The 54,289-nt window shown below is 37.1% G+C and overlaps 2 protein-coding genes across 4 annotated transcripts; both read right to left on the bottom strand.

Moving 5' to 3' along the window:
* Nucleotides 1–3,958: 3,958 nt before the first annotated feature.
* Nucleotides 3,959–23,338, bottom strand: stm (starmaker). Of its 3 annotated transcripts, none has more exons than XM_088929034.1 (13): nt 23,262–23,338; nt 21,385–21,446; nt 20,232–20,264; nt 17,947–18,000; nt 17,500–17,544; nt 15,377–15,424; nt 12,645–12,689; nt 10,585–12,297; nt 8,704–8,745; nt 8,457–8,495; nt 7,138–7,197; nt 5,037–5,126; nt 3,959–4,617 (listed from the first exon to the last, which is right to left on the bottom strand). In XM_088929034.1, the coding sequence occupies exons 1-12, from the start codon at nt 23,270–23,272 to the stop codon at nt 5,086–5,088; spliced, it is 2,193 nt and encodes a 730-aa protein (XP_088785160.1). In that variant the 5' UTR covers nt 23,273–23,338; the 3' UTR covers nt 3,959–4,617; nt 5,037–5,085. The 3 variants fall into 3 exon arrangements, with proteins under 3 accessions (XP_088785160.1, XP_088785159.1, XP_088785161.1); XM_088929033.1 differs by having other exon boundaries at nt 3,959–4,613; nt 10,537–12,297; XM_088929035.1 differs by having other exon boundaries at nt 10,537–12,297; nt 23,262–23,287.
* An 18,890-nt stretch (nt 23,339–42,228) lies between these two features.
* LOC148822654 (uncharacterized) lies at nt 42,229–53,961 on the bottom strand. The gene is made up of 10 exons (XM_088929466.1): nt 53,568–53,961; nt 52,559–52,617; nt 49,048–49,083; nt 48,240–48,272; nt 48,071–48,106; nt 46,111–46,146; nt 45,863–45,892; nt 45,118–45,150; nt 43,732–43,764; nt 42,229–42,501 (listed from the first exon to the last, which is right to left on the bottom strand). The coding sequence occupies exons 1-10, from the start codon at nt 53,576–53,578 to the stop codon at nt 42,491–42,493; spliced, it is 318 nt and encodes a 105-aa protein (XP_088785592.1). The 5' UTR covers nt 53,579–53,961; the 3' UTR covers nt 42,229–42,490.
* Nucleotides 53,962–54,289: the final 328 nt, after the last annotated feature.

Genomic DNA, 54,289 nt, shown 5'->3' on the forward strand with positions numbered 1-54,289 from the left:
TCATCTGTTCAGAGGCATCAAACTACGATTTTATTGGACTCTGCACTACTAACTAAAAACAATTAACCATCTCTTACCATGTCTGCATTAGCAGATGCAACAGCCGAAACGTTGTGTTTCTTTTCTTCTCTTTTCAGTGTGGATTAAACCTTTACTTGTTCCTTTGCAGACTATGCAGGCTGATGCAGCTACCTACTGAAACTTCTTCGGTTATTTTATTGCTGGATTTTTTCAAAATATGAACAAACATGTTATAGTACACTAATTGAATAATTTTCCTAAACCTCTTATTCATTGTTTTCCAACTTAATAAATTCAATTTCATGCCAGTTTTTTTCAGTCCCGTGTCTGCTTCTGCACATGTGAGACCATTCTTATTAAGCATTCAAAGGAGATCCAGTTATTGCCACTTGAACTTATGTTTTTCATATTTAGTTTTGCACTTCCCAATTTGGAGAGCTTTCAGAAGGAGATAGGAGAGAGATAGAGCCACAGGTAGAGAGAAAAGGAGATGAAGAGAATATCAGAATGCAGTTGGAATTAATATACTACATCCTGTACGCTATTTAGGATATGAAGTGAATCTTCTTCAGGATTTATGACATGATACTGCATATGACAACATAGACACCTACTGTAGTCTTCAGTACTCCAGTCCAAGATCAGGGGTTACTAAATAATTCCAAGAATCTCCAAAATATAAATTAGCACTGTATGGACTTTACCTACAGGGCTCCTAAATGGAAGAATGATCTCCTAAACATGTAAGAGTTACCCCAATGGTCTTAGCTTTGAAATCAAGGAAAACATCAAGACCTATATCTTTGCTCCCTGCTTTCTGAGGCTGTAGTCTATTAGGGCTGTTCTGTGTTACATAATTTTGGTACTGTACCTCAATCCGCGGTCTTCTGCCAAAAAAACCTTACCACCTTTACCATCTTTTTGTGTTCTTATTGTCCGGATCATGGTACTGGGTTCTGTTGCTAAACAGGCATCTTCTGATGATCTGTGACATCATGGCCTGGTGTGTCAAACCCAAGATGGCAGACCCAGGAAACCTCAGTTATTTTATTCAGATACCCAGGACAGCAGGATCTCAACCCCTTGATGTTGCAGTAACTGTAATCATTTTACCACAAACACATTTGTCACGATCATAAGCCCCTCCTCTTAAGGACACTCCAGCCCTTTCTTGGTTATTTTTGATTTTCTGCACCGGCGTCCGGTTCCAGCCCCCTCCTTCCTACAAAAGCCAGACGCTCCTACCAATCTGGGCTCAGCGTTGGAAGATGGACGCCTGGAAGCCCGCCTACCAGCGAGTCCAGTAGAGGTTCGATGGCATCGGCTTCACAACGGCGTCCTGACCATCTGGGTCCGGGACTGGGAGCGCCTGGCCTCGTTACCCCTTATAATTCCCCCGACCCTTCGCCGGATCCCGCTCCGGCTTTTAACTTCTGTCGTGTTTGTCAAGGATGGATTACCCGGCTTTGGACTTTTGATCAACCATGGATTTTCTTACGGACTCCCTTCGGACTTGTTTGCCTTGGCCACGCCCCCCCCCCGAGCACCAGCGCACCGTCGACACGCCCCCCATGTTCTTCTTCCAGCCCCGCTCCTAGTCTTCTGTCCCCGTGTTTGTCTCACTCCCCTCCGGATTCTGCCGTCTGCATAGGGTCCTGAAAAACGCTTCGTGACACATTGTGTGGAGTGGGTGGCAGCCATTGTAACTGGATCCCCAGAGGTATATTTTCTCCCACTAGGGGGGTTTATTTGACTCTTTTCAGTGCCCACATGGTCAGCTGTTGCTGTACAATATGCAACTGTTAAACAATTCCGGAAAGGGCTCTGTGGCAAACTGTTTTGAAGGGCACTTGTTTGATACGGATGGGAATTGTTTTGAATAAAGCTTCAAAACAAAAACTGTCATAACTCCAAAGTGCTAGACAGTGTAAGGAAACAACATACAAAAACATGTTAGCAAAATAAAAGTTATCATAAATGCAGTAGCAACACTGTTACAGAGTTGCTTCTGTTGAAAGTGCTTGTCATCTCTCAAGTCCTTAATGTTTCATACCAAAATTATCATCTGACTTCTCTCTACTTACTGTAGCTCTTAGCTTTTGGTTGAAATCACGTTGCGTTATAAATCATGTCAAATAATTGCATGTAATGTCATTTGCCTAGATTATTGTAGAGGATTATGCAAGTTATAATATAATGTTCTGTAATGTTAATGAAGGATATATGATGCTGATTGTTAGCTTCATTCAAGTAAAGCATTACCAAAATACCGCCTAGCTCTCTGTGCCTGGCTTTAAATCAGAATTTTACCTTGAGATCTTTATGGATGACCTCAACAGAAGACATTGTTTGCCAGCTCCTGCTTATTCCATCTTGACTTTTGGCCTTTGCTCTGTGTCCTCACTAAACGGTAGTGACCCCCAATATTAGGTCCTTTCTGTAGATAGCTGACATACAACTGAGTCACCCATCTCACATGCTGAATTTCAAACAGAGCACCCTGAACAGTTTATTGTACTCTTACAGTCTCAGCAGCAGCTAGGGAATTTCTGATGGATTACACGATGTGCACTAGATGTCTATTACATTATATAGTTTAGTAAATAAGACATTATCTAATACCCCATACTGTACCCAATATGTTTATATATCTCTATCATAGACAGGTATGTAAAGTTGAAGTGAGTTCATTCTCAGTGTGATCCTATCACAGCAGACCACCTCCTGGCTGGGACCTGTAGGATGTCACCATGGCGAGGAAGCTTAAGGACTTGTGACATGACGCTGTCAAAAAGTCGCCCAGAGGGTTCATGGGAGTTGTAGTTCCTATAAGTAATGCAGCAGGCTGGTGCTCTCTTACTCAATCATGGTTGCAGCCAGTTTCTGAAACCACGATTGATGTTAAGCCATACTCCCAGTACTAGTACTGTAGATACTGCCTATTATGGGGAAGCATTAAGACAGGGTTACACGCTCATACATTTGAAAACCAATTTCAATAGTATTTCATGGTAAGATGTCTGGATGTTTATACAAACCACCTAATTTTAAATTTAATTTTGATGGTGACTTATTTAAATATGCTGATGCCGTGGCCTTGCTTGACCTTCTGCAGGAAACAGAAAGGCTAGACCAAACACTTTACTTTGACAAAGAATTAGCTCTTATTAATTGGTACCACTTGGAAATAAATGCACTTTGGAAACAGATGTCAAGAAAATGGTATATTGCAAGTAGTGCTACATTCAGGCAGATCTGAGCCAGTCAAACTCCAATTTATAAATATAAAAGGTTTTGTGGAGCTTGTGGAGACTGTCCCCTGAGTTAAGTATTAGGGTACTGTATATACTTTGATAGCATTTCTTAGACAACACAGAGTATGTCTTAAAAAAGCCATGCAGAGATTAATTCTCTTGAAGGGTGAGGAGCTTTGATGGAAGCAAACACATCCTAGAGCTGGCCTACACAAGTCTGGTAGACAGTGGGCTTTATTTTAACACTTCCACTTGGTATGGGAGTCTTGGTGTCAGAGGTAGAGCTAAGCTTTCAAGGATTATAAACATTGGGAGCAAAACACACCCACTACACTTTCTGTTTGGAAAATTTCCATTAAATTGTTATGTTTACTGTACTGTATGTGTTGCATTGATTATATACATATTAGAAAGCCCATTGGATTCCAGTGGATTTTTTATGTAGTCTTCGTTTTGTTGTCTCAGAGAGGCCAAAGTAAAATTACCACTGTAAGCGGACAATAAAGTCGACTCTGAAAGTACAATTCTTTAGAAGAAATTAACACATCCATTTAACAAGTAAAATCGATATATTCTGTATAAGTATATACTGTACATACATTTATAATCAATTACAGTATAAACCCAAAGCTAAAATGTGGCCCCAAACCAGCATAAGACTGATGTAAGAAACCATTTGGCTATGTCTTTGAATGTTTTCTTTTATTTAGACTTACAAACGCAGATGTAATCTGTATTCATAAAACAAATTGCAAGTTCTTGGCCAGTTTAAAACTGAGTTTGCATATTTTATTCCATAAACAAAGTAAATTCGTTTGAAACACTCAAATACATTTTAGGAAGGTATGTACAGTACCTTGTCAGTAGGATTGTACAAATTAAAAGACACTATTCTCAATAGACACACTAGAAACCCTAGACCAAAGAGAAACCCTACAAATGTCAATCTAGTTTCAGTTTCATTCTGAAAGTCAGCATCTTATCAGTTGATTCTCTTAATAAGAAAGAATACGTCAAAATATTTCACCATCAAAAAGTAAAGGCAATCAAAATATATGGACGGGTTGACACAGGTTTGAGGAGGGAGCATAAAGGTTCTCAATATTGCTTACAGAAAATAAAATAAAGTGAGCTCAAAGCAATGTACAGTATACCAGTAGTATAATAATGCATTTTTTTCCATAGCCCTATGAAAATCCATCAGCCATTTCTCAATAGGAAAATTGAGTATTGAAAATAATGGAGGCATTGAACAATTTTTCGGCTTTGGTGCAGAATCTTATGGGTTTAGATTGTACCAGGATCTCTTTACTCTTTTAGGTGAGTCTCGGCGTCTTTCTGTCTGGGAAAAAAAGCAAAATTGTCAACGTTGTACAACACCAGGGCTAGACTGGAATAGTTTTATTTACCACAGCGCATGCGTATAGATACATTAATGTAAAACAGCACACTCAGTGGTGTTACGAACAGTGGTGTTAGGTGAGGTTGTTTTCTTCTTTCCACTGCATATTCATAACGCAATTCTCCTTTTTTTCTTTAAGTGAATGACAAGGAATCTCATGTGGATCCCATTGGAGAAACCCTCAAAAAATGAATGAGATCTCTACAGGCCAGGAATAGTGTGAAAACCCTACATGCTGGGAAGCAGAAGGGTAGAAACAAAAACAGTTTCAAATGTCATTGTTTCAAATGACAGGCCAGATACTGTAAATCCTTTGTCTGCAAGTGTATATGTAATTAAAGAGGATTAGCAGCAGGTACCTCTGGTTCAGTAGGAAAGCACAGAATCTAGCAGCATAACACTAGAATACTAGGACTTTCTCGGTGGGACGCTGCCCTCATCATCGGGACCTTAAAAAAGAAAAAAATATATAGTATATTTCTAAAATTCAATGTAAGGTCATAAATGCTACATACATTATCAGACAATACTGTGTTTTGCAATAATACATAACAATTGTAGCTTTCCATTTAACTTTATAATGATACTGTTTATCTAGCTGCCATTTGATATTTTGCTTAAAATTAAAAGGAAGTTCTTTGGTGAAGTGTGGGAGGGATAGCGACATTCTTGACGTTCACTATCTCGCACAAATCTCTCTTTTTCTGCATCTTTATTTCATGCATCCATCTCCACCTTGCAGCTCCCCTTTGCTTAACTCTCTGAATGAGGGTGGAGCCTCCTCTTTCTCCTCCTTAACCAAGCAGGTTTGGCCAAAACCATTTATAAATTCAGTCATTTTCTAACTGCTTACTCCTGGTGAGGGTCATGGTGGTAATGGGCTGAGCTGGGCAGAACAGACTTTCCTTTTCCCAGTAACAGTCTCCAGCTCCAACTGGGGGATTCCCATCCAGTTGGGATGGAATGGAATCCAATGGAATGGGAATGGAATCGTCCCATTTTCTAACTGCTTACTCCTGGTGAGGGTCATAGTAGTAATGGGTGAGCTGGGCAGAAGAGTCCCAGTAACAGTCTCCAGCTCCAACTGGGGGATTCCCAGGCGCTTCCAGGCCAACCGAGAGATATAATCCCTCCAGCGTGTCCTGGGTCAGCCCCAGGGTCTCTTCCCAGTGGGCCTCACCAGATGCCCGAACATCCTCGGCTGGCTCCTCTCGAACCAGAGGGGCAGCGACTCTACTCCAAGGTCCTCCCGGATTGCCGAGCTCCTCATCCTGTCATGTAGAGTAAGCCGAGCAGCCCAATGGAGAAACCTAATTTCCTCCGCTTGTAACCTGCAATCTCGTTCTTTCGGTCACTACCCGAAGCTCGTGACCATAGGCGAGGACGGGGACATAGATGGACCACAAAGCTAAGAGTTTCATCCAGAAACTCAACTCCTGCTTCTTCACCACCAGTACCAGAACGGTCCAGAGTCACATTACTGCAGGCATTGTACCAACCCACTGGTCAATCTCAGGATCCCCTCTACCCTCACTAGAGACCTCGAGGTATTTAAACTCCTCCACTTGGGGCAGCTGTTCCCCCTCACCTGGAGAGAGCCAGACAGTCTTTCCCAGGAGAGAACCATGACCTCAGATTTAGAGGTGTTGAATCTCATCCCGACCTCATCACACTCAGTTGCAAACCTTTCCAGTGGGCACTTATTATGCACAAATACGCAACACAAATTCTTAAAGTATTTGATTTTTGGATGTCGTGATTCCTTGTAACATATTGTTGGTATATGCTGCAACTGGTGTGCACATCACTGGACTATGCCATTCTATTCGATTGACTCCCTTCATAATTTGCAGGTGTTTTTCTTCATTTGCTCTGTAGTTAAGATGCCGTCTTCAATACTCCACAACAAATCAAGAGATGTAAAAGATCCCAACCATCCAACTTCTACCCCCTGCGCTGTGGCAAATGGTACCACGCCATTAAAGCACAGACCACCAGGCCTAAGAACAGCTTCTACCCTACTGCAGCGTGCATTCTTAACAACTAACTGCAATGCCTCAGACTCAATGCACCTTTGCACTATGCACATTTTGCATGGTCTGCCATGTTTTTTTCACTACAACATATTGATTGTTCTCCAATGGTTGTATTATTTATTATGTTTTTAATGTACTGTCTACTGTGTATGTCCTGAGAGATCAGTGCGAATAAGAATTCCAATGTACATGTGCATATGGCAATAAACTCCTCTACTATTCCATGTAAAGTAATACAGTTTGAAGCGCCTCTATAAAGCACTGAATCAGACTGCTTTGTATAAAGGGAAGAGATAAGCTCCCAACAAACAGCATCAAGTTAAAGTATTCAGTTCAGAATTCAGTATTCAGTAAACTTCTTTAAAAGCTTGTCTTTGCAGAATGAGGGCTACTGTACTGGAAAGTATTTTTTAGTTTAACTTACCGTGAGTACTTTCTGTACTGTGGACTGGTCTGTCTAGTGGATCTACTTGATCACTTGAATCTAATAAAGGAGAAACGACTCGGTAATCCCTCAGCTTTTAAAACATTTTAAAGTAAAACTGTTTGCTTGGTGGGATCTGTCAACACATTTTTTAAAAAATCCCAGTTACCAAGACTAATGAAAGCAAAATTTGAGTTACTGTTCATAGTCTTTCTTAATTTGTTTTTCAGTATCTGGATTCAGGTACAATATCTTTCCCATGTACAGTAAGGAGCAGATTGAAGTGAGAGAGAAATATTCATGTAGTACATAACCCATTTATCTTTTGTCTCTTGGAAGTGCCCTGTTTTTATCTGAGAATAATTTGACTTCATCCTCTCCTGTTGTTTTTCAATGGTAAGACTGAAAACTCTTCCCATCTCTCTCTTGACCTTTTTAATCTTTTGTTTTCTTTGCCTTGGCTTGCATGTTGATTTCTTTCTTTTCTCTCCTAGATCCGGTTTTTAAATTCATTTTAGTAGCTTTACAATGATGCTACAGACCCCCCCCGACCAGTTGTGAAGAATCAAAAGGTCTGTGAATGAGCTAGGCAGGTTTCATCTTACCTTGGGAATTTATGTCACTGGTTTATTTCACACTCTCTTAAAAATTAATGACGTACTTCTGACGTACAAATCTGTTACACACGGTGTACATGTCGCATATACAGTGGAAAAACACTAGTATCCATAACATTTCTCAATGTTGACCTATTATAATGCTATAATTAACAACAACTTCTCAGTTAACCATTTTTGTGTGACCTTCTAATCTGATAGTATTAGATACAGTGTGTACTTAGTATGATTCTCTTTAGTCTTGCCCAAGTATTTATTATACATTTTTAGACAACTTTTCTGGCTTGGAAATCAACTTACCAGTTTGTCAGTATTCATATAACTAAATAATCATATAGATTATGTAGATAATTAGTTTGTTATACAGTATCTACAGTATAATTACCACCCTGTATATACCCAGTCTTTGGAGAGGTAAGGCATTTGGTTGGCTTTGTAATGGTTTTTATTGCTTTGTCATTTTGCTACGTTCTATAATGTTATACTTAAGAAATAAATTACATATATGTCATATATTTGTTGCAGTCTGAGGAAGGGCCTTCCAAAAGAGCATTTCAAAACTTCACTGAGTTGCACTGTGATTTCTCGTGTCCCCACACAAATTTGAACAACTGTTCTTTTTATTTTAACCTAAAAACATCGTATCCTAACATGCCACTTGAAATACTGTATCTGTAAAAAATAGGAATCAATTCAACTAACCAGTAGAGTCTGTCTCCTTGCTGGCAGATTCTGTGTCATCTGAAACAAAAGATGCATGACCTGAAATGACCTGAAAAGACCTCATAACATTTCATTCTTTCACAAAAACGTGTTTTTTTATATATTTCATGTCACTTGGCCACTTTAAATACCTCATGATTTAGGGATAAGCTTAACAGAATGTTTTTTGGCATGATTGTTTAATGTTAATTTTTTTGTCATACAAATTTGTTTGTTGATCAAGTACCTTTTGATTCAGTCTCGGAGGTGTCTTCATCCTTGTCATCATCTAAAGACAGCACAGAGAAAAATGCAATACGAACCGTTAATCAATCGCCTTTACACACAAACCAAAAACATTTCCCACATCCCACCTAAAATACCACCCACCTAAAATAAAGTATTTTCTGTGTAGAAATTAATTTCTTAACAATGGGCGCACATGACATATTTATGAAATAGAAAATAAACTTTCATTTCTATAACATTGTATTTTTAGCAGTGAGTTTATTTTGTGATGAGTGGTCTGACCAGTTTGCACTCATTGCTGTTCCTGGCTGGCCTATGGAGTAGCTGGAAATGAGAAATTTTAGAAACTCAGGGACCTGGATGGAAAAAGGGATATACACTGCAAATAATATACTGTAAATTCAAAGGACTGTGAGGTATTTTTGGATTTCTGTGGGTATTCATGTGGGATGTGTACAGCAATTGATATTAATTCAAAGGACTATGGGAGATTTGGGGATTTTTGTAAGTATTCGTGTCTTTGTAATAGCAGTTACATTTTAATAACTTCCCAGATAATTGCATCGGTTTGGGAAATGGCAATATCATAATGCTAAGGTTAAACTGTAATGCAACAGGGTAACATCTGTGTTTCTTTTCTAAAGCTTCAGAATGTTTTATCTTGTGAGCAACCCTGCCTGTATATTCCACTCTACAATGGATCATATAAATAATTTGCAGTTCATTGTAATCTTGACTTTCTTAAACAGAGGATTACCAGTGTTTTTTGGAACTGAATAATTTCCTCATCACTCTCAGACAGGCAAGGTTGATACGTTATAGAAAATAAAGAAGAATTTTGGATTTCTACTCTTCAAACCTTAGGGTTTATATGAGGAATTTGAGTAACAGGTTATGTAACAACAGATATTTGCAATAGCTAATATGTATGTTTGTATGAAGTTTGTTATAATTGTCTCGCATAAGTTCCCTCCTGGTGCTCCAGTTTCCTCCCACAATTCAAAGACATACTGGTAGGCTCATTGGCCTCTGGGAAAATTAGCCCTGGTGTGAGTATTTGTGTCTGTATGTGTGTTTCTGAGTGTGTGTGTTTCACCCCTTCCAGCGTGTATTCTGTTTTATGCTCCTTGCATGCTGGAATAGGCTGACACCCCCCTGACCTTAAACTGGATGAAGTGGTTAGAAAATGGATGGAGTAATTAAAAGTGATTTTGCTCATTTACATACTCTATGAGTTCATTGTTCTGATAAAAAGCAACTATTCAACTATCACCTTTTTGTCTTTCACCAACATACTGTACAAGGGTTTTATACTGTATACGACAGTGTGTAGGAGTTTCTCATCCCTTTATGATTTTTCCATGAAGTTTATAGGATTAAATTTATCAATGTATTTTGAGGATGAAGAATACTTGAATTGGGTCCCCTGTGGTTTTGACTAAGACTAAAACGATTCAATTCCTTTAGCCTGTCAGAGTAGGGCATTCCTTTAATCCCAGCCTTGTACTTTCTAATCTCCATTTTACTTGTGTTTAAAGGTCTTCAAATATTTACAATATTCTAAATAAGACCTTACTAGTGTATTGAACTATTTCATTTAATCACACTTTTTACCTTTGATTTAAATTATGCTTTCACTGTTTCAGGTATCCTAGCATTCAGGTTGCCTTTTTGTTGTTTTCTTACATTGTTTAGACTAGATTGATCTGCATGCTGCTTTGAGCATTTCTTTGTGCTCTCAATTCTGGGTTTCTAAAATACCCTAAAAAATAAGGTAACTATTCCAGAATCTAGATAATCTGAGGACTGTCCTTGTCCTCAGTGAACTCACTGTCTTTATCATGGCTGTTGGAACTGTCCTTCTTCTGACTGGACTCACTGTCTTTATCGTGGCTGTGGTGACTGTCCTTGTCCTCACTGGACTCACTGTCTTTATCATGGCTGCTGGAACTGTTCTTCTCCTGAGTTGACTCGCTGTCTTTATCATGGCTGCTGGAACTGTCCTTGTCCTCACTGGACATGGTGTCTTTATCATGGCTGCTGGAACTGTCCTTGTCCTCACTCGACTCGCTGTCTTTATCGTGGCTGTGGGAACTGTCCTTCTCCTCACTGGACTCACTGTCTTTATCGTGGCTGCTGGAACTGTCCTTGTCCTCACTGGACTTGCTGTCTTTATCATGGCTGCTGGAACTGTCCTTGTCCTCACTTGATTTGCTGTCTTTATCATGGCTGCTAGAACTGTCCTTCTCCTGAGTCAACTCGCTGTCTTTATCATGGCTGCTGGAACTGTCCTTCTCCTCGCTGGACTCACTGTCTTTATCGTGGCTGCTGGAACTGCTCTTCTTCTGAGTCGACTCGCTGTCTTTATCATGGCTGCTGGAACTGTCCTTCTCCTGCTTCAACTCGCTGTCTTTATCGTGGCTGTGGTGACTGTCCTTCTCCTCACTGGACTCGCTGTCTTTATCATGACTGCTAGAACTGTCCTTCTCTTGCTTCAACTCACTGTCTTTATCGTGGCTGCTGGAACTGTCCTTCTCCTCACTAGACTCACTGTCTTTATCATGGCTGCTGGAACTGTCCTTCTCCTCACTGGACTCGCTGTCTTTATCATGGCTGCTGGAACTGTCCTTCTCCTGACTGGACTCGCTGTCTTTATCGTGGCTGCTGGAACTGTCCTTCTCCTGACTGGACTCGCTGTCTTTATCGTGGCTGCTGGAACTGTCCTTCTCCTGACTGGACTCGCTGTCTTTATCGTGGCTGCTGGAACTGTCCTTCTCCTGACTGGACTCGCTGTCTTTATCATGGCTGCTGGAACTGTCCTTCTCCTCACTGGACTCGCTGTCTTTATCATGGCTGCTGGAATTGTCCTTCTTCTCACTGGACTTGCTGTCTTTATCATGGCTGCTGGAACTGTCCTTCTCCTCACTGGACTCACTGTCTTTATCGTGGCTGCTGGAACTGTCCTTGTCCTCACTGGACTTGCTGTCTTTATCATGGCTGCTGGAACTGTCCTTCTCCTCACTGGACTCGCTGTCTTTATCATGGCTGCTGGAACTGTCCTTGTCCTCACTGGACTTGCTGTCTTTATCATGGCTGCTGGAACTGTCCTTCTCCTGACTGGACTCGCTGTCTTTATCATGGCTGCTGGAACTGTCCTTCTCCTCACTGGACTCGCTGTCTTTATCGTGGCTGCTGGAACTGTTCTTCTCCTGAGTCAACTCGCTGTCTTTATCATGGCTGCTGGAACTGTCCTTGTCCTCACTGGACTTGCTGTCTTTATCATGGCTGTGGTGACTGTCCTTGTCCTCACTCGACTCGCTGTCTTTATCATGGCTGTGGGAACTGTCCTTCTCCTCACTGGACTCACTGTCTTTATCATGGCTGCTGGAACTGTCCTTGTCCTCACTCGACTCGCTGTCTTTATCATGGCTGTGGTGACTGTCCTTGTCCTCACTCGACTCGCTGTCTTTATTGTGGCTGCGGTGACTGTCCTCGTCCTCACTGGACTCGCTGTCTTTATCGTGGCTGCGGTGATTGTCTTTGTCCTCACTGGACTCACTGTCCTTATCTTGGCTGCTTGTACTGTCACTGTCTGCATTTACAGAAAATAAAAGGTCATGCTAAAAGAGACATTTTCTGATTTTGATCTGATCTGATTTTGGAACCTACAATAAATACTATTATACTGTACATTACAATAAAACATAGCAATAGCTAAAATCATTTGTATACATCACACATTCAGGTTAAGTAGGCTGTTATATGTACTTTAGTACTCTGTATAGTATCTTACCTTCAGAATTTTTAGAGATGTACTTATTTTTTTACTCCTTATTACCACCATCATTACCATTACCATTTCCAAGCATTAAGTGTTCGTATATCTGTGTGTGCTTTTAATCTGTATATACAATATAGTATAAAGCCTTAAGATCTTACCTTTCTTGTCTTCATCTGATTTCTCTTTATCTTCCTTTGTTTCATCTGCAGAATATATTATTTAATGTTATGAACATCTCAATAAAATGTTAAATAATATGGGAGGTACTTTTCAACTAAAGAAAAGGGAAGCAGATAACTGAGTATTCGGATAGCCAGAAGAAATCAAATAAGAGAGATGAGAATTTCTCGTCTCAAGTGAAACATTATTACACAAGTTAAAGGAACCAAAGCTCTCAAGCCTGGAGCAAGGAAGATTCAAAGGCAAAAAGCCCAGAGATACTAAACATTTAACCCAAGGAGCTACTTCAGTTTAAGAAAATAGAGAATTGAGCACACCTATGAGGTAAAAAGTCAAAATTAAGCATAGATTAATTTGAACAGTATGCAATTCATTACTCGGAGAGGTATAGTCAAAGCAAAGTTTTTGAAGTTGATGTTTTTGAGCCTTAATATACCATATGTCATTTTGCCTTGATTTTAAATTAACATCTCTTATTTAGAACTTCATGTTGTAAAATTCATTTTTCCCATTTGGTGTTATGGTGCTTTATACCTTTCAACAGTAGTTACGTTTTTTCTTATTCACACACTTAGAAAACCAAAGTCTAAAGTCATCATAAACTATGGGTTTATGAAATATTACGGACAACAGCTACTTACAAACTGTGTTGTAGGACAATGTAGCTGCTACAAAAAAATGGCTAAGCACTGAGCAACCTCGAAGTCATTCTTTTAGAAATGTCACAGGCTTAAAATGTTTTTGGAAAACACTGACAGATTGTTATTGGTATTGCCTGTACACGTCGTTGATCAACAGAAAAACACCAGCAAAGTTTAGTATCATGAAAGAACTAATTGTGAATACTAAGTAACCAGTTTTTGCAAATACCCGATGTTCAATGCCGTACACCTAAGTGTAATTTTTTTTACAATTTACAAAGATTACTTTACAAGGTTTTAGAAAGCGACAAAATAGTTTTTCATGTCTTAGATTGTCTACTTTTATTTTTATCTCTTTTATGTTCAAGGCCCTGAATCCTCCCGTTTCTCTTCTGACCTGATGTTTCAGCAGACTCTTTGCTCTCAGCGGACACATTAAGTGCTCTGGTGGTTTCTGTCAGAAAAAACGATCGTTTGGCGTGAACCAAGTTAACATCCATTGACATCCATTGACTTGTATGTCTTACCAGTTGAATCCCTTTCATCGGTGTCTAGATCAAAAATGAGTGTTACTTTTGTCCCATTTTGTAATTGGTCTGTGAGTGCTATTTCTGTATAATGCTATGATTGGAAAATAAAATTTAATTTTTGTTATACAAAACGTTTTTTTCCCAAGCAATGCATAAACATGAGTGGCATGGTGACACAGTGGCTGGCATTGCTGCCTTGAAGCTCTGGCCCCCTCAGTTCAGTTCCGGACTTGGGGTGCCAGCTGTGTGGAATTCGTATGATTTCCCTGTGTTTGCCTGGGTTTACATCAGGTGCTCCAGTTTCCCCCACAGTCCAACAACGTACTGGCAGATTAATTGGCTTCTGGGAAAATTGTCCCTGGTGTGAGTGCGCCTGTTGCTTGCTGGGATAGGCTCTGGCTCCCCAGTGACCTTGAATTGGATGAAGAGGTGAGAAACTGGATGGAAAGACGCATAAACTTGGCAGCAACTAAATATCTTAAAAACTCCACCTCTAAGACATTAAACGTGTAACACGGAACTTCGGAGACGAAATAAAAGGGTGATTTCTGTTATTCCAAGTTATTATAAATTAAATGATAGGACTAAATACTTCTCTCTTGGGCCAATCTTACCAAGCATGCCACAGGGCTTGGGGAATTAGCCAATCAAATCCATCCAAATCGTTTGGGAATTCAAATCCAATGAAGTTATGGGTGAGCTTTAAAACATGCTAGTAAGAGCTCATGTAGGATACAGTGTTCAGTTTTAGTTACTATGCCACATAAAAAATAATATTGCCATAGAAAAAGCTAAAAGAACCGCAACGTTTCCTGGTCATGTATGGACATGTTGTGGGAGCTAAATCTTTTCAGTCGAACAGAACAGATTAAGAGGATATTTGATCCAGGTATACAAGGTGTAAAGATACAGTAGGTTCAACACAGGGAATGTTTCACACTCAGTAGTGAAAACAGGATGCAGAGTCATAATTGGAAACCGAAGGAGGAAGACAGGGAATAGGAAACAGTTCTTTACTCAAAGAGTATCTAGTACCAGTTCGCAAGCCAAGTGACTGAAGCCCGAACTCTGGGACCTTTAAGAAACATCTGAACAAATGTTTAAATTCATTTTGCTACTAATCTTCTGAATGAGGATGTTGGTCTGAATTCCTGCTCTCATTTTGCATCTTCTATGTTCTTAAATATTGAATAGTAATGTAATGGCATAAGACCTTAGTAAAGTAAAAGCTTAGGGTTTAATGCTACATAATGATTTTCTAAAAAGGTTAGCTAAATTGCAAAATACATACTGTATCAGTTACTGTTTTCCAGTTTTTCAGGGTGTATCTGTGTCTGCAGATGTTCAATATATCATATATAGTTTATATATATAGTATATACAGTATAAGCTATATATTGAACACTTCAGGTGTTCAATATACTGTATGTTTTACTTGTAACTTGAATTGAACTACATCTTACATGCAACCTCTCACTTTCCAGCATACAGTAAATTGAACATGTAGGCAATATTTTACCAATAAAAGAATTAATCTACCTTTAGAGCTGTCATCACTGGATGTTGAAGAGACATTTGAGTCATCCTCTGAAAGAAAAATAATCTGGAATGAGTTCCCTGCACTAATATCATCAAGATCACTTACAGACAGGGACAAAAATGAGCAATCACATCCAATTAATAAGTACTGGAGAACATAAACTCTTCATTTAGAGTAGGGATGCTAAAAATATTTTCTATATTATATTAACCATTTTAGAAATGCAAAATAAAAATAAAATGGTGAATTGATTGATATTATCAGATCGTTCAAAAGTGAAACAAAGTTTCTTGCTTTAGTAGATCTCAGATGAAAAACCGAGCAAAAACTGTTTGCATCCATTCAAAATTCCAATTAGTTCAAACTGTACACAAACATGGAAGAAGGCTGAATGGCATTTTATTTACAACTTTTTTTCCCTTCTTCTCGTCATTTTTTAATAATTTTTCTAATGGAATTCATGGTTGTAGAGCTTGAGGAGTCTATACATTCTGAAGATCTGAAATTCTGAAAGTCTGAAAATTCCAAATGAAATGCTTAGAATCCAACAGAAACCAATTTCTTATTATTAATTAAATTAATTCAATGCTTAGAGAATCTTCAACAAATAATCATTATCAGCATCTTTAAAAATTAAATATTTAAAAAACAACCTAAAATAAAAATAGATTTGTGGCAAAATGTATCCATTCAGTTTTAATCGATAGCTTGCTAGTATGCTTAATTAATTAGTACACATGCTTAATATTGCTATTTTGGTGGGAATGTAATTTCTTGTGAAGCTGTATTTTGGTACATTGTTTTCAATGTTGTGTCAGTATGGTTATTTTCATTTGGTTTAATTTCCAAGCAACTTTTCCTATAACTAGACTACACTGCATACTGTAAGCATTAGTTAGAAAAAAATAACCAAAATTTGCATCTACAATTAACAGAGTGTTTATAACCTCTAACAGCTTTTTATTAAAGCATGAGACATCTAAAATACTGCCACCCTTCCAAAATATCACGTGCAAGTTTATGTAAATTGAAGGTAAAGGAGAAATGAAAACCACTTTTTGGCATGGAAATATTTGAAGCTGTGAAATTATTGAGCCCAGTTTCCATCACACTCTAACTTGGTGAATTTGTGGTGTTACTGGAGGTATCCAAGTTACCTGAAAAACAAAAAACAAATGACTGTTGGTTAAAGGCAAAGTTTAACAATAGCTTCATGTGTTTAATCCTTTGTGTCATTAAAAGAAAACCTTCATACAATGGTTACTATATGGCTCCAGGAGCTACCCCCTTCATACTGAAAGAAAATCTTCTCTTATACTGTACATTCCCAAGCTTAAAGGAATGTCATATTGTGACAGGCGAAAAGAACTGAACCTTTTTAGTCTTGAGCAGAAAGACTACAAGGGGATGCAATTTCAAAATGCAAGTTATTTCTTCAGAATCAACAGTGAAATGCAAACCAGAGGATACCAGTGGGAACTATATGGAAGTGTAGATGAAAAACCAAATACAGGAGGCACTTATGCTAAGAGTTTGTGTGGAATATGAAACAAACTACACAGCCTTGCTGATGGAGCTGATACTCTGATTTCATAGAAGGAAAGGGTTGGGTCAATCAGCTAATTATTAGCAAACAGGTTAAGTTGGCTGAATGTCCTCTAGTTAATGATGTATGAATGTAACCTTCTTATGTTCTTAAAAGACAACCATTTAACACAATTTGCCAAACTGGAACTGACTCAAAGTTTCATCCATACAGTATATCAAATACCTTGGCTTGTCAGGCCTGGCCTTGAAGAGTCAATGTCTGGTAAGCATAATACTGTCGGTCACCTTTAAATCATATTCTCTATTTGTTAGTCTTAAAATTGGTAAAATGTTTAAGTATATGAACAATTAAGCGAGCTTTTTTTTCAATTAAGAGAGAATACTGGTCTTTGAGGTCCGAACAACATAAAGAGGTTTGTGGCCTCAAATTACTTAATAGAATATTGACTAATGAATGACTTTTCAGCTTGCAACACCACTGGCAGAATGTTTGATGCATCTCAGATTTAAAAAGAAAGATCCTAAGGATCTTGATCTAATACATATGATTAAAGTAATCTGTTGTCATACTCACCTTTTGTTGTTTGTTCACTGGAGGAATCAAATGTTTCTGTGATACCTAATGAAGAAAAGGTGCTTTACAAATTGTGGGATTTTTTGCCTTTCTCATTTTGATTACTGAGGACTCAAAGTCCGCTGCTGTATTATATCATATTTAAACATAATAATCATTGAATTGGACATAAATTCCATGCTGATCAATTTAACTGTCTGAATGTCTTTATTTTACAGTCTATAAAATTACAAGTGATTTTTTTGCAATTAACTGATTTAATTAAATCAGAATATTTAAGTAATAATTGTCAATTTAGAAAAGCAGTTTGAAGTGACTGAAGCAGCAGTATTCACCACTATTTCTTATATATTACTGACAACCAAATATTCTTTTCGGCATGAAGTGGGTGCTTTGTGCCACAGTATTGTTTTACAATATGTTGCCCATAAGAAGACTGATACAGACCTACTGAGACTGAAAAGTCAGTTCTGTCTGTTGAGGTATCAGCATCATGGTCACCTGGAATGACACAGCATCAAACATTTTTTAGTATTTCCCACGGCATCTTATACAGTATCTGTCGTTGTACAGTACTTGGATGATAAAAATACAAACTATGAAACCCCTAGACAAACACAGAAGCCCATAAGCAACTGAAAAAAATAGGCTCAGTCTATGCTATACAGTACATAAAGTTTGGGGGTTGCATGTCAGTAGTATGTATAACAATAACTTCATACATTTCATACACATAGAGTTCCTAAAATTAAACAATTCACAATAATTAGAATCTAGATTTAATCCTGAGCCCTTAAAGTACAGTACTCAGACCTCAGAATTCCACTGAGCACTGTGAACTTTTATTGCAGTGAACATGGGCTGTTAATTTTGATCATGAAAAAACAAAAAATAAACTGTTCTGCTGAACACCAGTTCCAAATATGGTCTTTATTGGATTTTGTTTCTTTCACTTTTGTGTATTTCCAGCTAAAATGAACTGTTAATTCAGTTCTCCTTTTGTAATAATGATTAATAGCAGTGAATGTTGATTTCAATATATTTCAATATAGGGTAGCTGCTTTATTTTGTGTGACGGTGTAGTATAAATTGTATGCTGTCGATTTCGTTACTCCAAATAAAACTGTACAATTTTGTTTTAATAAAGAATCACGTAAATGTTCAAAGTAAAGTAAATAAAGTAAACATAGTGCTTATTGTTTTGTTTTCAGCAAATCATGTTTAAAGAAGTCGTTTGATGGATCTTTTAATCTTTTCAAATAGAGAAGCATCTTAAATTAATTTTTAAATTAAATTTGTGAGGCGATGGTGAAAAGAATACTCAGCCTGCTCAAGTATTTATCAGGCATAACAGTTTTTTAGTTGCAGGCAAGACACAATGTGGCATAGTCATAAATCAGCAATTTATTCATTTGAAGCCCCAAAGGTCTAATTTGTGGGTATTTTACAATTGCAAAGGTGCGTTAAGTGTATTCCTATACAGGCTCGGCCAATAATTAAAATGTAAGGGCATTAGAATAGAATTCTGTGTGACCTTTGATGGTGTAGAGTACTGAAATCCTAGACATGCTGAACCCGGAGAAAAGGCACCCACTGCTACTGTATGTGCACCTCAGCCAGCCTCTACAGCTGTTATTTCTTTGTATGGGGAAGGTGCAAACAAGTTATTAGAATCCGTGAATGCTTATTAATACTGAAATGCTTTTATGAACATTTTGTGTATACCTCAACAGGTCAATTATGAATTACTTCACAAAAGTTTGCTTTTATTCTACTATTGTGAATTGCTTCAGGGCAAACATTAGGACACTAGATATCAAGGATAAAAATAGAAATACTACCCAAAAATAGGGTTACAGATAGGGTTATTCAAAAGTCCACATAATGTCTCTTGAGCTACAGAAACAGACTTCAATGTACTGTACATCATACCATCTTAAATAATTGTATAACTAGGGTATTTAATTATTTTCCTAATCAAGGGCTCATATTAGATGTTGATTTTGTTTAATGTCTAATTTAATGCAGCTTCAGCTTTGTACAGGCCATCCAGATCTTGTGGTGTTTAGAATTCTAGTTTCCAAAGTTAAATTAACTTTTATTTAAAACTTATAAACTTATTAAAAAAAATCTTGGACATTGACAATTTTTTCACTTCGGTTCTTTTGTAAATATCTAGGGAATCAATATAAACTAGATGATTATCAAAACCAGCCAAACCAACCAAATAATAAATATACAGTAGATATTAATGTCTCTTTAATGCTAAAACTATGGGACTATAATACCAATACCTGTTGTTAATTATCCTGTTAGAATATCCAAACAGAAGAATCAAGGTAAAAGTTTTTATTTTTCCACCACTGAGGGCGTGGGTCAGCACTTTTGAAATACACTGTACGCCAAATAGCAGTACTGACTAAATCCAGTTCTTAGTCTGCTGGTTTTTATCTGTAAATCAGTGGAGATCTAAGGAAGAAAATGCTAAATATGACCACCTAAGCAAATTATTTCTTTGGTTATATCACTGACAACTGGAAACCCATATAATTAATCAAGGCTGGTTCTAGTATCATACTGTCACAGATCATACCATATCTTACACAACAGGCTATGGAGAACTTGCAACATTTATTGTGTAACCAACAAGCTGAAATGTCTTAAAATATAACATGGTTTCAGATAGTGGTATTTAGAAGATGTACAAATCTGACAGACACATGCATACCCACCATTTAGATATTTCAGCAACACCATGGACCTATCTGAAACAAAATAACAGGATCTTTACCACAGAAACCACAATTACCCTGCTTTTTAATTGTGAAGACAAGATACTTTTCCAGGAAATATTTACAAAAATCATATTGTTAAAATGCATTCAAAGGGGCTACAGGAATGAATAGTGGTTATTTTATTTAATAGTTCAGGTGGCCCAGGGAATTTATTTAATATGTCATTAACTAAAGGCTCATCTTAATGTTACAGTTTATTATACCTAATGTATTGTCGAAACAATATTAGCATATCAGTCTTTACACATGGATTAAATCTTGCCATAATGATCCTTTCCATTTGTGAAAAAACAATAAGATAAGTTTAGAATTATTTAATTTTTTATGCCAAAAATAATAAAAGAAAAGAGTGGTGGAGAAGATGGAATCACACTGTAACTGTGTCACTCTCAGGGGTGATACCACAGGGAATGTCTAAACGCTGCCAGTTTGGAAATGAAACTGCCCTGAAGGCCCATTTGCCATGGAAACCATCACAAAAAGACACTCAAGCAAGGCTTGAGTTCATTCACAAAAAAAAGAGAGTGCACCTGAGAGGCACAATTTAGATTTTAACATCAAGAGGGAAGTGGTATAGAAGTTAATTCACATACAAGGTGCACATTAACTAAGCACATAGAAAGAGCAAACTTTTTTTGGGGGTAATGGTAAAATAAATTATTTGAAAAGCGATAATTTATGAAAACAATATGCTAAGCATGATATTAAGAAGCTGAAAGGGTAAATTTTTCATCCTGTTACAGAAATTGGTCTGCCACAATAAGCAGATTGAAGATAATCCTCCAACACCGGAATCTGAGGGATATTTGAAAATTAAAAAAAAAAATACAAAGAAAAACTTAAAAAACTTAAAATTTCCATTTCAAATGAGGGTAAAGTCTGAGAATCTGACATTGGTCATCCATTGCTAAATATTTAAACCAGAAATTAAAAATACAGCATAGGATTTCTAAATTATTGTAACACGTATTTGAAAAATAGTCAAAGCTGAGGACATCAGTGGTGTTCCCATGCAAACACAGAAAGAGAGGAATTTAAAACTGATAATACTTGAGCAAGGGAGTGCTCAGGTGAATAAAGGATATCTTACCATCCGTAGGTGCAGAAAAAACAACAGCCACAAGTGCCAGAGCCAAAACGACAAGCAGAGTGCTAAAAAATATTAAAGAGGTGGGTGAGACTTAAATGACTTTGAGGAGAAAAACCCTGAGAAACGAAATTAGCTCCATAACATGTCAAGGCCGACTTCATTGTCACTTTTCGCTCAAACTGTAAACTGCTCTTTCAGCTGCAATGATCTGATTTCCATCAACAAATAATTCTCAAAATATAAGTGTCGCTTGGGGAAACCTTGTCAAAACAACCTTAACTACCACCAGTGGTAATTATTTAAATTTTGCTTTGTTATATGAATGGACAGAAGGCTACTGGAGAGGGTAAATTATAGGTAAGGTGAGTTACAGTAAGCATTGTCTAGAAGCATCTCCAAATTCATTATGTCACTCTGGGCCATTTAGATATTATGATTTGTATTTCATGTACAATAGGAAGCTTTTACAATAAGGGAGATTCATAATACAAACACAACCTCTCTAACAAAACATCTCTAACCTCTTATAAATTTGGAATAATGCACAACATAAAAAAACATAAATGAATTTACATTCATGCACATTGGAAGTTAAAATGCAATCTTGAGCTAGATGGACTGATGTGAAATAGCATCTATTTCATTTTTAAATCAAAGAGCTATCATTTCCTAACATATTGCATCTCTGTGTTCATCTGGTTTTCATGGTTCTGAAGAGCATCTTAAAAGTATCATTGTGTTGCAATAAAATGTACATTCCAGAGAGGAGCTGGGAATTTAGTGAAACAAGTGCTTTGGAGCTCATGAACAGAGAAATAAAACCTGGAAAAAGATTTTTCTTGTCCTGCTCTAATTTTATAAGATGTTAAAGTTAGTCCTGTCTTCCTTTTCAAAATCAGTATATTGTTTCATGTTATAATTCTGGCTAACATGACCTATTGGCCAAAATAATATAATTACAATATTTTCTTTGCAACATGAGTTATAATATTACTAGAATTCAATGTAATACTAGGAAATAAGCTATTGTATTTATCAAGAGTAAATTAATCTACTGTACAATTCCCCATAATAATGTTTTATGGAAGCCTGCTTTCAGATTTAAATTACATACAACAACGCTAATTGCAGAAGAATCAGCATCCAGCAAAAATCCCAAAGAAGCCAATGATCCAAGAAAGTAAAAAAAAATTATAAAAAAACATTCCAGAAAATGCATGTGCAAATCAGGTAACTGACAACTCAGCCACTATCTTTCCCTCCATAAAGAGACACAATTTTAAAACCACATATTAGACCTTAAAGATTTTTCATCAGAATGAACATTTTCACAGCCTGTCTTTGCTTTGAAACTCACCTTTGGTCTAACTTTTTATTTTGTACTCTAAACTTAACATCATATGTCAGAACATCAAACACATTCTGAATAACTAGAATAATATTCTTTCTTGTTAAGATGCAAGAATTATTTCTCATTCAGTACACTCTTCTCTCTTCTATAATTCCTGATGGTGTGATATTAATATATACATATAATTAATGTTTTTGTGAAACCTATTGATACATTTTGCTCTTCTGTATATTGGGGTAAGAAGGAAAATGTAACTAAAATGAAATTCAAAACAAGTTTATGTCAAATCACGGATGTTTATCTTATGATACAGCAAGTCTTTTGACACTTAATCCGATAAAGCAAGGTATTTCAATCCCAATATTATGTTCAAATTTTTCACATATTCTCCTACAGTTAGAACAGGCTATTAGCATCGATTTTAAGTCAGCACTTTGTATCAGGTGACTGATTGACAGAGACTGTCTCAACTAGTACTCTTCAAAAGTTACAAAAACCAATCTAGAATGAACCTCTTTTCACTTACCGGGATTGCATTGTGTCAGGAATATTAGTAACCAAGCCTGGGCAGTACACAGGAGCTTTTTTGTCTTCTTTGACTCTTAATCTTTTCTGGATAGCAACCAATGGGTTTTATAGCTTTTCTGCTTCCTCAGCGGAAAAGGGGCTGAGCATATATGACGACATCCAAGCGTAACAAAAACCTTCTAAGGTTACATTAATTAAAACAGGGTTAAGGCTGTGATCTTTTACCTTTCAAGTTGTGTGAGAAGTGTTTTTAGTGCTTGAAATGGCACTTGTAAGTTAAGACCTAGTTGACCCAATACAATATACTGCATCAGAAAACGTATGTAATCCATGATGTCACTTTTCAGTATTCTTTACAAGTGTATTGTCTTCCTCTTGCACGGTTAACACACCGAAAAATACAACCTGCCTGGAATTTTACTAATATTCCACAGGTGATGGTCGTGGTTTAAATATTACGTTGTCAGGGCACGGTGCTTGAGAAAATTCAGTTAAACAAGTGAATAAATATTGCGAGTCTGTGTTTAGGTCAGGTCCCACCTAGTTTTATTTATTACTGTTATTGTATTTACAGAGCTGTGTTTTGTATCACAATAGTCATTGATTTGAAAACTATGCTGACTCACTGGCAAACCAGAAAAACTGGCAGCTGGTTTTACCCACAATGCATTGTTTACTATCCTTTTGAATAATAGAAATAATTTAGTTTTCCACTTCTTCTGTGTGAGCAAAAGCAAAGGCAGCATTTTTTTCCTTTTGCAGTACAGAAGGTGATTTGTTCATTGGTTTACTGCAACTGCAGTAAATGTTCCTGGAAACAGTTCAATGTGGAACATATTTACTCAAGTTAAAGATGTGTCACTGAAGTTCAGATCTGAAATATCGGTAAAATCGCTTGGGTGACTGAAGAGTGACACAATGTATTCAAATTTCTCACTGCTTCTGGGGCCATTTTTTTACCTCGTGACTTTAATAACTGTGAAAATGATCAACTTTCAGAAAAGTGATATCAGGCAGAAAGTAAAGCAGAAATCAAGCTGTATCAGCAACTGCAGCTGGTACATAATATGAAATGGACAGAAATAGAAGGCCAACAAAAACTGTGATATGGGCATAGAGATTTGCAACTGAGATAAAGTGTTTTGTTTTTTTACCACAGGAAGGTGAAGGTGTGTGTTTGTGAAGGTGTTATGTTTCCTCCTTTGTGACCTTGCTTGTATCAGTTCACGTCTGTCCCAATTTGAGGCAAGACTCAAATACATGCGTTTCTCTCTTCCCATCTTGATTAATGTACTGCAGTGCTTACTGATGTATCCAAATGTGTCCTTAATGTCCCGTGCCTTTGGCACTCACCCTGTGTGAAGTTTAATCCAAATTGCAAGAATTCAGGAAAATCACTCTCTGAATTCCTCTGGAATAAATTTCCAAATTCTGTAACTGGCGTCCCATCCATGGTGTACCCTCTCCTGCACCCGTTGCTTGCTGGGATACATTGGTTTCTCCCTTGCTAACCTGAACAAGCACAGACATGAAGACGCATACACTCACACCAGGGACAATTTTACAGAAGGGGCCTCATTAGAGAAATGTGATAATTAGATGAATGAGGTGCAAGAGATGACCAGTCCTCTACCTCCACACACTTACTGTATATGTGAAATGATAACCAGTAAGTTCAAAATCTATAACAATAAATAAAAATATAACAATAACAATAAATACAAATATTGATAAGCAGGCATAGGTCTTAACTGGGATAAGTCTGAGGGAAAAGTGGAAAGCCTAAGATGTCTCCCTTTGAATCTGTTACTTTCTTACAGCTCCGAAAATGAGGTTTGAATACTGGTCAATGAACTCTTTGCAAGTCAGTCAGCACTTTCAAATCCTGTCTTAAAACCTGGATTCCAGCTTTTAATCGTCTGTAATTTATTGTATTTGGTTATATCTGTTTTGTTGATTGTTTTATTTGTAAAATAAATCTCTATATAAAGAAAGGATATTATTATTATTATTATTATTATTATTATTATTATTATTGCGATCGTCATCATCCCTGCCTTTCTAAAAGTGTAGACAAACTGACTTATGTTGCTTTTTTTTAATCAGTACATTTTATTTTTAGCACCAGCTTCAGCTTTTTGTCCATGTACTGTAGTGTGACATTACCATAGCTGACATATGCACCCTAAAATAAATTTGATCTGCTTCTGCTCCATGTAAATAAGAGAAAACTCCTGAGGTCTGTTGTCTCATTACTGAAGGATGAAGCAGAGTTTCCCAAACAAAGACTGTTCTCATTGGTAACCCTTCACCTAAGAGAGCAGTGACATCTTAATTAGCAGCTATTTGTTACAATCTGTTCATGTGATCTGTGAAGCACGGGCAGACTTATCTAGGTCTATCTAACACTTACCTGATTAGTAGAGGTTGTATTCTTATACCAAACTCCACTTGGAAGTCACTGAGTGCAACATCCCTTAGGATGACAAACCCTTTTGATGAGCCGGGATTATCCTCTCAGTTTACTTTGTAATTAATTTTGTAAGATAGAGAGACTGATTATTGGTAACCTATCCTTTGTAATAGCATCCCATTTCTTGTTTGTCAAATAAAATTCAGTAGTTCTTTATATCGTGATATTCTAAATAAACCAATTCATTAGGAGTTGCAAGGCAGACCGATACATGCACATTCAATAAATAACTGAATTCTTTACAATAATCTCCTTAATGTTTCCTTGCCTCACAATGCTCTCTTTCTGTTTTAACTTGAAGTAAATGAACAACATGAATGGACCTATATGTTAGTGGAAAAGGTTTTCATCAAAGGAAGCTCCACAATATCAGATATCCAATTACAGGATTCTATGCTGAGGCAAAAATCCTCTGAACACGTAGGTAATTATAGCTGTTTTTTATGAGTTAAATGTTGATAGTATGATCTGTTATTTTGTTTTTCTTACACATTAAGTCTCATTGACAGGAATTAGGGAAAAGACCTGATTGCACTATTCATGACAGGAGAAAAAACTATTTGAAAGGTCAGACTGGTGTACTTGTGAAACAAACATAAAGGTTACTACCTGGACAGATTAAGGCTTTACTGGTGGGGAAAAACGCACATTTCTCAAGCACAATAGGTCATTTTCTGCTATAGCTTCAATCCTAGCTCCTTTATCTTCAGATTTCTATCAACATTGTAAGTCATAGCATATACAGTAAGTCACAGTTAAAAATGAAGCGATGGTAATGAGTGATTATTACACATTAATCCAGACCTAGTAGTTGCCTGAAAGATATCATGTAACTATTATGTAACGTTTGAAGACGTATTTTCTTTTTTTTGGTTTCTTAAGTTTGCCAACACACATAAATGCAAAGAAAATTAAACCTAATGAAGATGCAGTAGAGAAATACATACTGTAGCTTATCGATTTCTCAAAGTCATTTCAAGAAATAAAATGAAAAAAATACATTTAACATGCAATTTCTAGTCCTACCCTGTTTTTAATGTACCAGCTGACAAGTGAACTGAAGAGATAAAAAATTGTTAGATACAGGCCTGATGGCTGAAAACTAAAACATGTATATAAAATACAACCCTTAACATACAGTAAATAACTTTTTTTGGGGGGGGTCTCTCCATAAAGTTACACTTTATAATTGTGTAAGCGCAATTGTTTAGTTGAACTGAGCATGTTAGTCCATGAACAAGTACAAACATGCAATTTCATCCACTCCTCCAATTGTTTTCACTTCTTCCAAATCGAGTCACAGGGGAGCTGGAGCCTATCCTGGCAAGCAAGGCAGGATACACTCTGGATGGGACGCCAGTCCACCACAGGGCAAACAGACGTGAATATGCACTCACTCCAGGGCCAATTCTCCCAGAAGCCAATTAACCTTCCAGTTTGTCTTTGGACTGTGGGAGATAACCAGATGTCCCAGAGGAAATCCACACGCATATTGGGAGAACATACATACTCCAAGCAGACAGCACCCCAGGGCCACAATGTTGTGAGGTGGCACTGCTGCCCATTGCACCACCCTACAATAGAATTTCAAAATTTAAATTTTAGCTACATTCCAAAGTGTGAAACTTAATTTTGAACATCCTTTGTAGCTTGTTCTTACCACCTCAGTTTTCTGTGTAAAAAAGTAAATGACAAATGTGTACCATACAGAGCTGTGCATCTTTTTTCTTGTGCTCAACTTTATTTTTAAATTACATTTATTTAAGATAGGAGCATTTCTCTTAACTGTAGGTTGTATGTCCCACAACTGTGTGCATTCTCCAAGAAACATGAGCTAATTACAAAAGCTGTGAAGAGTTTCTAATCCATATGAAGTGGATTTTAGTACTGCTATTCGGTATGTCAGTTACATTTTCATGGCTTACATTGACTGAAATGTACTGTACTGAAATTCAATACAATTCATTTGGAAGGTAATGCTCATATATGAATCAATTTTGTTCTCATACAGCACCTTTCAATACAGAGCATTCTCAAAGCACTTTTTTGTACATCTATTAGTCCGTATTCCCTGATGGCAAGTCAGTTTTAATAAGAAAACTGTCTTGGTTGGTACGGTCAGTAATTAAGAAATAACTTACTATATGTGAAATATACATATAATTTATAGGAAGTGTTTTTTTATCATATGTTTTTCTATAAGTATCATTATATGCAAAAAAATCCTGGTGATGATTGGCAAATACATTTTGTTTTGGTAAACAGAATACAACAGAAAAATGTAACCCAGATTTTATGGTTTACTTACATTGTGTCAGACGTGCTCTCTTATGGTTAAAGAACCACTAGGGAAGAATTAATTCTCCTGTTACAGAAATAAAATAGAGTGAAATAATAATTAATCATTCCTTTCACTTATATAGCACTTATCTGAACACTCCATTCAAAGTGCTTTACAGGTAATGGGGACTCCCCTCCACCACCACCAATCTGCAGCTCCACCTGGATGATTTGACAGCAGCCATTGTGCGTCAGAACACTCACCATACATCAGCAATCAGTGGGGAGGAGAACAGAATGATGAAGTCAGTTCATAGATGGGGATTATTAGGAGGCCATGATTGGTAAAGGCCAATGGGAAATTTGGCCAGGCAGCTGGGATAACACCACTAGTCTTTTCGAGAAACGCCCTGGATTTTTAATGATGACAGAGAGTCAGGACCTCGGTTTTACTTCTAATCTGAAGGACGGCACCTTTTTACAGTTTAAGTGTCTCCGTCACTATACTGGGGCAAGAGGTCCCACACAGACCACAGGGTGAGCACCCCCTACTGCCCCCCCTAACACCACTTCCAGCAGCATCCTTAGTTTTTCCCAGGAGTTCCTCTCCTAAACAGTACCAAACCTTGTCAGGAAGCACCATGTTAAACATTAAACAGCAACGTGGAACTGAAGCAGACAAGTTAGAATACACTGCATAAAACTAAAATACACTTCCAAACATCCCTTATGAGATCCCTTATAACTCAGTCCAGCAGCCCAGCTTTGCTCCTGTGCTCCAGATGTTGTATTTTCACTGGACTGTCAGCGCCCTCTAGCAAACTGATGAGTCACGTTAACTGGACAGAACAAGGCTTGATGAAACCTGACCAGCAAGGTGGTGACTCCTATAAATATTTGCGCTGAACAATCTCAAGCACAACCAGCGGGAGTATACATTTTCACAAAAAGGATGTGGCAATATAAGAGTATCTGACGTAGTCTTTTATTTTATCAGTTTTTGTGACCAAAAAGAAGTACCAGACATGTCACTCAGATGTCTGAAAATTGTACAGCAGTTATGCATGTATCACAGCTTAGTGTAACATAATGAGAAATTATTAGCTCCAAGCCTGCAAGCCTTCATCTACGGCCCCACCACAAGGGCCTGTATTTGTGGTGTGATGGCTGGGAATATGTGCCAAGTACCTGGGTCCCCTCCACGGCGGTCTATTTTTATCATTATTATTCTTGTACTAGATTCCCAGGCATTTCTAGACAAATGCAACATCTACTTTTCGGGGAGATAGCTGAACTGTGCATTGTCTCAATTGTTCTGCCCTGTAACTTAGCATAGCAAGCTCAGTGAGGCTCATACAAAGTTTCATTTTTTAACAATGCTGCATTTTCCTCTACAGCCAGAGCTATGTAGGTACGAAAAGGACACAGTACTCTTAAGGGAAGAAATAATTTCTCAAAGTCCGTGCCAGCCGGTTGGCAGACAGTTGCCCCCTTTGTAGGAAGTCAATAGCTCACTGTCTAAGGTAGAAAGAATGTTTCCTGTGCTGGTGAAAGAGGTTATTACTAGGGTGTTCCCTGACAAACTCCCATTCTCAAAAGAACTAATTGTCTAAGCAGTCACATTCAGTGATTTCAAAAGTGCATATGCTGTAGAAGACAATCAGTTTTCCGCGTCACGTTCAGTTTCAATATCCTTGAAATAAGGTGGAGACCTGTATGTTTCCCACGTGTCCCACAGAGAAGCTTTAAAGATTTGAAAAAAAATCCAGTTAGAATTATTTGCCTTTTAGTTCTTCAGTGTTACTTGTAACATATTCTAACTTAAAATCCACTCCAATTAAAAAATGCTGCAACCATATAGTATATGTCCTAAATGGTCTTTTCATACTCAATATAATACATGGTTATTGGATTTAAGTTTTAAGAATAATGTATGTGAAAAAGACCTAAAAGCTTATGTGACCAGTGAAAAGACTGATTGGCGCAGACCTCTCCAAACACCCCTCTGCAGACATCTCATGTCAAGGCGCTAAAACATTGCAAAACAACTTGGCAATGTTTTTTTACAACACGTTTAGGTCCCGTGAAATCCTATTTTCAACAAAAAATGTGTTCTTGGAGAAAAGGAGCCTGCAAAAGGTGGAAGCAGTGCAGGGCTTGAGGACAAAGGTTTTATTCGGTGTGATTTTTTAAATGTAAAGGAACAAGTAATAGGTTTATTCTAGGCTGAAAAAAGAAGAAAGAAAACACAATGTTTCGGCCGTGGAGCCTTCTTCAGGTGTGAGATGGGATTTTATGAGATTGAGGTGTGAGATGAGGTTTTATATGGGGCTACATTTTTTAAATGTAGCCCCATATAAAAGCAAAACAAGAATTCACTTTGCTAACAGGAGATATTAAAAATTTGCAATATGCCACATGCAGCAATGGTTCATTCAAGGCAGTCAAAGATCTATTTTTGTGCTTTTTGAGTGCATTGAGTACTTGTCTAGAGCTTTGTGAGTAGCTACCAAATATTCTTACTATGCATACGTACGCACTATTAATTCAGCACCAATACATTGGTTTTGGTAATCAGGTTTCTACGGATTTTCCCTCGTAATAATTAATTATCCACAGAGTTATGGTCTTAGTAAGTAGGAGATGGCAGAGTGATAAATCCAAAGTCCTGCTCTGAAAAATGATTAATTGCTTGCATGCATTAAATGATTCATCAAAATGTTGAAGCACGCAATAAAGATGCATTTTATTTATATGCTCTTTAATTTAAAAAAAACTCAAAGCACTGTGCAACATGTACAGAATACACATACATATTAGAAGTAAAAGCAAAGGGAGAAAAATAAAGTTATAATAAATTTACCAATTAATTACTGGATACTTCAGTAATTAAGGGATTATAGTACCCTTGTCTTTATGAAATATAGCATTAAAGCAAAAAAAGCAAGAACAAAATATTTAGTATTGGACAGAAAATGTAAATTAGAATTTTTCCTAACGGTTTTCCTCTCCAGGGAATTATTTTGAATAATATGATTTTTAAATTAAAAACATCTTGATTTTTATTAAATATTGTGTCAGTCTTTATCAAGAACCATATACAATAGCATTTGAGATGGTGACATACTGTGAAGTTGTGTACTGTATTTCTCATATTCTCTAGCAGCATAAACAAGTTTTCTGTTTGCAATTTAGAAACCCATGCGTGTGCAGGTTGAAGAAGAACACTTAAAAACACATGAGGCTGCAGAAACATCTGGAATGTATGGTGTATGGCCTATTTCCTAAAATGATGTGCCAGTTTACAAAACTGTATTTCTTCAACAAAAAACGCACGTAAGTTCTGTTAGTGACAGCAATGACATGAAACTATGAAGTTCTGAAGTGATTGCATTAAAACATACAAGATCCAGATCAGATCCTTCTCAAATCTCTACCTTAAAGCAAAATATTGCAAATCCAACAGGCTGATTTGTAAATCCTTCCTAACAAGCCAGACATCCATTACATTTTATTAGCTGCTAATGGTCCTGCGTAAGATTGCTACCAAAATTATCTCTCCATCCTTCACCTGAAAAACACAAATCCATTTGCTGTCCCAGTGCTTCTGTTACAGTTTATATGGAACACGTATCCAGAGAGGAAGGGTACTGTAAGTGTTGTTTGATTAGGAGGAAGAACAGAGGGACATTGTTCACAGGTTTTACCTTGAGAGATTTAGTGCATCACCTCAGGGATAACAGCTTCTTAACTCACTTCCAAATGGTTTGTATTCAGTGTCCGATTGGTTTAGTAATGCTCTTGTAACTGCAGATAAAAACCTTCTTCTGAAAGCAACCCCAACAACAGAAAACTGTCCAAGTCTCTAAGAATTAAATTTGGGTCTCGAATGAGACCATTCTTTTTGGAGCACTAAAAGATTTCCTAATGTATTCTTTTGGCTTCAGATAGATTTTCCTCATTAGCAATTCTGATTTGTATTTATCCTAAGTTGTTGTATCTTAGAGCAGTGTCCATCTTATCGGCTGCCCAAATAGCACCAGGTTTGTGACGTATGAAGGTTTGGCCAGATAAGAGGAGGGGACAGAAATATTCCCCAGGGAATTTATTCTGCTCACGCATAGGATTTGGAAAATCTTAGTTGTCTTTACATTTGACTGTAATCCCACAGAGAAAGGGAGTCCATGTTCACAATTATGCAGTCCTAAAACATAGAGAAGAGGATCTGGATTTCTGTGATCTACTATTCAAAGGCCATTAAAACATGGAAGAGTTTGGTACACTCAGTAAAATGGTTAAATATACTGAAGAAGAAGCTAAGAAATTCATGACTATCCTTGGGAAGTCATTATTCTTTCTTAAAAGTTTGTGATTTGCTCGGGTACCTGTTTCTTTTAATGTAACTATTATATAGGAGTTTGTGTTTCCTACTCCTCTTAGATCTTTTGTTTGAACTGGTACTACAGTTGTCCTTGAACCTACAGATATGGAGAGACTTATTCACAACAAACATCTAGAAACATTAGGCCACAATGAATACAGATACATGTCTAGGAGAGTCTTAAACAGATTTTTTGTTTGACAAATAAGCAAAGGGTTTCTTATAATGCCCAAGAAGAAGAAATACCCCCTTCAACGATTTGAATGAATTGTTGCTGAAAGATATAATTAGAGTGGAACCTAAGAAAAGCGAGCAAAGCGTCCAATGAACTGTAAAGAGCAGGATAAAATCTCAGGATTGGGAAAGAAGCAGACAATATATGTTTTACTGGAGGTTCTGAAGCATGTGAAGCCAGTCTTGTAGAAAGTATAGATTTACAAGAAGGTGATAATAAAAAAAATGTGGACGGGAGTATCAAACTTGTGTCTTAAACTTCTAAAAATGTGGGATTAAAGTAAAAGCAGTGTGTGTATGTGTGGGCGGGGGTCTCCTTTCTTGCAGAGTCAGATCTCGAAGCATAAACATCTGATTAGAGCTGAACACAAGAAGTCCAATGTAGCTGCTGATGTCACAACGAAATGAGAGAAGTGTCTACCTGCAGGCAGGGTATCAGCATTCCCACAAAAGAATGGAGTGACCTTTTAGAGCCCCTGTCTAATAGCATTGTGATGATAGGCCATAATACTTATGGTGCAGTAAATGGCGATATAAGGTACTTGGATTTATTTGTGTGAAAGAGAAGACATGGAATGGGGAATCATTTGCTGGGTTTGTGAATGAAATGAAAGCTCTTGAGTAAAAGACTTTATTTAAGAAAAAAGATGCTGGCTTGAGATAATAGTAATAATAGTATTTATTTTTCTTATTGTTGTTATTATTATTATTATAGATATTATAGTTTTAAACTTGTGGTGTTTGTAAACCGTGGTGCTACTGGAACTGTCCTGCCTTTTGATTTATGAAATCATATAAACAATTCTCATAAGACTCCTGTCCTTTTAGGTTTCCTCTGTATGTAGCAATGGGTTATGTTCTTTGGAAGACTTTGGACTGAATCTGAAGACACCTGAAGAAGGCTCCACGGCCGAAACGTTGTGTTCTCTTTCTTCTTTTTTTCAGCATGGAATAAACCTATTACTTGTTCCTTTGCAGCCTACGCATGCTGACGCAGCTCCCCACCTGAACTATCATTACAATTAGTGACCTTGCCTGCAATCAAATGGAGCATGGTACTCCACAAATGTTGAAAATAGTCATGTCATTTGCCAAACCTCTTTATACCATATGGTGTTGTGGGAAGCCGGAGCCTACCTGGCAAGCAACGAGCACAAGGCAGGGTACAGGGCAAGTGCAAGTCAATCATACATGGGGACAATCTGGAGGCCACAGTAAAGGGGGAATGTGGCCCAGACACCGGGACAACTCCCTACTCTTATCAAGAAATGCCCGGGGATCTTTAATGACCACTGAGAGTCAGGACCTCAGTTTAACATCTCAACTAAAAGACAGCACCCACTACAGTACAGTGTCCCTGCCAATATACCAGAGCATTAGGACCCACACAGACCACAGGGTGGGCACCCCCCACTAGTCCACTAACACCACTTCCAGCAGCAACCATAGCTTCCCAGGAGGTCTCCCATAGTGACCAGGCTTAACCCTGCTTAGCTTCAGTGGGCAGCCAGTTGAGAGCTGGAGGGTGATATGGCTGCTGGATGTTGAAAATAGTGTGTGACTAAAAATAAGGTATAATTGCTCAGGTGGTCTACTATGCATCTAAAATTCTGAGTGGTGTTTTTTCCTGTATAATTTTCTGGGCTCCCAGGCCTGCTTGAGCTGCAATTTGTTTTTTCTTCAGTTTCGAAACTGGTGATTGAAGTTAATTGAAATGGTCCCCATGGGGCTAATTGAACACAGGTAAGTCTTGTTGGGCACAGGTGCTACCAGTTAAGCCTCTATTGAGAGCGTATAAGAGTGTGGCGTGGACAATTGTGCTGCTGCAGGTTTAACCATGCTTTTTTTTTTGTTTTCTTGATTTAGTTGTACAGGTACAGTACTAACCAACAGCTAAATGCAGATTAGCCAGCCAGCACTTTATTATAAAGCCAAAGGGAGAACCAGGCATTTTCTTTCTGGTTTAAGAGATGTGATTTTATGTGATAGTGACAGCAACTCTGGAAGTTTCCCTGGAACTTTCACAGCACCCAAACATTTTCAGAGCTAGAAGACGAGCTACAAGAGCCCAGCTGTAACTAGCCCTCAATGTTTAACAAGTGTTATGGAGATGATACACACTTTTATGACTTCTGACCAGACTGCACAGGTGTCTGTAGCAGACCATTGCTGCATACATATAGTATCTTGATGAAACAGATAAAATCTGCTGACAGCTTTTAGAGGACATCTGTATTTCATTCCAACATTCATGGACTGTCTTGTCTCTGTCTTTCTATTGAAACAGGTTGATGGTAAAATTAAGATCAGACTCTGTGAATTCGGTAAGGCGAAGAATTTGATATTTCCAGCTTCTTCCTGTCTAATAATTTCCAGACACTAGAATTCTTCTGACTCTGTTTTTTGTAGTCTCCAAGTAGAATATGTCTCTTCTCTTCCAGGATTCCACACGGAAGTTGCTCAAGGCTTAGCATACAAATCTATTTTGGTTTCATCACATAAATCTAGATTTGAGCATATTTGGAAATCATATAATCGTATTGGTTCACTGCTGATGTAAGGCAAAAAATCAGAAGACACTTATTGATAACAAAGGGAAACTGATGTTTGAATTGAATTCAATGCTGTCCTCTCATTGCTATCGCATATGCATATATGGGAATCTGGGACTGGGAATCTTCTCACTGTGAAACTCAAGAACTGGGTGGATATTGCGCTTTACATCAACCCATTCATCAGAACAATTTTATTCTGTATTATTTTACATTTTGTTAAAGATGGAAAAGATTGTTCAAATAATGACTGCTGACGTAAGCCGAGAGTAACCATATACAGTATCCATGATGGCAAAATTGCTGTATCATTGTACGATAAGAATGATGTTAGCTGTTATTCTCTTAATTCTAAAAGTCCCAGAAGATGAAGAATGCATCAAAAAACCGCATTCAAAACAGTAATTTTTCAGGATTCATAACAAACATAATTCCCCTTCCGTGTATATTTAGGAATTATTTTTATTTAGATTAACTTTTTGCTCTATTTGTAGCTACAGAAGAACCAGACTCTGCAGAAAATTATTCCAAAGGTAGGTTGACATATATAAAGATATTCCTTAATAGACTGATAATCTACTGTATGAAGCCATTGTGAGCTGAAGGAATTTGTAGTGTCTCTGTAATTTTTTTTGTACATGTGGAAGAAGCAGATCCTTTTGAGGATGTGCCTGAGAGTGTCTCTAAGGTAAGGCAAAGAATCATAAGGTACTCATTGATAACAAAGGGAAACTCATGAAGGTGGTAGTTGACTTCATTCATGGTGGCCAAATCCAACTGTTTGAATTTAATGTTCGTCCCCAGAGTTTCTCCTTTTTTGGAGAGTTCATGAAGGTCCTGATGTTCCTTGTCCCAGATTGTAAGAATTTAAATGCTGTTTTTTAACTGCAGAAAGGTGCTCTCTCTTGGTATCAAGTCATGATTATGTAAGGGCCCTACTCTAGTCTCTTCCGCAAAAGACGTGAGCAAAGCTACATTCAAAAGGCTGGCTCAGTTGTATTTACTTGACAACCCTCTTGCAACGCTCACCTCCATCCAAGATCATGACCAGGAACTTTGAGACTTAATGCTGTCCTCTCATTGCTATCGCGTATGCATATTGGTCCCTGGTAATTTAAGACAAGGAGTCATGAAGCTCTCATAGATACCAAAATGAAACTCATGAAGAGGGGAGATGGTGGTGGTAGATGATATCATTCCTGATGGCAAACCCGGCTGTATGAATTCAATGTTCCTCCTCTGGTTTTACTTTCCATAATAACTTTTAGCGACCTCCACATTCCTTGAGCTGTACTATAAGCCTCATTCAGCATATCTATTGTTTAAGAGAAGACCACAAGAGCTTTTCTGCATATTGACATCGTACTTTAAGCTGCCCCTGAAATACAGCTGCGACTCTACTATTACTCTTACTGTATATTAATATACATTCCTTAGTAAGTTGATAGAGGCAAATGGAGACTGCATAGCAAGGTGAGGTGACTGGGAATCTTCTCACTGTGAAACTCAAGAACTGGGTGGATATCGAGCTTTACGTCAACCCATTCATCAGAAAAATATTATTCTGTATTATTTTACATTCTGTTAAAATGGAAAAGATTGCTCGAATAATGACTGCTGACGTAAGCCGAGAGTAACCATATACAGTATTCATGATGGCAAAATTGCTGTATCATTGTACGATAAGAATGATGTTAGCTGTTATTCTCTTAATTCTTTTATTCTAAAAGTCACAGAAGATGAAGAATGCATCACAAAACCGCATTCAAAACAGTAATTTTTCAGGATACATAACAAACAAAATTCCCCTTCCGTGTATATTTAGGAATTATTTTTATTTAGATTAACTTTTTGCTCTATTTGTAGCTACAGAAGAACCAGACTCTGCAGAAAATTATTCCAAAGGTAGGTTGACATATTGTATATAAAGATATTCCTTAATATGCCGATAATCTACTGTACAAAACCATTGTGAGCTGGAAGAATTTGTAGTATCTCTATAGATTTGTCTATAGATGTGGAAGAAGCAGATCCTTTTAAGAATGTGCCTGAGGGTGCCACTAAGAGTAAGATGATAAAGATTAACTTAACCTGTTGTTTCCTACACCAGTCCTGGATCGCTATTAAAGCATTGGCATAGCATGAGTTGTTCCAGGAAACATTTATTAGACCTATGTTCTGCCTTAAACCTTGACACTTCAAAACAAGAGCTGGGCACGTGGCATAGTTCTAAGCAGAGACTGTATGTTTGTTTGATAAAACCAGGTTAATGTTACATCTAGAAACTGATGGAACTCTGTGAATTATCTCAGTCATCTGGTTTTGAAGTGGTATGTTGAAGTTGTTTCTTTACACAAATTATGAAGATAAAGACACTTTATCCCCTAAATTCGTGTTGTGGAATCTGGGAACTGAGTAATGTAGGGCATTTCTGAAAGGCAAAGTAGGTGAAGTAAAGATGAGCATCTTTAGTCCTGGAGTTGCTTCTGTAAGCATAAAGGACTGGAAGGATTGCTGAACTCAAGCAACAGGGCACTAGACACCTCAATGGCAAAACAGCCTGAATAAAATGTACCACCTGGAATGCCAGCTATATCGATACACAAGAACTTCAGCAAAAGAAAACTTGGGCCCCGTGCCATTGAATCAAGCTTGCGTTCTGTCAAGATATCATGATATGTGTGGCAGGTGTTTGCACCGATTCCTTTACGATAAAAGATGTCACTGCAGTGGTATAAGGATGACTCTTGGGACAACAGAAATGCAGAACATATTCGGATTTATTTACCGCAGCTGTTTCAGAGACAGTTCAACAGGCTTCAGTTGGAAAGATTACTACCTGGTAGACCTGTCTTCACGCCTAAAGCTTTACAGTACGTGGTGTTGGAGTCACTGCTTGAGACAAATACAGAATGCAAGTTTTCAGCAGCTTAAGTATAACTAAAATAACTTTTTCTAGGGGTAGAAAAGTGGATGGGGCACATATTCAGTAACTGTCCAGATTCTCTGACTAATGTCTTGATACCCAAGAATACTTGTACCTGCTATGTGACTTCTAATAGTACTCCTTTCTTTCATTCAAGGTACTGTACTAATTTGATCTACATCCTCCAATGTAATCCTCTGACTGATCTATCTTCCTGAAAACCTTCAGACACGCACAGGCATCTTTTGTCCCAGTACATTATTGTGGTCGGGATTGCTTCAGTGATCTTTAGTATCAATGAGTGCCGCAGGACTCTTTGTCTTAAATTAGTAGAGAACCACTTATATATAAGTATATGATGGCAATAAGAGTTGAGCAGGATGTCTCAAAGTCCCCAATCATGACCTAGCATGATTGGAAGTTAGTGGAGAAGGTAAGTGTTACGAGGGGGTTGTCAAGCACTTAAATTCAAATAAATACATCTGAGCAACATTTTTGAGTGTAGCGTTGCTCACCTCTTTTCTGGAGGAGACTAGAATAGGTATTCTATTTATAATCTACTTCATCGGTCCTGACTTGATAGCCAAAGGCATCAGCTTTCTGCACTCAAAAAACACAAACTTATTTACAATTTGGGAGAAAGAATATCAGGACCCTCATGTATTGTCCAGACATAGGACCTTGCGTCTTTGTATATACGGTGCCTTTTGTTTTACGGTATCCCATTTTGTGAAAATCCCATGTGAAAATGATGCATGCCCTTTTTTTAAACTCAATATTTTATCCAAAACCTTAATTTCAGACTCAAGACTTGTAAGACTTAGTTAAGTTACAGTTGATGTCAGAAGAGAAATATGTTGCTCCATAATATGGATGATGTTGACTGAGTGATGCGTATAGATGTAACACTTTGTGTCAGGAGTCATACTTTGCATTTTGATCACAATGTTCCAATTTTGTCTCATCTATCACAAAGCCTTTTGTTTGCTGTATCACGTAGGTGTTTCATTGCAAACTCCATTTAGGATTTGAGATGTTTATTTTCCATACAAGCAAGTTGCCTTTGCTTAGCGACTGGGATATTATTGACCTATGTACATTTTCTTCCATCTCAAGCACTGAACTTAGTATTTTCCTACTAAAAGGGTGTTGACCCCAAGGTGGCACCCGAAACTATTTTCCTCCTTGTTTCACTGCTCAGTTTTGGGGGACAGGCTAATCTAGGCAGTGTCTTTCACCATGCAAAAAGACATATAAAGGGTCTTTGAAAAGTTTTTATGCCCTTCTCCTGATCTGTGCCTTTATACAGCTTTATCTCTGAATTATTTTCAAAGCAACATGCTTGAATGCATGTTTGAATGCTTGCTTTAAATCCGACACCTGCATTAAAATACTGAAGGACCGATTTATTCTGAAACCATGAAAACCACCATAATTGCACACAGAGGCCTGCTAACTAATTGTGTGGCTTGTTACGGTAAATCTGGACCTAAATTAATTTAGGTTTTGACTTAGCAAAAGGTTTGGATACTTAGGCAATTATGCCATTTCCATTTTTTCCTTCTTTTTAATTCTCTTTCTTAGCAGGTTGTGTAGATAACAAATACTAATTGCTTCTTCAAAGTGTCCTAACTGCAAGCTTGAAAGCAAGAACATGTGAAATCTGTACCTTCTTGTGGTGATGTCAATTGCATGTATTTCCAACCACAAATATTATTCTTTTCTTATAGATAAATTGAACATGCAACCATGTGGTATTTTCTCTTCTCTGTGATTGTCTCTGGAGGTGTGCTCAGCATGTGGTAAAGACTCAGCATGTGGTCAACGGGCAAAACCCATTGAAAACTCTTGAAATCTTGAAATTTTAAGACTTAAAATTGGCTCAAATATTTGATTCTCAAAACTATACAGAAAACAAACCTATGCACCTACCACAAAATATTTCAATTTTCTTTCAGATTTTTATTTTTATTGCATAGCAATTTGGTTAATTCCATCCTCTTTCATATTACGCAGTGAAAGTCTTCTTTCTTTCCACTTAGTAAGCCAATATGCAATGTTTGGTATATACTGTATATTCCTTTTATCAAAACAGTTCTGTATGAATGCTTGTGCTGCCCATGCATGAATCTTTATGTAAATCTTTCATATCCATGCACAGAAATAGAGGTCTTTGGACAAAAGCAACCTACTTGAACGCTCCTTTTAGACCCATAATTATTCTGTTCTGTGAGATCTTTCTAGGGCAGCAATGTCCTTTTAAAAATATTCTTCTTATACAAATATTGTGTAAATATTCTAACTGGACCCCCTTGAGATGATGCATCCCAAGGGATTTTATTGCGTCAAACTTTGTAAAAAAAAAAACCCAAAACTGCAAAAAGTGTTCTAAATGATGCCCTCTAGTGAAATAAGATAAGATAAGATTAATTGTCCCCTGAGGGAATTTTTTAGTGGACACACAGCACAATGTTGATGTTAATGTTCTGGAAACCAGGTAAGATCTGGCCTGATAAGTCTCTGTGGCTCAAATACAGAAATTACCTTTCTGCATTGACTACAGGATGACAGTGATGAGTCAGCACTCCTAATTCTTCCAACAGGGTTGCAGGGATGCTGGTGCCTATTGCAGCAAGCAGTGTGTGCAAGGAGGAACAGTAGTACATTGCAGGGCACACACAGACACAAACACACTCACACAAGGGCAATTTTACCCAGAAGTTAATTAACCTACCAGCCTGTCTTTGAACTGTGAGAGGAAACTGGAGCACCCAGCAAAAACACATACAAACATGGGGCAAACATACAAACTCTATGCAGATAGTATCCCAGGTGCAGAATTGAACCCAGGGCCCCAGCACTGTACAACAGCAATATTAATCACTGGGCCATTCCAAAATCCTTATTTCTTTAAGATCTTTAAAATTTTGAAAGAACAATGGGCTTATTACAGATGCTGTGAGTGGTTTCAGTTAGTGGATTCTCCTTCATTACTACACATTAAGTAGTTCTCAGAAACATTTGCTTTATTTCCACCTCAATAATTAAACTGTGAAACTTCTTTTAGAAATCTAAATATGACACGTTGTAAGTACTATCTTTCCACAAATCATGATACTTAAGACTCTCTGTGTATTTCATTTCCCTACAAAGCTCATTTACATGCAGTAAAGCTTCTTTTAAGTGAATTTTAGAAGAACTGACTGATCAAAAGAATCCGTGATGAGTGTGTTGTATTAGCTTGAGATCTCATTAAACCCTGTGTCTTATTTCCAATAACAGGCTGTCAGAATGATGCCTCAGACTGATTTTTTTCACTTTTCATACACAAATAGTTTCTGATATCATGAAAATGAGACGCAAATTGAATTATTTTGTATTGTAATTATTAAATTGTTTAGATTTGTAGACAGTTTAAGTAAGGACATAATAATTAGAATAATTAGTTAACAGTTGATTACTGTACGTAATAGTACAGTAAAGCTCCAGATATAATGTTAGATGAAAACCACTATAGGACATTTATACACCAAGTGAAAATTCTAGTGATGCCAGTAAATATAATTTCCAAACACCAGAAACCAGGTAGAATAAAAGTTTGTTCTTTGAAAAAATGAAATAATTTATAACCAGTTATCCTGAAAATGTCAAAAATACCATATGTGATATGGAATGTGATTTAAAACAATGGCAATATGAAAAGTTGGAAAAACATGAACATCTGCTATAATCATTTGGGAAATCTGACAAACCTTTATCTAGGTATGCCCTGGTTTAAAAGGGTACTCATGGGACAGCTCTGAAAGGTACTCAGTAGACTGTTTAACAAGGCGGCAGAGCTGAAAGCTTTTGAAGAGAAGTTTAAATAAAAAATGACAAAAAGACCTTTTCCACCTAAAGAGGAGTGGCTGGGATCATTTCCAGTCCTGTGGCATGTGGAACACAAAGGTCTTTCAAAAATGAAACAAATTGTTCTCAAGCTAAAGGTCAACTAGATCTGGACAGTATGTAGTGAGAAAAATGTTCCTGGCTGGTGAACACGTTTCAAGATATTAGCCATTACCCCCATATGACAGTTTGTAGCCACTGATAAAATAAACACAAATCACAAAATGTAATGAATTTGCTTGGGAAGGTTTATTAAAAAATGCAAGGTATCATGTAAGAAAGAAATATTATTTTCCTTTTTTTTATCCATTTGAAAGTATTATTTTTAAAAAGTGTAAAATACTGTATGCATGAGAAGATAATCACAAATTAAAAGTCAAAATTTGACAAAATCAGTTTAACAATCTATTTGTACAGTTACTAAAACGGAAGAATGCAGGCCCTAGCATTTGTCTCTTTCCTTGAAAATCCAACAGCAGTCCCTTCATCCGATTTAGCGTTTCCCTGTGAATAAGAAATACGGAAGACCTGACATAAAACATTTAGGTAAAAGACAACCAATTTTAGTCAAAAGTTGTGAGTTAAAAAGAAATTATTGAAAGACTTAAGTTCTAGAATATTCTTTACTATGTGAAAAAAAGAACACAGTTTTAATTATCTTTAAATGTGAATTAAAAAGATGTTAAAATGATCAGTATCAATCAAGAGTTTCTTTCTGTTACGTATGTCAATATTTATTAATGCAACACCTTATTCCTCCAGGGCTTTTCAGAACACCACTGATGAACCCAGTTTCACAGTTCGGAAGCAGAATTCTGAAGAGTTTTTTTGTGAAAAACACTCACAATCTGAATTATCTTTCAGATTTATGTGTACAGAAGCCTTAAATTGCTAATGTTTCATGCCAGTAAAAATAATGTAAGTGAATTTATCACACATACTGTAGGAGATAGAAGCTGAATGTATAGGAAAGGGAGAGATGTGTTTTCATTAAGGTGTGGTTTTCAGTGTCATTTTGTGTAGATGACACTGATGTATACTGTATATAGTGTTCAATGTTACTGTATGCTCATAAAGCTGGTTTCATGATAGTGTGTTCTTTTTGTGATTTTCGCCAACAGTAGTTGAACAAACAGCTATTGAAAATGAACAGACAGTCAAACTGGCGATGAACATTTTCTACATTCTCTCAAAACGAGGTTTAGTCTCTATTAGCAAAGGGGAATGTAATAGAACTATAACTATGATATACAGTAACTATAACTTATACAGTAGTAGAACTATAACCTATTACTAAAGTTCAGTCTGACAGAGAAGGAACAAGTGAAAAAGATGTGACCAGGAGACATTGCGCACATGACTGGGAAACTGTGTCCAAAATTCAGCATGAGAGTGAGCTTGAAAGAGAACACTTAACACAAGTAAGAGGCAGGAGGCAGCTCAAAGACAGAAATATACTGCCACCATCAGGTTTGTTATTATGTACATTATTACACAAGACTTTGCATAAATTCTGTACAAACCATCTCAGTCTAACAAACTACTTTCAAAAAAGGCATATCTGCACGCAGCTTATTTTATTATTCTTTGCTGCCGAAAGAGAAGTAGTTTTTTTCTCTATTGTGGGTGGTTGGTATAAAATTCAATAAAGTAATGGGAGCACAGGCAATGGAAAACGTTTATATCTTAGCTACCCATGAGGTCAAATGTTAAATCTTTAACTGTTCTACAAACCTGTATCATCGTCAATGCTAGAGTTCCGGTCTTCTGAAAAAGAAAATGAGCAAAACAGAGAAAATTGTTAATTGATGTTAACTTTTCTTTTTGTGTCTTGTTGTCATATGTCGTAAAACCATATCAGGATCAACACAATCTTGCATTTGTACCATCTGGATTACTGAATGTGAAAAAAGAATGCAATTTGTGTATTAACTGTGAACTGTGTATTAATATGGTATCTTTTAATGCTGTAGGGATATTGTATTCTAATCTGAAGAGGTTAGGCCAGGTTTCATCTTCCCTCACCACTGAAAAGATGGCACCTTCTACATTACATAACCTTTAATGAGCATGCTGGAGTTTTAACTTCAAGCCCACAGTCCAGATGAAGAAGTATATTATAAAAACTTCAGAAGCTTTTTGTTTCACTGTAAAGTGAATATTCTGGTAAGTATGGATCCACGCTGAACATTCATTGCTGCAGATTTAATATCAATGCACACAGAATCTGCAGCATATAATAGCTAATTGTTCATAGCTTCACTTTGTTAACATTTTTAGAGGTGTGCTCTTACTCAGTGTGTGTTATGTGGCTATCAGTTTTGGTGATCTGAGGCTCAATTTCTAATTACTTTGTCGTCCAGTTCAATGACTGCCTGATTGGCATATTTGCACCGATTGTATTAAACTGTTACACTAATTGTTTGTCTTTAAACCAATGGATGGTGAAAGTGTAATAATGTTTTGGGACCCTCATTTAGCAGAAGAACACCCCTTTATTTGTAGTGACATTGATGAGGATGTGTATTTTTCAATAAACAATTATTAAAAGCCACTGTGATATATAGAAGGCATAAAAATGTAGACAAATATGACCTCTAGTGTTCTGTATGGCACAAAGCAAGTGCTTCTGCTCTATTTAGTGGTTCACAGTGCTGGTCCTGGGTAACTTCTGTGTTTGCTGGCTTTTGTTCCAACTGGGATCTTAATTACCAGTGTTAATTGTGCCAGTGAGTGATCTGCTTGCTGTGCTTAGTGTGATTTTTTCAGTGTTCAGTTCCTGATGATGAACAGACACACACGGGAATGACACTGTATCAGACAACTTTCACATTGAGTTAGTGTGTTTTTTTAGCCCAATTGGTCATATTTCAGCAAGCACACCTGAATGAGGGCAGGTTTGAAACTCACTAATTAGCCCAAGGCTAAAACAAATGACAAATCTCACTTATTTTTTTTCAGAGCTGAATTCAAATTTAAAAGGTGGCCTCAAATAAAAAAAATGAAATCAATTAGGCTTTGATTGTGAACTTTGATTGTGATCAAAAACCAGCAGACACAGGGAAACTCTGTAAAAACCTTGGGCTCGTTTTTATTTGGTACTGTATTAAGGATTCTCACCATCCTGATCCTCAATGCTGGAATTGGTACCATCTATATGAAAAAGAACAATATTTGAAGAAAATACATATTTTTAAAAAGGGGATTCACACAGAAGCTGTACAAATAATTAAACTAGTTCAGGTGGGTAGCTGCATCAGCATGCGTAGGCTGCAAAAAAACAAGTAATAGGTTTATTCCATGCTGCAAAGAGAAGAAAGAAAACGTTGTGTTTTCTTTCTTAACTTTTTAGCATAAAATAAACCTATTACTGGTTCCCAAATAAGTAAACGCATTATATCAATAGCAAGGCAGTTCAGCACGGTGATATTTTGTTTGGAAAGATGTGAAGGAGACTGGTTAATAAAGTACTTGTCTTTCTGGGTATTTCAAATCTTTCAGATCAGGATAATGGCAAAATACAGGAAGCAACTGGATGCTCACTATCTGACAGACTTAAAATAGCATATGAACCTTTCACCAAATAATTTTAATATTGGCATTGTTTAAGACTTTATGTGATAAAGAGAATGAGCAAAATGTAGAGGGATTGCACGACACATCTTTGTATTGTAAAATCATCAATAGTAACTATTGATGTGATCTGAAGATAAATTTCGAATTACTTCGTCGTGAAAGTACTATTGCTTTTATTATTTAAATTGAAAATGCAAGTAATGTTAGGTTTTGGTGTCCTTCAATAATCAGCAGGTCAAATGCTTGCCACACATAGAACTGAGAAGAGCAGAGCTAAAAATAAACTTACCTTCGTTGATTTCGTTGCTAGGTAGAGGTTCTTTTCAGGGGGGAAAAAATGAAATAGTTATTTGTTTTACAGATTTAAGAGTATATACCCTCCAATAAATGTGTCCATGAAAAGACTAATGTTAAGTCAATCAAAATCCTGTGATCATTAGATAAGAATTGTCCTGTATAGAATAAGCCACAATGTCTATGTCACGTAATGTCTATTTAAAATGCTTTCTTATTTGGAAAGGAAAATGAAAAACTTACCACTAACATCACTTTCAGAGCTTATGCTGCTAACATCTAGAGGAAAACAAATTCATGTGATTCCCACAGTAGAGGGCAGACAGTTTATCCATAGTTCATAGTAGTTCATTAGTTAGTTCACCATCTTTATAGCTTTATTACAAAGTGTAGTTTATCTTAAGGCACTAAATTAAGGAGTGTGCCAAACCACCATGTAGCACGTTCTTGTCAGCTTTCAAATGTTTTCTAAGACTGGATCTGCTCAGTAGTGGAATGGGAGACCTCTAAGAAAATCAGGGAGCTGCTGTAAGGGTTATTGATGAATCAATAGATGGCATTCTTTCCTCCAGTCATGGAGGACTTAAACCTACAATACAAAATGGTCATTGACCAATAAATATTATCAAGATAATGCTAATATGGAATATTCATTAAATATGTCAGAAACTGCTGCCATGCAGTTCTCACCTTTAGCCCCTCCATTGAAATAGTAAGACTCATCTGTGAAGACAGGCAGAGATCTATTATGTTAGAAATAAAATGGCTCAGTTTTAAAATGAATGCCTCTATTAATCTGTGTAAACATACACGTATGTTGTGAGAGTGCACAGGATCACTCAAAGCCATGCCAAAACTGCTTTTGAGCCTTTCGGTTCTTCTGCACTGCCCTTCTTTCGGTGCAAGACATCGTTAATTGTATTGTCTTCAAAGGCAATTAGTTTACCTTTCTAACCTGCCTGTAGCTCTCCGTGAAGGGATCTTAATTTTCCAAAAACATAATGGATTAATAATCTGCTACTAGGAATAGGCTGACCATGTTTCTGTAAGATGTCTTTGTTTCATTTCTCTTGCCTGACTGTAACATTCACAATCAAAATGTAATTCATCTCCTTTAAATATTAATTCTGTCAAAAAAAACGAAAGAACATCAACACAATTCTGTCCCGTTACCCCAGCGCTAAACAGGAAGAATCTGTTGTCTGTAGAATGAAATTTATTTTATTCAATTAAACTCATTCTTGCAAGATTGGATATTTGTCTTTAATTAGGTATGCATATTAACCTTTCTGGCATTAATTCTGAGGGGTATTACAGTTACATTACCACTATGGAAACCTGTCTCGAAATAATTGTACCAGTAGATGGCAGCAGAGAGCTAATGTTCAGAACACGACTGGACACAGAACTACTTCTGAGAAACTCCTGTCTGACTGCCAACGGATGGCCTATCCACCCTGTGACTATTAGGGGAAGTCACATTGCATTCACTGGCACAGTAGGGAATATGTGAACAAATCCCAGAGACCATCTACCCAGGTAAATTAAGTAGAGGGAAGTGGAATTTGCCTTTCAAATGTTGCCCCTATAGGCAGGCTTTGAAAGACCACCAATAATAACATAGACATTCACAAGTTAGGAAACAGTTTGGAGAGGCTAAATTAAAACCAGAATTAAAAGTGTATGTCCAGGTTCTGAGCATAGCTTAATCACAGTTGGGTGAAAATGCTAGTTTGTAAATAACTGAAGAGAACTGTTTTTTCGTCAAACTATTCTTGGAGGATGGACTGACGTTCGCATTCCTTCTGATGTGACTAAAGTTTAAAACATCAGTAAAAAATTGGGGGAAAGAACATATCCTGTCCAATGTTAGAGAGGTAAAGGGTGAAGTCCATATCAGAGCCACAGTGTCTCATCGGGCAAGAGTTCACCCTGGTTTCTGTAGTGTTCAGTGTACTAGAGAGAATGTGACTCCTCCTTCTGTGGGACGTTAGTCCATCTCAGGGATTAGCTGGGCGGACTGGAGCAACTGGGGCAAAGTACTTTGCTGAAGGTACAACAGCAGTGTCTGCGGTGGGGACATCGAACCCACAGCATGTGAGTCCAAAGGTTTACCTACTGCACTATGCCACTATGCTCAAATCAATTTCTTGGCTTAGTGGTTTCCTTTCATGTAGCAGGATCATGCAGGGAATGCTCTTACCTTTGGGCTGATCTGAAGAAATGGAATTCATGCTTTCTATGAAAACAGGAGAGACAAGGACGGTTCAGCATAAATACTCATAACAGAGGACATAAGAAGAGTATGAAAATATTATTGAATACGTCTTTATTTCTTCTGGTCTTGCTACAAAAAAGAAGATCATCCTCACCTGTGGGAACTTCATCAGACGTGGAGTCCTGGTCTGGAAACAAAGTAGTCTGAGGTCATTTTTACTGGAACACGCTAAAAATCCATTTGTACTTGATTTGTACAACTATAATGTGAATAACTGCCTGAATGGAATTACAGTACTTGCACATAATGTCCCCAGTAGTATAGTAGTAAATACAGTATATTGTGCCGTTATCTCAGATTCAAGTACATTTGTAGAAAAAGTACAAAATAGCACAAAATATAAGATTGATTCTTCAAGTTCACACAGCGGAGCTCTCAGAAGTGCACAGTAAATCAAGCAGTAACTGAGAGCCAAACAAAACCAGGCCACTTTGAACTACTGTTAAAAGTAAAGGAGATATTTGAAAGTACTGTCCCTGTGGATGACAGTTATCTGATTTTTATTTAATAATCTCATTTTTATCTGTATTGCCACTTAGGTTCAACATATAGAGGGAAGTTAAATACTGTTGGCCCAGTTAGGCTGATTTTCTCCCTTCTAATTACAGGAGTGCATTTCAGTCTCACCTGAAAACCTCTTTGTTTTTAGCCTTGGCTGTCCTATTTAATGGGAAACTTCAGCATTGCACAAATTATATTTTGAGACATAGGCTATACATACAATTTAGGTAAATGTTCATCTGCTGCACATATTATCAGTCTTAATCGGAAATATATGTTTCCTTTATGTAAGTGAACTTTAAAAAAGTTCATATGTAGCCACTTAAGGGATGCTGGTCTTAAAAGTTAACAAAGTAGTTGGCGTAGTTAGTCTTGAAGGCCAGATGTTTAATTTTCCATACCTGTGGACATTGCTTGCGAGTTCTGGGAGCCCTGATCTGAAAGAAAAGAAGTCACACGGGTTAGAACTAATAAACTAATGCTCAACAACATGCTTCAGATAGATGTTCTTTTACAAACGAATTCAAGTGGGTTTCCAAGTGAGAGGTCATTTGGCTCATCTTCATTCAGTTCCTAATACTAATCTGAGGATCTCATTCAGTGTTTCTGTGAAAGATCACAAGGAATCCAATTCAATGATATAACGAAGTAGCTTGATCCAGACAGCTTCAGCCCTTTGTGTAAAGAAATACCTGGGTTTTTTTTACATGAGAAAGGTTACAAACAAGAGTAGGCTATTTGACCCATCTACCCTTTGGCTACTCCATTTGGTAGTCACTAGTTAATTGATCTAAAGATCTCATCTCGAAAGAAACCAGGGTATCGGCTTCAACAGCATGGCTGGATAGCTTGTTCCGTACAATCCTTTGTGTAAAGAAGTGCATTCTGTTTTAAATGCACTTCCATATAGTTTCCCTTTGTTTCCTTGTGCTTTAGTGGGTTTTGAATACTTGTATCAGGTGCTCGTGTAGTCTTCTGTGTTCAAGACTGAAAAGGATCAGCATTATCTGCCTGTCAGTGAAGGACATTCCCTGGAATGTACTGTATCTGGTTGCTCTTCACTGGACAGATTCCAGAGCAGCAATATTTTTCTTAATAATGTGGTGATCATAATTTTACACAATGTTCATGTAACATCCCTTAATTTAAATGAGATGCTTTAGCTACATACTGTACAGTATCATAGTATTTTGTGTTTAATTCCTTAACTTGCCACAGGAGACATAAGTAACATGACAACATATTCACATAGGTTTTTTTCATAAGTAGTCTCTTCTAGCCCAGCATTTGCCATTTTGAATTGATCATTTTTTACTAACTACATGCAATGCTTTGCACTCATCTACAGTACATTCATCTCCCAGGTGTTTGCCCAGTTGTGAAATTTATCTAAACTCTTTAAGGAATTTAATTTTCTGTTTCTACAGCATTTGATAATTCTCCTAATTAAGTATCATCTGCAAACTTGATGGGTTTATTAACTCAACCAGAATTTAGATCGTTGATATAAATTAACAAGAGCAGTGGTTCTAGTACAGATCCCTGTGGCACTCCACTATTTACATCACCCCAATTGAAATATTCTGTACCTTCTGTTTTCTATTTAATAATCAATTCTCAGTCCAAATGCTCACTTTTCCTTGAACACTTATCACCTGCAATTTGAAAATCAATCTTTTCAATCAATAAATTATCAAAAGCATTCTGAAAACCTAAATACATCATATAACACGCTCTATTTCTGTATGATTATTATCATGGATTATTTTGGGTGCTGGTAAACAGTTAACTTCAACTGGTTATATTTTACTTACGTTTCTCATGTTGTTTGTCTGTTTTCTGCCCCTACAATATCTCAAGTATATTACCCTTTGTATACAGTAGTTCAGAATATTAGTGCTGAAGACAGAGGGTAATTCTGTTTCAACACTGAAAAGTGGTTTATCAATATCTGATATTTTCAAGGCCACATCCAAAAAAACTTTAGTTTAATCTAATAAAGCATTGCTTTAGAATTAAGCATCCATTTTCTAACTGCCTTTTCCAAAACAGGTTGGTGGAAAAGCTGGAGCCTATCCCAGCAAATCCCAGCAAGCAACAGGCTAAAGTCAGGATACAGTTTAGATAGGACACCAGTCCATTGCAGGGCACTTAAAGACAAAAACGCACTCACTCACTCATACCAGGGGCAATTTTTACAGAAGCCAATATGGGACATTTGTGTGTCTGTACTGATTAATGTTCTCTGAAAAACACTTCATAATATTTGCTCTAAAGAAATAAAGGATGTTAAAAATAGACAAGATGATTTTGTTGGTGGAACAGACCTGTTAGTGAAATGTCACAATGAAGCCACTGTAATTTAAAGTAGCAATGTAATCAAAGGGTGCCCTTATATGCACTTTTTTAGAGACAGAGCCTGTCAACACGTATCACAATGGGGCAAATACCCTTGTTTTGTTGCTTTGCTGTGGACGTTTGTCACATGCAAATGAAGGAAGTACCAGGAAATGCCATAGAAATCAAAAGGAAGGGATTGTTATGACTTGATAAAAATGAATCCCTTGCTCGAGCATTTGATCAATAACGGGTGACTTCCATTCTACTCCAGCAAGAGTCTACAGTGAAACATTTAAAGATGCCCCTAAAACACCTTATCGGATTTTCAAACTCCGAAATGGCACTTAAGTAAGTTAATTAAAGTATACACTTATACAGAGCAAATATCTGTGCATGTTTGGTAGTACATGTGGGTATGCAGTAGTGGAAATTGGAGCATTGTTGTGCCTCCAACTGTGTGATGTTAAAATTTCTACTTCAACTTTGACATTTTGACAAAACTAAGTTCCATTTGCACATCATGTGTACTTTATTTTTTCCTTTATTTTTTTTGATATCCTGTAGTGAATGGACAGAATAAAAACCTTTCTCTTTTTTCAATATGTAAGGTTAACCTTGTTTTTGCTTCAAGAAAAACAAACAGGCTAAAATAGCACTACAATAAAAGTTTTATGTATCCTGTCCTGCAGTATGTGTGAATCATTTTCCATAATAATTCATTTTTATCATTATTGGCAACTTCTCTCCATGACTGCACCAGGAAAGGGGGTCGGTCAGGATGTCAGTTCATAGACATGCCTGCACTGTGCTTTTTGTTAACCAATTAAAAAAGTTTTCCACGCTGAAGTATAGAGGAATGCAGCCATCATTTAAAAACGGTGACGGACAGGTACTATTTTTCTGTAGAGTACACTTTTCAAACAAGGAGTACTGGAATTCAGCAGAACACAGGAGGTAAAACAAATTACTACCAGAACTGTCACATTCAGAGCACAAGTCCCTGATCCACACTTGTGTTACAACATTGAGTGTCCCAGAGACACATAAGCCCACCTCAGCGCAAGAAGAGAAACCAGAGGGTGCACCCAAAATTCAAAAATTCGTTTGTAGACCACCATAACCTGTTTAATGATGCTATTGAATAAGTATGATCTAATATCATCCAGTGAATGCTGCAGATTTGTGGTGGTGGAGGGGAGTCCCCATTACCTGTAAAACGCTTTGAGTGGAGTGTCCAAACAAAGAGCTAAATAAGTGTAAGCAATTATTATTATTATAATATATATAGTATTAGTATGTCATAAGGAATAATATTCAGTACTATGAAGGTCAGGATCTGATAAAGGTCTCCTCTCTTTCATAAATCATCTTCAGAAAACTGTTATTTTAGTTACATTTTGGGGTATTTTCAGTACAAATTACTGGAAAGCTATAATTAACGCATTTCTTTAAGGTGTAACGCTTCAATTGAATTTCTTAGCCTTTTAAGTTCTGAAGGCAAGTTTCATCAGTGTCTCGTAGAGAAACAAGAAGGCCATACCAAACACACTGTCAGTTTTTCCAACCTCTTACCTAAATCAAAGTCAGCTTTTACCAGCAGAACAGCCAGAGAGAGGAAGACAAGTGTATTCCTGGACGTAAAACAAGAAAATGAATAGTTCCGTAAATATTAGAAAGAAAAGTACATATTTGTTCACATACAGTATGTAAAATTCAACATGGCGATTTCGTACATGTGGCTTTTGTCGCTGTTAACTGCATCTGTATAAGAATGACATAGTTATTACATTTCTCATCCCATAAAAAAGTGGATAAATATACATTACTTTTCCTTTTAAAAAATTGTATTTAGTGATTCAAACAACATCAGATTCATAACTGGAACAAAATGTCTGCAAAGCATTCCAAATAATGACATGATGTGACAGTAATGCTCCGCTGATATGAAACAGTAAATAGTCATTTGGGTTAGAAACTTTACCTCCGTTTTTCACTTCTCTCTCTTCATTCTGTTTGTTCACATTCCTTACCGATTGTCTCTTGTTTCTTCTTAAACGTTCTTTGCAGGCATTTTACATTCTAATGGGTTAATCTGAAGAATGATCTTATTCTCTTTCATTTCAAGTGGTACAAAAAATAGTGGTCTTGATATAAGGACAATTAAATTTCAGTTTATTCCACGTGAACAGTGTCCTTCATTTGTCTGTGTTTTCTTTCTTTTCAAATAAGCTACACTCGACTATTGGTACACAATAATTCCCAAATTTCTATCATCTATGTAAAAATAAAATGTATGCTTTTTATTGTGTTAAAACTAGATAGTACAACAATACCATACAATAAGATAGAATCGCATTTTATGTTTGTAATGCTGAAATCAGTTTAGTAATTTAATCCTAATTCAATGGATAATCACTAGATACAGTGTTTTTCTTTTTCTGCATTACCTAAGTACGGTACTTTTCGCTGCCAAGAATCACATTTTCTCAATGACATGTTAAAATTAAACATTTTAACACTGAGGGAGACATAAGCAGGCAATCGGTAAAAAAACACATAAAACAATAACTATGTTACATACCTGTACAGCATGTTTGAAGCTCAGTTAAATCAGTCCTACTGTAGGTTGCGCAGTGCAGAAGACCTGAATACTGTACTTCAGGTGGTCTTCAGATTGTAGGTAGATGCAATGGCTTTTATATCTTTTCCAACAGCATGAAGTATAGGGGGGTTGGGCTACCTTTGTGGGCCTGTTTCTAAAAAAATGAAGAAACTTTCTTGGATTACTTTAATTGCATGCTTAATGTAAGGATTCTTGTGTTTCCTACGTACATCTTGTAAAAGGAATCCCTCTTATCCCCAGAGGCACAGCCAAACTTCACAGAAAACCTTTTGTTTCCTGGAGTATTTCTCACATTATAGTCTTCTCCCTCCCAAAATGTCCTCTCGCTTTTCTTAAGGAAAAGAGAAGCCGCAATTCTTCAAAGTTCACGGAAAGTTTTGTCCGTACAGTTGCTTAGCAGTGTTGGAGCCGGTGCCAGGTAACAGGGTCATAACCCATACCAAGCTGATAGGCCCGACTGATGACAGCAAGCTTTGAATGCTGAAACTCAATAGCCATGCCAGATGGGATTATACTATGCCTCATAGGGAATAAATATACTTTCACCCACTCACTGGCATTTTACAGCAAACCCAAGTGGGAATGGAATGATTGCATTTTGGAGATCCCAGTATGGTCTGCCTGTCACAGTATTTGTCACAGTCCAGCAGTTAGGAAAGGGAAAACCCCCAAAAGAGGGC

This window comes from Atractosteus spatula, chromosome 12 (genome assembly GCF_055471065.1).
Source record: "Atractosteus spatula isolate fAtrSpa1 chromosome 12, fAtrSpa1.hap1, whole genome shotgun sequence".
Taxonomy (NCBI): domain Eukaryota; kingdom Metazoa; phylum Chordata; class Actinopteri; order Semionotiformes; family Lepisosteidae; genus Atractosteus; species Atractosteus spatula.

Bases quoted from the DNA above. Each gene is read 5' to 3' on its own strand.
- stm (XM_088929033.1), bottom strand. The intron at 15,425-17,499 runs GTGAGTATGACA...TTTTTCTTTCAG, and splicing joins CAGTGAACAAACAACAAAAG to AGGATGACTCAAATGTCTCT. The intron at 5,127-7,137 runs GTAAGTTAAACT...TTCTTTTTTAAG, and splicing joins CAGTACAGAAAGTACTCACG to GTCCCGATGATGAGGGCAGC.
- LOC148822654 (XM_088929466.1), bottom strand. The intron at 48,273-49,047 runs GTATGGAAAATT...CTTTGTTTCCAG, and splicing joins CTCGCAAGCAATGTCCACAG to ACCAGGACTCCACGTCTGAT. The intron at 46,147-48,070 runs GTAAGAGCATTC...GTTTTCCTCTAG, and splicing joins TTCTTCAGATCAGCCCAAAG to ATGTTAGCAGCATAAGCTCT.